Source organism: Pogona vitticeps, chromosome 1 (assembly GCF_051106095.1).
Source record: "Pogona vitticeps strain Pit_001003342236 chromosome 1, PviZW2.1, whole genome shotgun sequence".
Taxonomy (NCBI): Eukaryota; Metazoa; Chordata; class Lepidosauria; order Squamata; family Agamidae; genus Pogona; species Pogona vitticeps.
The window spans coordinates 257,247,707-257,319,795 of record NC_135783.1 but is presented as its reverse complement, the minus strand read 5'-3'; the positions used below and the strand labels follow the sequence as shown (position 1 = coordinate 257,319,795).

Sequence of the window (72,089 nt, the reverse complement as noted above, 5' to 3'; positions counted from 1 at the left end):
GGCATAATATTGGTATTGATCGATGGTTGAAAATAGGGCAAAATAATATAAAGCTTACAAGATCAGCTAATTTTAAGGAGAATATATACAAGATGTTTTATAGGTGGCATATGACTCCAGAAAAACTGTCAAAGATGTATACAGATGTATCAAATGTGTGATGGAAATGTGAAGCACGTGTGGGAAGCTATTATCATATGTGGTGGTCATGTAGAGTAGCGAAACAGTATTGGAAAAGAGTGCATGCTGTGTTGCAACAAATATTGCTTTGTAAGGTGCCATTAAACCCAGAACTGTTTTTATTGAGTATGATACCTGATAACATAGATAAGACAAAGGAATATATAGTTATATACATAGTCACTGCAGCCAGAATTCTCTATGCCAAAAATTGGAAAAGTCTGATGGTACCGAAACAAGAAGATCTTATAGAGAAGATATGGGAAACAGTGGAAATGGACATTTTATCAGAAGTGATGAAGGACTGTCCTTTACAAAAGGCAACAGAAAGATGGGACTTATTCTACAAATGGACTGAGTCAACAGGCAGCGTATGAAGAGCATATATTGAAATGAGAACTTAAATATGGAAGGCACAAAATAGTAAAAAGAGTAATTTGGAATATTGATATGGCAATATGTATGGAATGGACGTTAGTATGTTATTGTTTCTCCTCTTCCCATTTAACCTCAATTCCCCTTTTCCTTTTTGTCACCCCTAGTTAATTTTTTTTAAAAAAAGGTCTTCAAACCCAGAATTTGGAAAAGTTACATTTTTGTACTGCAGCTCCCAAATTATCTGGCCATATTGGCTGAGTGCTTCTGGGAACTGTAGACTAGAAGTGTGAATACCCTCTAGTTTTGCTCAGGCCTCTAGTACAGAGCTCTGACTGTATTTATTTATTTATTTATTTATTTATTTATTTATTTATTTATTTATTTATTTATTTGTTTGTTTGTTTGTTTGTTTGTTTGTTTGTTTATCACATTTCTCCTAAAAAAGGACCCAAGGCAGCTTACATCATTAAAACATAAAGCTAGAAACTGTGAATTATTCAAATATTAAATGAATTACTAACATTATATTGAAAATGTTAGGCAAAGTATTACTAAAACAGATTTAGAAGCAACAACATGCAAATCATCTCATTTTAAAACCTCTCCTAGAAAGACAGAAGACACTAAGGAAAAGCCTGTTTGAAGCCTGCAGGAGGATAGTAATGATGGGTCTCTTGTGGGAGGGACTTTTCAGAGTCTGGGAGCAGCACCAGAGAAAGCCCTGTCTTGTATTCCCATCAGGTGCACCTGCAAAGGTGGTGGAACAGAGAGAGCAACTTCCTTGGTCCTATAAAGCAGTGGTTCTTAACCTTTGTTACTCAGATGCTTTTGAACTGCAACTCCCAGAAACCCCAGTCAGGACAGCTGGTGGTGAAGGCTTCTGGGAGTTGCACTGGTTCTGGGAGTAGCACTGGTTCTTAACCTTGGGTTACTCAGGAGTTTTGGACTGCAACTCCCAGAAGCCTTCACCACCAACTGTGCTGGCTGGGGTTTCTGGGAGTTGCAGTTCAAAAACATCCGAGTAACAAAGGTTAAGAACCACTGCAAAGAAAGAAGAACATAAAAAAGCAGAGAGAAGAGATGGCCCCCTCCACTTTTGAGACTACCCGGCCCTGCTTTAATTGACTATTCATACCCTGGTAACATAGATGTCATGATAGGAAGCCATAGGGATCTGCCACATCTGCCATTTCTTCACTTGATTGTTTTCCGGCCACCTGTCAGTGTAAACATCTTGTACCAATGATCATCAGGCATTTCGTGTCATGGAAATAACAGATGTGGGAGAGGGGTAGCAATTACAGATTTCAACTCAGCAATTGTGGAAAGCCATAATTGACATGATGATGTTGAACTATTAACAGGCCTAGTGACTAATACCAATTTAAAAAGAAGGGGGGGGGGAGTAGTAGAAGAAGACATAAGGGGAGTGCAACGTCATCCACAAAAGCAACAACATGTTCTCTGAACAAATAATGACTAAAAATATCTGTGTAAATCTATTGGCAGGCTGCAAATTATGGTCACATTTCCCTCTGTTGACATTTCCAGGATAATCATTCAAAAATTATTTGCATCAGTATTATTGTAATGTTTAACCTTAGAAACCCAAATCTCAGTTTGCAGTCAGTATACATCAGAAAAGGAGGTTGACAGCATTACAGAAAGTATGTGCTTTACATGTGCTGTGGTTTTCATTCTAGAGCTAAATACAATCCATATCTATCTATCCAGAGTAAGAGATAGCAATATACCGTATTTTTTGCACCATAAGACGCACTTTTTTCCCACAAAACAGGGGGGTGGAAAGTCTGTGCGTCTTATGGAGCGAAGAAAACAGATTATATTTTCCTGTTTTCTTCTCCTAAAAATTGGTGCGTCTTATGGAAAGGTGCGTCTTATGGAGCGAAAAATAGTAGATAGCAATATATGGATGACCATATATGTTTAAGGTGAGGGATGGGAAATGTGTGGCTCTCCCAATGTTGTTGAACTGCAGCTTCTGTCACCCTCCACTATTTGTCATGGTGGATAAGCCTTATGGGAATTGCAGTCCAAAAACATCTAGACATCCCACCCTACCTGTGTTTTAGACAGTCTAAACCAGCCATTATTAATGAGGGCCATATGGCCCCCTTGGGGACCCTGACACATTTGAAAGGGGCCACAGATTGGAAACAATTCTTCAAACATCATCTTATAAGATTTCTTGTCATTATTATATCTCCTTTTTTGTTTTTTGTTTCCCACATGACATTATTTCACTTAATGTAATGGGTAGTATAGCTATCACTGGCAAAGAAAGCCCTCAGTTGTTTGCCTCTGTAATTTGCGAAATTGCCTTCAGATGATGATAGATTAGGATGAACATTGTGTCTTAATGGGAAAACTATTGAAGATTGCAGATGCTGTATTGTATGTTCTGGAGGGTCTAGCTCAGAGATTTGACAAATCTGGAAGAAACTGAACAAAGTGCTTCCTTCCAGGATTGTTTTCTATAAGAGGTGAGGGCTAAAGCGCATTCATTGATCTCAGAGGTAGGCAGCTTCCCAGAGTTAGCTGGCATCCTGCCAAACCTAATTGGCTATTTGACAGCCTCACTAGTTCCAGGAGAAAGAGAAAAGCCATTCAAACAAAAACAAAATCCTGGATTGATTGATTGATTGATGATTGATTGATTGATTGATTGAGTATCCCACTCCCATTAGTATCACAGCACAACACTGGGGCGATTACAACAGGTAAAGTAGAAAACAATAATAAAAATAAAGAAATTAAAACCAACAGCAATAAGGTTATGGCACCAACTAATGCCAGAGGAGATGGAGGAAAAGAGAGAAAGGAAGAAGAGGGGAAATAAAAAAGGGGGGCAAGGTGGTCAGTTGGTGTAGGTTAAAAACAACAAGAAGACATTATTTTCCCTGAAAAACAATGTATTTAATTGCTTCTTAAAAGTCCACAGGGAGTGGACTAGGCGAAGCCCCTCCAGAAGCTGGTTCCATAAATTTGGAGCCACTGCAAAGAAGGCCCTACTTCTTGTAGAGGATTTATGGGCAAAAGCCTACCTCACAGCCATAGACAAAAGCCTATCTCACAGCCATAAATACTGCACTCCCTAGCCAACTACACCAGAGCACAGAGTGCTGTCCTCTGAAGATGCTGGCCACAGAAACTGGTGCAACGTTAGGAAGAACAACCTTCAGAACACGGCCAAAGAGCCCGAAAAACCCACAACAACCATTAGATCCCGGCCATGAAAGCCTTCGCAAATACATTTATGGGCTTCCCTTGGGGTGGCCACCTGGAGCAGCCTCTCCTGAGATGATCTTGTGGGTCAGACCGATGACATTAAGGAAATGCATTCTGACAAGTAACATGGTCCCAAACCATGGACAGCTTTGTATGTGACTGTCAAAACCTTGAACTTTGACTAAGTGAAATCCTGGATGAGGTCCAACAAATTGAAGTTCAATCCTGATAAGATAAGAGATAGTATGGGTTATATGATTCATCTGTGCAGGTAATGGGGTTCATGGGGTTATCGACAATTTTATACATGTTCAGTAGGAGCACATCTATATGCTGGGAGTGTTCACATTTATTCCTGGGATCCAAATGGTTTCTGTGATTTGGAATGCCTTTCATCAGCTGAGAGTGGTGCACCAGTTGTGATTGGCTTTGACAGAAGGAATCTGGTCAAATTAATCCATGTTCTTGCAACCTCCAGGTCTAAGTACTGTAAAGCACCACTGTTGGAATATGCTGTATGTGGCCATATTTCTTTTGGAGGGGAGGGCAGATGCATTTTCATTACGCATGTACATTATTGTAAATGTTGCTAGGAGGGCTGACCGTACTTGCAGTGTGGTTCAGTTTCACCTGATGCTATTGCTACTTTTGTGTTCTTGTGAACTACCAAAATATTTGTTGAAGGGCAGCATTCAGGTGCTTCAGTAAGCAAACCAAAAAGCTTCAAAGAAATTGGCTAATTGCATTGTCAAGAAACCTCACCTCTGCTAGAATTTGGGGAGACTCCCTCCCTCTCCATCTAGAGACATCTCAGGATGTTCTTTGTTCACTTTCATGTTGTGGAGCCCTTCTTTGTGAGCCAGTCTGGGGTCGTTTTGTCCATTTGAATCAAGGCTGGGAATAGCAGCACCTTGTTCAAAAGTGGCAAGACTTTGGGGAAAAAAGTGTTTCTTCTTTTTGCACCAGCACCCTCCTTTTTCAGACTCTAATCTAATCTGGGGCATAAGGAATGGGCAAGAGTAAATTCTTCATGTTCTTCTCATCTTCAAAACCCTGTGCATTCTGATTTCCCTCTCACCTGCCTATCCCCTTGTCCAGCATGTGTGCAACTGCCACAAGTGATAAAGAGTGACAGGTTCACAGAAGGTTGGAGTGGCCCACAATGGTTCCCTGACCAATAAGCCCGTTCCCAAAACAGTGCAAATTAGCACAGTTGCCATTTAAATAGTGGGTTATTAGAGCCCTTTCCCTCCTAGTGCTGTCACTGAAAGCAAGCATTGCGTCAAGGGCAGCCGGAATCAACAGCCAGCTGTCTCTGCATTTACCGGGCACTGCTTATCCACAAGCCAACTCAAGCCTCTTCATTGAGGGCTGTGTTTGCTTAAATTGAATGTGACACTGAGATAGGAGCTACGACAAGAGACACACTGCTTCCTGCCACTCCCTTTTATCTATGCTGTGACATGCACGCTTATGGCTTACACAGGATTCTGTTTGTGGTTATTTACCCATTTAAATACATTGCATTAAGGCCCCGGGCCTCACAGGCTAGTTACTTTGTTAATGAGCTATGCCTATGACTCCTCCTTAGGCCTTCTGTGAGCAGGAAGATTCAAAAGTTAAGGTGTTGGGAAAGTTAAGGTGTTTGATCAAAATTCCCAGAATTCCCCACCGGTCATGCAGGTCAATGGCCAAGGTGGCTGAGGATGTTGTGGGAAATGTAGTCCAAAAAGAGGAATATTTCCCAGCTGTGGAGAAAGTCAGGCAGAGTTCCCCCTACCATAAGGAAAAGTGACCACAGATCCTGGAGGAGGGGCAGCAGCAGGAGCTTCACTGCCGTTCCCCTGAGAGGATACCCTTGATGGCTAGGTGAAGAGAAGGAGAAAGCAAGGCCTACACAAGCCACAGAACATACTGTACCTTATACCAAATACTAATTGTTGGTCTTGCCTCAGCTCTTTGGGTTTTGGGAGCTCATGTTTTCAAAAGCCTGTGGGAAGAGCAGACAGCATAGCAGCATGGATTGTGCTTCTTTAATCTGTAGTTCTGGCATGTTCAGAAGTACTATTCATCTGCTGGTGTTTGTGTGAGTGAAAGATAGAAATTGAGAGAGAATGTTCCCTCTTCCCCTGGTTTTACCTAGTATTGGTTATACCTTCTGCCTCACCATCTGCAGTAGGCACCAGTTGCCACTGAGACTCAGATGGGTGGATTTCAAAGTTCTGGTAATAAAACAAAGTACATCCTGAAAATGATTGTTGTGGGTTTTCCAGGCTGTTTGGCTGTGTTCTTAAGGTTTTTCTTCCTAACGTTTCACCATTCTCTGTGGCTGGCATCTTCAGAGGACAGGAGTCAGAACTATGTCTGTGCTCTGTTGCAGTTTGCTGGATAGTTGAATATAGATAGCTGTGAAATCAGCTTTTGTCCTTTTACTGCCGTTTTTTCCGGTTGTTTTAGTCTACAGTGTTTCTCATGTTCTTTGATTCTGGTGTGAATACTGCATTTTGTGGTTCCAATATATACCTGGCCACAACTGCAAGCTATCCGGTATACTCCTGCAGTGATGAGGGGGTATATACTGGAACCACAAAAAGCTTGTCTTAGTGAATTAGCTGAACATGCCCTAAAAAAGCTAGACATGAAATTCTATTTCAAAATACTGAAGTACTGGACAACATCAGTAATCATTATGTTAGACAAGCCATTGAAATCCACAAACACCAGCAGAGCTTCAACAAAAAAGAAGAAAGTTTAAAACTCAACAAAGCCTGGCTCCCAGCACTGAAAAATACAGCTTGCAAAACGTCAACTCTACCCAGCCACAAGGACCAGTGATCACTGCACACAAAAGACCAGTTAACGACACCCATCAATCACAGTGACAGATCATCTCTCTCCCTTATCACAACAATATACCCCCAACAAAACCACGCTGATCACCATAATCACCCAATCTCCTGAAAAGAACAAAAGCTGATCCCACAGCTATACTCAACTATCCAACAAACTGCAACAGAGCACAGACAGAGTTCTGACTCCTGTCCTCTGAAGATGCAGGCCACAGAGACTGGCAAAAGTTTAGGGGGAAAAAACCTTGAGAACAGGGCCATACAACCTGGAAAACCCACAACAACTATCAGATCCCGGCCATGAAAGCCTTTGAGAATACACATCCTGAAAACCTGGTGTCTGTTTGCCTTTGTTCTAGAACTCATTCATCATGTTGTAACTTTTCATTGGCATGAGTATGAGAAGAAATATGAGAAGAAAGTTCATTCATTCTTGACAAACAAACCACATGATCCCACCCCTTAATTGATGGAAGTTGAATGAAATTAGTTTCCTTATTTCTTTTGGTCAATTAGTAGTAAAAATACACTTCTACTAGTAAGTGGGAACATAATATGAAATTACAATAAGGCTGAAACCATGTGTGCTGACTTCAACATTAAAATATTCATTCATTCATTCATTCATTCATTCATTCATTCATTCATTCATTCATTCATTCATTCATTCATTCATTCATTCATTCATTCATATACTTCTTGACTTAGTGCCATGCACTACTCAAGGTAATTAACAACAAACATAAACAATACATCCTCCTCCAATTCCCAACAACCTGATAAATACATAAACAGGCATACTAAAAATTTAATAATAATAGACCTAAAAATAACAGACAACTAATTATGATGGTAGAGTGAATTAAAACTAAATCCTGCTGTTTCCTCTAATAGATTTGAGTCCATAAGTCTTATTTCTTAAGACATCTGTTATGGAAGGAAATGTTAATGCAAAATATATTTCTCTTTTAGAAATCTAATCTAGGGAAAGAAGCTTACCTTTCTGAAACTTCTTTTGCCCCTTGCATCCCCTGCTCAGCCCAACTTACCCTAGTCCACCACAATATTTTTCTGGGTACCAACCTGGTCTTGCTGTTCACTTATGCACATAGCAAGCCTTGTTGTTCATTGTTGTCACAGACATTAGAGGTTCCCTCCATGCATCTTGATCTTTTCATTTCCTTTGGAAATCTAAAATGGTGATGAAGACAGTGTATCGAGTGCTGGACATACACAGAGATATTTAGGTTATGCAGCCAATTACATAGAGCACTTACCAGGAAATGTGCTCCTCAGCAGATGCCGCAAGACTTGCTCTCAGCCAATTTAAAAAATAAATTGTTCCTCAGTTGCTTTCAAATGAAGGGCTACTTCTAGTGATGATTTCCCTATACCACAGGGGAAGTGATATGGACTGCATTGCAATCACATAGACCCAAATTGTCACTTTTACATTATGAAACACTGTATTGAAAATTTCTGTGTGGTGTGTTAACCCAGACAGCCTGATTTCATAGACTTTAACTTTGCTAACCACTAGGCTCACATAGTATTGTCTTCCTATGGAGTCTTGCCCTCTGCCTTGCTCAGAGCTGTTGTTATGCGCCATCAAGTTGCCCCCAACTAATGGTGACCCTGTGAATGAGCAATCACTCAAATGCCCTGTCCTCCTCAGCTTCGCTTTTGAAAACTCAAACCTGTGGTTCCTTTAGAGAGTCAATCCATTTCGTATTTGGTCTTCCTCTTTTCCTGCTGCCTTCAACCTTTTCAAGCATTATTGTCTTTTCCAGTGAATCCTATCTTATGATGTGGCCAAAGTAGGACAACCTCATTTTCAGCATTTGTGCCTCCAGAGATAGTTCAGGCTTGTTTTGATCCAGGACCCACTTTTTTTGTCTTTCTGGCAGTTGGGGGTATCCACAAAGCTCTTCTCCAGCACCACATTTCAGATGAATCAACTTTTTTTTTCCCCTGTCAGCTTTTTCTTACTGTCTAGCTTTCACACCCAAAAATGGTGATCAGAAATACAATAGTGTGGATGACAGTGGTCTTGGTCTCCAGTGACACATCATTACTGAAAGAGGGGAGGCTTTTCCAGTCATGAGTCATCACAGAGATAGAAGCACAAAACAGGAGGAACGAACAAATAATGGATAATAAATGAATCAGGCTTAGGAAAGATGGAGTCAGCATTGCAATAGATCAGTGGTTCCCAATCTTGGATCCCCAAATATTCTTGGACTGCAACTCCCAGAAGCCTTCAGTACTAGCTGTGCAAGTAAGGGCTTCTGGGAGTTGCAGTCCATGAATGTCTGGGGATCCAAGGTTGGGAACCACTGCAACAGATAGTCTGTAACACAGTGTGGGCAGTTTATGAGGCCCCTGTAGTTGCTGAACTACAGTTTTCATCTCATTCATTCAGTGGCTATGCTGGATAGGACTGATGAGAGCAGTAGTCCAACAGCTTGCCTAGCCCCCGGTGTAAGAAAAATTGTAGTCTAAAAAGTGAATTTTCCAAGCATTGGTACAATCCGCCAGCTTTGGGGGGGGGGTCATTGGAACATGATGGAAACTTTATTACACTGTCACATCTCAAGATAGGTTCCAGGAGAACTGCCAACATCCTATCATGGCTATGCCAGAAAAACTCCACACTAGAATATCTGCACTGCTGGTGCAACTCTACCAGGAGACAAGCTGAAATAAATCAAAAGTAAAATGCCTCCAGAAACAGGCCCTTATGAACAAAAGAGAAACCCTATTTCTTCCATATTCCCCTTGATGTTTCCCAAGCAAGAGGCATCAAGTTGCTGTTGCGGGAAATGCAAAATCAAATAGGCCTTAGGTCCACCAAGGGGCTTCTTATGTTCTTGAAATAAGTTTTCACTAGGTGCTAAACGTGACCTCCTATGGTGCCTGACCATTTTTCTTGGGAGCATCTCTGAAGGCCACCGGGTTGAGGCTTCCACCCGAAGCACTCTCTTAGTTCTTTTTTGGGTTGAGCCAAGCACTCTTGCAATATCCCTCTTTCGTATGAGTTTTAAAAATCTCTCTCATTTATCTTCTTAGTAATGCCACTTTTCTCTATTTCTTTGGGTTATAATACAGTATGTGTGTTTCTTTTTGGGGGGGGGAATTCTTTCTTTTCATTGTTCTTTTTCTTCTTTTGGCTGGTATTTAGGATCAGAATGAAAGTGACATTTGCTATGTTTTTAGAGCAACTTTGGAGCAATAATATTCTACTAAACCCTTTCCTAGCCTAATCCTCATGCTCTGCTAGCTCTCCTAAGGATTTAAAAAAGGAGAGCGATTCATTTTGTTTTTAAGGTAATACCATTGTGGTTTTTAAAAGTGCAACGGCGGCCAAAAGTTTCCCAGTCCCTACAGACCTCACCTGGAGCAGAATGAGAAGATGAGTTACACATCTTCTCCTGCCAGGCCAAAGGTGAGCTACCATGATGGAGCTGGACATATGTTGCCCACTAGGCATCCACACTTTTCAGTGTCACTGAAAACGGCCACTTGATTAAATGGTTAGAGCTCATTTTTCATGGATTTGAGCTTTTAAATTATTGTATTATTTTGTTTGCAAATGGGGATGGAAACACTATGAAAACTAGAGTTCAAAGCCAACAGGGTTTTTTTTAAGTACACAAACTGAAAGAACAATTTCAAAGGAAGTCAGTACTTGCATGGATTGTGTAGTGACATAGCTCAGTCACTAGGAGGCACTGTAGTTGAGTAACTTGGTGACACTAGACTTAGCTGTGTCAGAGCAAATGTTAAGTCAGACATTTTCTATTGCAGTTTCATTCTTTCTACTTATGGTGTTCAGGCCTGGTATTCTTCTCATTGTGTTCTGGCAAGTGGTGGAGGATCGAAGTTGTAAGGCAGCCTCAACATTACAGCACCTGGGAAAGCTTAGAGTGAACCATTTATTCTGATAAGGTCTTTGAAAGACCTTTGTTCCTCTTGTTCAGACAATACCTCACCAGCTCTACCCTGTCCCACAAAGTGGTCTTTGATTGGAAACCTAGCCCCAACTGTCCCTCTAAGAACTTGTGCTGGGGACACTGCTAGGATAAATGCATCAGGTACTCTTGGTGAATTATGTGCTGGGCCAGTTATGGGGTTTGGTTAGGCTTGCCAACGGTTTGGAGCAGCAGATATAACCCTCTTTCTGCAATCCCTCTTGGGTTTCCTTGACACCAGAGGTGTGGCTACACTCCCTAACATCACTGCCTCCCTGGCCTGCACAGGGAAATACAAATATTGCTGTGGGGACCTCACCAATATCTTGTTTCTTAACCGAGACAGGGTATCTCAGCAGGATTTTCAGGCCCACCAAAGAGTCCTCAGCTCTAGAATGAGAGTGAATTACTGAGTATTTTGCTTGTTTTGCTTTCCACAAATTGTGCAAAAAAAAATCTTTGGTGTGTGTCCACCCTGCAAAGGTAAACATGCATGGGACTCATGCATGTGTGTGCACACAGAGAAAGCATAGGACAGCTAATTGCTCACAGAGATGAAAGCAACTCATCACATGGTTCCACCATTACTAGTCCAAGTAACAAAGCAACAGTTCCATTTTCTGCAGTTATAGAAATTGGCAAACCCCAGTTTTCCAGGTGCTGACCAAATGCTACTTGAGGAATGGGGAAAATCTTTGCGCATTCTCATCTGGTATATGAGAACAACACAACAGAAGTGCCGTGTGGCCTTTGAAGATTCCCTGCCTCTGCCCTGCAGTTTCAGGATTCAAAGCATCAGGATTGTGTTATTATCCAGGACAATGACCTGATCTCTTCCCACTACAGTTCTCAGAATAGTTGGCTTTCCCCGGCCAGAATATAATCTTGATATATTTGTGTATGTGTGCCTACATATTTGAGGGAGGGAGAGGGGGAAATGGATCCACAAAAATAATTGCATTTTTTTTTTTGGAATTTCCTTGTAAGTGTGGCTATGAGGATTGTCAGGATGACAGAGTCTCCACGTCCACAGTAACTCCTATGCCACTCCTGGTGCCTTGATTGTGATGGCAAGAATCAGTCGTTGGAATGGGCTTCTTTTTCCCAGCTAGTAGCGAAGAGAGTAGAGGTTTGGCAGGAGTCCAGTCAGACATGTCTCCTACACAAAAGGAAGATCACAGGAAAGTGTTAAAATAAGTCTCCCTTATTGTTTTTTATAGGCAAAAGGAAAAAAAAAGGAACCACAAAGGAGATAATCCTTGTTTAAATATCACCAGTGGCAGCTGAGTCAGTGGGAGCCTTAGCCTGGAAATGTCAGGGAGGAATTTAGATTCGCAGAGCAGTTGAGAGGCTACAATTATCATAAGTCACCTATGAGGTCCCTCTTGACCTTTGTTGCCCCAAAATGGTGCATCGTGAAGAGGAAAAGGAAAAAGATGGGGGCACAAATCCCAAAAGGGTCCAACGGTGACAAACAAAATGAAACAAATGTGACTCAGCCCAACCAGTAACTGCAGCTGGGCAGGACTCAGAAACATGTGGAAGGCATAAGGCCAGAATATATAATCTTTTTGGAGTTGAACAGCCACACCTGGGCAGCTGAAGGCTACCTTGGCACTATGCATGCATACTCACATATATGACATATACACTTCCCCATACAAACACACATCTCAGAAGAGGAGGTGGAAGTGAAAGCCTCGTCCATCTGCAATCTCCACCAAGACTACTGTTTTTCCACTACTGCTAGCAAGAGCAAAAAGCAACCGCCAGTTGCCTGGGCTTTGAAGAAAAGTTCCGTTCATGTGTTTAGCTTTGGGTGGCACACGGGAAGTGGTCTCTGTACTGTATTGTAGAAGTTATCAGAGGGGATATGGGAGGGTGAGAATAAGAAGGGTTCTGATTAGATTCACATATGAATGAGGGTGACTGCAGGACTTTTTCCAAGGAGTGTGTTTGTATGTTTGTATCCATTTGTCTGTTTACATTAGAATAATAAACAAATTTGGATTCCAGGACAGGGGTGAATGGGAAGCAACACCATTGGCCCCATCTGGTCATCTATAAGCAGGGGAATAAGCTCCAATAAATAAAGGATCAGGCTTGCTGGATAGCTCAGTGGTTCAAGTATCTGGCTGTGGAGCCAGAGGTTGGGAGTTCAATTCCCCGTTGTCTTTCCTAGGAAAAGAGCCAGCCTGTGTGGTCTTGGACAAGCTGTCCAGTCTCAGGATGCTTTCAAAAGAAGGGAATTGTAAACCACTTCTAAGTACTCTCTACTTAAAAAAAACCGAAAGGGGTCACTATAAGTCAGAATTGACTTGATGGAGCACAATTCTTATATTTATAAATAAAGGATCTTATCTTGGTCTAGACCTACTACTCCAGTGACAGTTAGTTTAGTATCTGTTGCTTGTTAATAGAAAGTCATCCACCTTCAGGCTTATCTTTTTCTATTCCTCATGTCTAGGCTGAATTCCTGAGCAGATTTAGATCCAACATTCCCCAATCTGGGTCCCCATAATAGTTTTGGACTATATATCCCATCATTCTGAGCCACTGGCCGTGCTAGCTGGGGCAGATGAGTGCTGCAGTTTGAAACATGTCAAGGGACCTGCCTGGGGAAAGGCTTTATTATTTGTTCAAAGCTGTGTCCCTTTTTTCAGCTGTTACATGAGCATCTTAGCTTTGCCTTTCTTTGTAGGTCTGTCTGTCTGTGTGGCCATCAACCCACTTCCTTTTCTTTTCCTTCTTGCTCACACCAAGAGAATGAGATGCATTGTAATTCAGTTTAAATTGCAAAAATAATTTCCAGTTTTCCTTATGACACATATCAATTTGCATATGTCTTTTGCTTGACCGGTAAGTGGCCACACTATTCAGTGACTATCAGTCATTCATTGTTACAGCTGGTTGCAGAGAATTAGGCAAGGACCAGTTTCTGAGACTGGATTAATAATGTGTGAGGATATTTTAACAGCGATGTTACAGAACAATACCTTTAAAAAAGCAAGAAAGTGGCTTTGTTTTAAAAGTAATTAATCAATCAATCAATCAATCAATCAATCATTATTTATTTATTTATTTATTTATTTATTTATTTATTTATTTATTTATTTATTTATTTATTTATTTATTTATTTATTTATTTATTTAGTGTTACCTGCTGTCAGAAGTTTTCCAGGCAGTTTGTTATGTAATCTGCAAAGTATCAACTATTCCAGTGCGCTACAGTCCACATAGGGACGTGGTAGCGCTGCGGGCTAAACCACAGAAGCCTTTGTGTGCTGCAGGGTCAGAAGACCAGCAGTCGTAAGATCGAATCCACGCGACGGAGTGAGCTCCCGTCGCTTTGTCCCAGCTCCTCGCCAACCTAGCAGTTCGAAAGCATGTAAATGTGAGTAGATAAATAGGTACCACCTCTGTGGGAAGGTAAACAGTGTTCCGTGTATAACCGCGCTGGCCATGTGACCACGGAAGATTGTCTTCAGACAAACACTGGCTCTACGGCTTGGAAACGGGGATGAGCACCGCCCCCTAGAGTCGAACATGACTAAAATGTCAAGGGGAACCTTTACCTTTTTTACCTTTAGAATCCACATATGCTTATGTTGTTGTTGTTTGTTGTTTATTGTTTGTTGTTGTTATGTGCTGTCAAGTCAGAACTGACTTATAGCAACTAGACATGGGCACTTCATATTCAAATTTAGGCATACAAAATGTGAATCCAGTACTTATCGGCTGAGCAGGGAGACTTGCCATCTCACCCTCCGCACCAAAGCGGTTGGCTGCACAGGGAGGTGGGGAAGGGCTGAACAGGCCCCTGCCAGGATTGGTGCGCCACCACCAAAGAAGGACCCCGGAGCTGCGCAGAGCCCAGTGAGTGGGCTGGCCAATTCTGGGGTTGGGAATTGGGCCATTGGGCATTTCATGTCCCTAGATACAAATTTGTATTACATAAAGAGTAGAACTTTGGTCTAGATGGGTGGGGTAGAAGTCCAATAAAATAAATGAATACATATCCATAGATACGAATATGAAGTGCCCATGTCTAATAGCAACCCTAACAGGGTTTTCAAGGTAAGTTAGATATTCAAGGACTGGTTTTACCAGTTCTGCTTCCTCAGTGTGTTTTCATGGCTGAGCAGCAATTCAAACCCTGTACTCCAGAGTCCTTGTCCAGCACTCTACCCATTACACCACATTGGGAACCCCACATATGCTTATAGAGGGGGTAAAGACTTTATTGACTGGAAATGTGTTTCCCTATAAGGGGGCAAATTAAATATGCTTATAAGAGGGTGTATGTTTCCAATCAGTAAAGGCTTTGTTCTGTCCATGTGAATTTCTGCCAAGACATTCTAATTTGTATCTAGTTGGACTGACATATTCTATATTTAACTATGACTAAACTCATGGTTGTCTTTCTGCAAAATGATGACATTTCTGTGAGTTCAGACACTTGAATCTTGATTTAGATGGTTCTTGCATCAAGAAAGGTAGACCATTTTTTTTTTTTTTTTGCTGGAAGCCCACCTGAAGCATCTTGATAAAGTAGGTATAGATGTCAGTCAGAATGCTGTTAGTTTTGCCAGCTTTAAGCGCAGTGGCATAAACTGCAGCAGCATGAGTTGGTGCACGAGGAGGAATACCAGCAGCAGCTCATTGACTACCTTAGCAAAGATTCAATACTACAATTTATAGCCAGGACACTTCCGCTGATCTAACTACTCAGTAGGATTCTTGCCATGGTTTTGTTGGCTGATTTGATGCTACTTGCCCAAAGAAAAAGGGAACAAGGGTTTGGCTGTGGCTGGTGGACAAGAGAAGTAAGAGGCATGCTTTTCAATAACATAAAAATATGTTTCTCAGGAAAGAAATCATACAGCAGACATGGACAGAATCATTAGATCATGGGGAAATGGCAACCCTTTCCGAACCTCCATTTGTCATTTCCACCAGCTATGGGCTGCGTGTGGGAAGTTATTAATGTAGACAGTAAACATCTATTTATCATATATCCACAGCTTTGCTTTGCACTTTTTCTACATTGCTGGGTAATTTTACCATTTAAAAAACACTGTTACAGAAATAGCGAGCAAGGTCAGAGCATGGAAGGAAGAAGATTACAGATACTTCGAACCTTTGCTAAAAACACATGGGGAGCCAGTGAAAATGTGCGGACAATCTTACACCCTACCCATCCCATTTCACGAACCTCTCAGGAGTGAAGGCGCTGCTGCCTGTCTTCCCTGGCATGATCCATAGAGGGAACTTCGGTTTTGAGAACTTGGGTCTTTACTTTTGCAATCTGCTCAGCAACTAAGAGGCAAGGGATTGGGCTTCAAAGAGGCAGACTAGATCTGCTCCCTCAGAGCCTAGTTCTTCTTGCCTTCAGATGACTTCTGGGGGAAGTTATCTGAGCGTTCTTGGCTTGTAGCCACTTTCCAGAGTCACTCCACCCAATAGTTCCATGTAGTGGCTAAGGGCAGAAGGGTTACATTTCCTTTCCTGCTGCAACAGCTATTTGAACCAATCTCTGAATCTTTTAGCTGGTATCTGTGGCAAGATGGAAGCATGCTGAGTTTGGTGTGGCTTATTACCAAGTAACATCCATGGGATTTATAGGCTTAAACATGGAACAGCCTTTCTTTTGTGGGTTTTCAGAGGGCTTTGGAGTGTGCTGAGGGGCCTAACAAAATGTCACAGGACACAGGGATCTAGACATGGCATAAACTGAAAAATGAACCAGAAAAACTGACAAATCAGACTGGTTTGTGGTTCAATTTGTGACCCAATCTGGGGATCGTGTTTTGCTGAAACAAAATGAAGCACTGAACTTTTTCCCCTTGTGAATTTGTTTTGTTTTGGCAAAACAGATGCCTGGATGCCCCCTTCTCACAACATCTGTCACATCCTTACCTGGTCCTGTTGCCGCTGCTATTGCTGCCACCTCCACTGCTGTTGCCATCGTCAGAGATAGCAGGCCAGCTTCTCTTCCAGAAACCAGGGCTGCTGCCCCTGCACATGTGCCCGCAGTCCAACTAATCAGCTGGGGGGTCAGATGCGTATGCACAGGCAACACACAGGCCCCTGGAAGGGAAGCCGTTCTCTGCCTTCTACACATGTGCCTGCTACTCAACTTATCAGAGTGCCAGTGCAGAGGCAGCACCTAGGTTCCTTATCATTGCACAACTGCAGCAGCGGCAGCATGACAGTGGAACAGTGGCACAGCAGTGGCAGCAGCATGGCAGAAGTGTGATAGGAGCAGGTAGGCCCCCACCACTGGGCACAAATGGAAAACTGAATTGCAAACTGGTTTAGTTTATCACTTGGTTCATGTTCCATTGATAACCACAAACCATCATGAAACATTGTTTTTCAGGTTTACGCTCATCTCTAGATATGACTGCCACTGCTTCATATCTCTGTTGTTTACTTTTTGGGTCACATCTAGGAAAAGTAAAATATGAGATTACTTGCACATCCCAATATTCGTAATATTCATAATGTAAGGCATTACATTAAAGGGTACTGTATATTTAAAATGTATTTCCATCTGCTTATTAGTACCAAATGATTGTGTACAATTAGGGAGCAAAAGGATATGGCTACTTGGTGAGGGTCGATGCAGGTGGAAAGGAGAGAGAGAAGAGTAGTCTAGATGGTTAACATAATACAATGAGTGGTAAAATGAGATCCCATGGCTGAGGATAGACAGTCTTTCCCAACTTGATAGTTTCTAGGTATGTTGTACCCTACTACAGTATCAACAACCACATTATGGGAATTGTAGTCCATCTGTGAATGGGGCTAGATCTGAGAAGATAACTTTAAAACAACAATCACTTTGGAAAGAGCTAATAGCAAATGTGCTACTAGGCCATCAACCCACGTGCCATTACTTGCAAATCCTGCTGTTTATTCCAAAATTTTTTAAAAAATGACACCAATTGACTAAATTAAACATGTTCACTGTGATACCTGCTCCCCGGGTCGTGAGGTGATGTTGGGAGTGCCGTCTCGCCCTAGAGCCTCCGTGGGCACCCAGACAGCACCCAAGCCATTTCCACCCCGGATGTTACACCAGGCAGTGGATACTATTGATTTAGAACGGGGCATGAAGGGGTTAAGTATAGCGACCCAGACTCCTCAGGTTTGGGCGGGAAGAGGTTGGAAGGAGCCAGAGGAGGGAGCTGCGGGGGAAGTCACTAGCCAGAGTGACGTGGACAAGGGTGGATGGGAATGGGTGTCCATCCAAGACCCTTGGACCAGCCAGTGGGAACAGGTGCGTCTCACTAGGAGGGAGGCTGAGGAGAAGAGAAGGAGAGAAATGGTAGTATGCCCCTCTTACTGGGGAGAAAGAGAGACCAGAGAGTGGCGGCGCAAGTTGGTTGAGGAGAAGAAGAGAGTGGAGAAAGAGAGAGAAGAAAAGAGACGATGGCATCTGGAGGAATTGAGGAAACTGGGTTGCTATCAGGACCCTGGGGAGACGCAGGGGCGGAGAACCATGTATCCTGGGGATATGCAGGGTATGAAGAGGCCACCCCACTATTGATGCCAGATCCAGACGACTTCGAACCCGAAGAACCCTCACGGGTTCAGGCCGGTCCATGGGCTTCAAAGTCAAGTAATCCGTTTGACGAAGATTGGGTGCCCCTGATTGAGCCGTTGCTCCCTCAGGAGAAGTTTATCCCCAGTTTAATAGATACTTCTATACCCTTTCCCAAGTTAATAAATGAAGACAAGTTGTTTGGTACAAAAGCGTCTCCTGTTTTATTGGGTTCTGGGGAGGCGAAGACAAACGGACCCTCACATTCACCAAGCAATATTGCTCTTGTTTTTTAAAGTTTTGTTGTTGTTGTTGTTTAGTCATTTAGTTGTGTCCAACCCTTTGTAACCCCATGGACAAGAGCACACCAGGCCCTCCTGTCTTCCATTTCCTCCCGAGAGCTGGGTCAAATTCATGTTGGTTGCTTCGGTGACACTGTCCAGCCATCTCATCCTCTGTCGTCCCCTTCTCCTCTTGCCCTCCCACTTTCCCAACATCAGGGTCTTTTCCAGGGAGTCTTCTCTTCTCCTGAGATGGCCAAAGTATTGGAGCCTCAGCATCATGATCTGTCCCTCCAGTGAGCACTACATGATGTCAGTGCTAATCACAAATAGATCTGCTCTTCTGGCATGTGTATGCTGTGAATTTTGTTTGGCTGGTGGTGCTTTGCTTTTTTGTATCAGGTCCATTCACATAATTTTGTCTTCCTTTTGTCTTGTATGATCGCCCATTTTAGTCCATTAGGGCTGTTGTTGGATACAAGGATTTGCCTGTGGCTGGTGAGCAAGGGGAGCAAGAGACTTGTTTTTCAGTAACATAATGATATGTTTTTGGGAAAGGAAATCATACAGTATACATGGACAGAGTCAACAGATAATGGGGAAACGGTAGCCCTTTCTGAACCTCCATTTGTCATGGAGGGCCACTTATGGAAGGTTAATGTGGACTGTAGATACCTGTTTATGGTATATCCACAGCTTTGCTTTGCAATTTTCCTACATTGCAGGATCATTTTACCATTTTAAAAACATTTTTATGGAAATAGTTGTGAGGGTGTGAACTCAACTCCTTTTGCCTGCCTTCTGCTTGTGCTCATATGGACTACCACACTACTGCAATGCAATTTGTAAGTTGTATTTTTAATTTTCTTTCTCCATCTTATTTCTTTTTTTATTAAAAAAAACCCCTCACTTAAAATTGAAATTTAGGACATGGCCAGACAGAGGTTTGTCCTGAGTTGATGTGAAATGGGAAGGATTGTATATGTCTCTATATAGCACGATATACTGTGGGTATAACATTAAACTGTACCTATATAGTAGCAGATCTATTTAGCACTGGATACCATAGTGCTAACTATAACTAAATAGTACTAGATTATTGTATTTAGTGATATATAGCAGTATATCGAACATTAAATACAATGGGTACAGAGCTCAGCTGATAGAGGACTAATTCAAATGCTTACTATATCTTGTTAGCTTAGTACTATTTCACTTGCTAAACATTAAAAGAGAGAGAGAAAGAGAGAGAGAGAGAATGGTGGTAAAGGGGGTGGCCAAGAGGATGGAGATAATGGCAGAGAAGGAGAAAGGAGAAGGGGGGTGCTGTATGACACATGGATACTTAAAGTCCACCTTCAATTTAATTACCAGAGAAGTTCACGTCAACCTGGGACAACCTCTGTGTGGTCACACCCTAATTTTCAAATCTAACATTATAAGGTGTGATCTCAGGTCTCCTTGATTGTAAAAGATGCTCTGCTCTAAATTACTAATGTTATTGTCCCTTTAATTTGTATTTGACTACTGTTATAGTGATATACACACTTTCTCCCATTTTACAGTATTGACAGCATTTCAAATGGCCTAGAACAGCACAACTCCCCATGCTATTTTCTACTCCAGAATCCAATGTAATTGTTGAAAAGAGTCCTAATGGCTATGAAATGTTTAAACAGAATCTAGTACTATTCACTTTGGTTTACCCAACCAGAAATGAACAGGGCAGCAAACATAGTTTAAAAAGGAAACAGGATGGAGAAGCTGAAATGAGTTGGTGAGGTGGATGAAGAAAGCATGCCAATTATAATCATCACAGTTTCCTTGTCACAAAACAGCTGCTGATATGCCTTTTGTAGGAATATGTCCAACCTGTTTGGAGCATGGCTTAGTGTGCGGCACACCGGGAACTTGCCCAAGGATCTGAAGAATTGAGCTATATGATTGAGTGGGTATGTGGGAAATAAGAAAGCAAAATATGTTTAGAAGAATTCTATGTATGGTGCGAATATGACTTTGTGGTGCACTTTTTTTTAAAAGGCCTGCTGGGTCTTTGTGCTACACCCACATTTTTCTAGTGGTTTCTTGCAGGGTTCATACATTGAATTGTTGTGCCATGTGACTCCTTGAATTAATCTCTGTTTGGCTATCTGGATCATTTTGAGACGGCCTCTGTCTCTTAGCCCCATCTCCCACATAGGATTCTGTTAAAGATAAAGTAGGCTCTTTGGAGGTAAACTGAAATACCAGTGTAAAACAACTAAGAGTGACAGCAGCAACAGCAACAAAAGGAACAACAATGTATGGTAGAGGTTCTCCTACCATTGAGATTGCCACAGAATGAAATTTTCAGTGGTTTCTAAAAATGTACTAAAAATTCTCTCATAACAATCATTCTCAAAATCCTCATGTTTGATGTTTTTTGGTACATGGCTATGTGTTTTCTGAATTTACGTAGATGAGGGTGAGTGGGGTTTTTTGTTTTTTGTTTTAACTTCGCAACACAAAGACGTATAGGAATTTTCACTGGAAATAGTTTTGTCTATCTTAATATTGCAGGCATGCTATATGTTAGCGTTACCTGTAGATATACAAGTCTTTCTGTGTTGGTGCCAAATTCTGATGTTACACACACTAGAAAAGCTAGTTGCAAGGCAGGGCAAGTGAGGAAGTACAGCTTTCCTTAAGAAAATGTCACTGAAATCAAAGATCATGTCAAGAATTTCCCACAGTTCAGTTATATGAAAGTTGCACCAAATGCCTGTGATGGTTTTGGTCCACAAATAGGTTTCATAGTACAGTACCACCCTGGTGGAGAAAGGCTTCTCTGACTGAATATGGCTTGGCTAACCATGGGCATTTGTCAATACTCTCTTTGATTGCACTGTTTTCACTGTCATATCATGACAATGCTTCACAGTTTTACTGGTCAGAAAAATACCAGTTTGCAATAGAACATGCATTTTGTTCTAACAGGGTGGCATATTTTCATTCGGGACAGAGCCCAAAACATGGAGTTTGTTTTTAAAACAAAACGAAATGAAAGCCCTTCTTGAGTTATTTTCAGGCTCAGTTGCCTCTAAGATTTATGGGTAACATCATGGGTATGTTTGGGTTCCCCAAACTTTGAAACTTTGCTCAGTTGTTACCCATGTTCTCCCTGACTTACACTCACTTGGTGCTAGGGTTGTACAGAGAGGGCCTCTATGTTTCTCAGATGGCATAGGGAATGCCAACTCCCATGGCTTCCCTTCTCTTCTCTTCTGTCTTTTCTTCTCTTTTCAGTTTCCACAGAGGCCAGTGGGCGGGTGGGAGGGGGGTTAGAGAGGTGATTCGGTTGTGGTGTATACATGAACAGGGCCCGACACTGGAATGAGTTCTTCTTTTAAAATGATTGCTTTCCAATTTGTTCTGAAAATGAATGGTACACATTTCAAGTCAAACCCAGTCCCCCCTTCTCCCCTCTCTTTTGCCACCCTCCCCCTTGTCTTTTTTGCTGCTGGTGTTTTGAAAGGCCAAATTATACTTAAGTGCTTCCACATTGATTGAAGAAGAGATCATTGTTTTGAATTTGGCACTGCTGTTTGAACCATCAGTTTGACTTTTTGACATTTCTGTTTACTTGCTGCCCTTTCTTTGCTCCGTGTCGATTTTAATTGCCAGAACAGCATTTCTTCCTCCGAGATCAAACCCCTCCTCCCTTCTTCATAAACAGAAGACAAAGTCGTCTTCCTTATAATACAATAGTGCCAATAAGATGATTAAAAGAGAAGATTTATAAACAGAAAACTTCTCTTACCTCTGTCTTTTTCTGCCCAAGTGAAGAAGAAGCATTTGGGGTGATGGAGAGATTTTAGTGGAAAGGATGTGGCAGTGAAATCCCTTAGCACCTTCCAGCCCTTTCATTCATCCAATTAAACGGACAGGTTTCCGGGCACTGCTTTTTGTTTCTAAAAGTTTTTAACAAATGCAGTCTGTGTTTATTTGGAGGGGAAAACATAGGTGCTAAGTGTGGTCCCATTGATTTTAATGAGATGACACTGGAATATGGAACATCCGAGTTGCCATATAATCAGAGGCTGCAAAGTTCATGAGTGTGGAATTTAATTCTATCTTTTCCCTGTTGTTGTTCCAGTCCAAGAAAGGTTGCTGGTGGTGCTAAGGCGTGAGGTATAATTATGGGTTATTAAACTCTATTGCTTTGGTTTTGTTGATTGGAGCTGCAAAGGGGAATAGCGCTGCTTTACAGTGAAAGCTAAACTGGGCTGTAATTGCTTCAAGTGGCAGACTGTAATTGTTCAAAATTATAGGAAAGAGAGCATTGGAAAGAGAGAGGCACACACTCAGAGAGAAACTCCTGGAGAATAGGATTCTCCTGTGACCATCACTGAAATATTGTGTCGGTTTTACACCTTTATGTAATCATCGTCAGCAGTTGCGATGTTCACAACACTTTAATAATAATACACACGGTTCTACTGGGTTTTTCTGATCCCATTTCATCCCTTCTCCGTCAAAATGTAGAGTCCAATTCAGACCCTTTGCCAGATGTCACATGCCAGGGCAGGAAAACTTTGTGAATCTTGCTCACAAAGGCAAGACAGTAACATTCCCATTTTTTCTTCCCATTGGGCAAGATTATGAGTAGTTTTGAGCATTTTATTTTGCCACTTTGTGTGAAACATTCATGGAAATTCAGTTTTTGGGGGGACAAAGCTCTGTATGTCGCACAAAATGCCTTGTATTTCTATCCAGGAAACCTTGATTTGTGAAAAATACAAGTTTTAAACACAAAATAAACAGTTTGCATGCACAAAATATAGGGCTTTTTCTTTTATTTTTATTTTTGCAAATAGTGTTGCAGATTAAAAGAGTGCCAGTCTTTTCGTTCTCGTGTAGGGATGAAAAGTCTCACACCAGTTGCTAAAGATGAAAAAAAAATATGCAAATGTTCACTGTGGTATTTTGTGCCAGGAGTTTAATATAAGGAGAAAATCTTTTTACATCCACACAAAGATGTGCATGGAGGAGGTTGGGCTGAGCTGTATCCTTTTTGAGAAGCAAGGATGTCCCCAACCCCTTCTTTTTCTCCTTACGACATCTCAAACCAAAAATGTCAGGAACTACAACAAAAGCAACCCTCCTTTGGAACTGGTAGTTCAAATACATGAGTTTGACTCCCCAGCTTCAATCTTAGTCTACAAAGGTTGAACCCTACAAATGCTGGGAAATTGCACTAATGCAATGGCAGTCCAACCAAATGTTTCTAACTTCTTAGCAACCCAAGTGATTGCAAGAGGATGAGAAAGAAAATGAGGAGAAATGCATCCTACAGATTTTGGTGACCGACGTACGTATATAGGTGATTAGACAGATGAAACCTTGCCTAAAATATTAAAGGAAGGGAAGGTTGTCCTGCTAGGAAGATCCTCAAGTCTGGGGTCATTGCATACAACCCATCCATTTCTCAGCCAGTCATGGTGGACACTGAAGTTCTGGAAGGTTTTGTTGCCATCATGGAAGCTGCGCACTTTGCACTAGGTGCCAAATGGGGTTCTTGTCATGAACAGGAGCAACCACCAAATGGGAACAAGAAGTAACTGCTACAGAAACTGGAATGCAAAGGAATTGTTAATGCCCAGTTCTAGAGACAGCTGTTCATTCCCGGAATTGAATAATTCATAACTGTTAAGTGAAAAAAAAAATCCAAATCAAAGAACTGAAATAAAAGTATAAAAGAAACATTTTGAGAAGATAAACATCTAAATGACTATGTCTAGAAAAGGGCTTGAGAATCCACTACCCTGCCCTACCCAGTCCCTTTGATTTTTAAAACAAATGATCTGAAAGCAAAGAAAGCATCCAAAGGACTAGCATTGTCTCCCTCCCTAATGCCATTTCTTTCATCTACTTTGGCCTATTGTTGGAACACAGCCGGACTTGTTCCCTCCTTTTTGATCAGTTCAGCTAAACAAACCCTCAGGGCAATGTCTTGTTTTCCAGTTGCCTCAGAAACACATCATGTAAATTCCTTAATACATGTACTCCAACACTCTTACCGATTGAATCTTTTTGTTCAAATGTTACAAGAACAAAGTCCCCATCAAGACTCAGTGGTTTTCATTCATGTACAAAACCCTTCAAACTCTTGCTACCAGCTCATCTCATTTTGTTAAGCAGATTGAACCACAGAGACCAAAGTGCTAAGATAGGCACATGTTTCGAAATCATGTTTGAGATGAACACTAAATGTGAAAAAATGGAAGAGCAGATCATAGAGATATTATGGAAACTAAGCAATGCAAATACCACAGATTCAAACTGTCTTCTCATCATTGTTAGGGTGATGTTTTTCCCTCCTTATTAGCTGAAAGGCTAATGACTGTGAGGGAAAAAGTAGGCCCATCTTCTACAGGACAGATAAGTATGGGGACTTCACATCAATGTTTTGTATTCACAAGTAAGGTAAACTGTGAGCTGGCTGTCTATCTGTTTTAGCCAATACAAATTTGCATATAATTTGTAAATCTGAGGAGTTTTCATAATTTAATTTATTCTGGAATCGGGGAAAGACTGATTTCTTTCTAGGAATACCTGTGTTCCTGTCATGGTGAACACAGTACTTATATGTTTGGTGGCCTTAGGTTCTGAATTGGAAGAGAAGGCTTGAGGTAGAAAAGTTATTACCAAGTGATTCTCAGGTAAATTAATAGTCCTCTAAACATCTGGAATATTCATGATATCACACTATTGTGGCAAGTATCTGAAACTTACTCAGCCATGTCATTGTTTCTTCAGGTCAATTTACTGATGTGATTCCAGTCATTTGAGAGGTAGAGACCATTGACTCCAGCCCTGCCACTGTGTCATTTCCTGGATCACCAGTTTAATGGTTATCTTCCATATTTGCCTGGTTAGATTTTGAGATCCTCAACAGAGGATCTGTTATGTCTCCCACACCTTGAGAAGCTAGGTGTAACAACACTTTGACTCTGGAAGTCCCTTCCAGGAGAAATCAGGTCAGGTCTGCCCTTATGGGGTGTTAGTAGGCAGCAAAAATCTGTATTGTTTTGAAAGGTCTCCAAAACTGGTTTTTAAATTGTTACTACAGAATGTTTTCAATCATCTTTAAAGGTTTTTAAAACCTTTTTTAAATTTTTTTTTGCAATATTGGGATGGAATGTCTGAACTTAAGAGCTTGTTCTACAAGTATAGGCTCCCTACATGACTTAGAATTGGCATGATAAGTGTTTGAAATCGCACAAGAAGCCAGTGCAATGTAGAGCAGACTCCTAGCATCAGACCCTCTGCTTCAGTAGGGTGGGAACAAATATAATGGCATGTGTGGGCTCAATGAGTGCCATGAAAACAGATGTAATAAATAATCACAGACGTTCTTGCCCTTGATGAAGGAGAGAGTCTTGATACACTGGGATTCTCTGTTGAATGAACTGACTGCTACATTTTTTTCATTCCCGCAAAGAATTAGTCAGCAGCATATGTTGTTGATAAAAAAAGTCCTCGTATTTTGTGCAATACCAGGGGTTTTGCACAAAAGCTACCTTTGTGACATTTTTTTCCAGAAGAGGTCCCATAATGAAGAGTACAAAAACTCTTGTAATTTGCCTAGTGGGCAGAAAGATTTTGATTTTTTAAAATATTCATCTGTAAAAATGAAATAAATGAAGATTTACATCCTTATACTAGGCTAGCAATTGTGTATCTCTGTGTTAGACATCAGTACTGAAGGAGAAGACATGGGTGCTGGAGTCTTGGTGCCTGATTCTGTGAATTGTTTCTTGCTTTCCATGATAAGAGTCAAGCAACGTGCATTAGAAGCCTCTTCATATATGCCCATTTCCTGCTCAGAGATAATCCCAGCGACTTTGAATCTTGCACGTACAGTATCTTGCAAATATGTAGAGAGTTCTACATTCTAACATGAACAAGAACAGATCATATTGGTGTTTTGACATGTTATTTATAGGTCATGGTGCCAACTATGACATATAAAAAGCCCTCAAGTGCTGGGGACTAATGTATTTGTCTGTCTGAAATATTTAAATACCAACTGCAAAAACATACCACACTGAGTCTCCTTCCAGTTTATCCTGTTACGATCTGAATAAAATTTCAAATGACTCCTCCTGTCCCACAATTGAATACTCTTCCCCATCTAAGGAAAATGACCCACCACTGTAGGTTGGTTTTCAAGGATCATGGTGAGCAGAGCAGAAAGTTGCCAACACCCAAGGAACCTCAGCCTGTCCTCTTTTTTAACAATTTTGTGATAGGAATCCTGAAAACAGGACTTTTCTCTCCTCTCCCCATTCCTCCATTTTCAGGATGCATGCCTGCCATGACTGAATAGATGCTCTTATGGGCCCACTCCCAGACTCAGCAGAAAAGCTACACAATTGATTGACACTTGGCCCACCGAAAACTCCTGCCACTGGATCGACTGTACTTCTACTACCGTCCTGTGCTAGCTTCTGCCACAGGTCAAGAAGATATTCCACCACAGGCATGTTTGCAATCAAGAGTAACCTATCATAACTCAGAGGGTGGGTAAAAAATATTTCATTTCATGGCTCTTTATTCTGGTCTGATGGTTTTTTGGGTGGGTAATGAATATCATGGCAACTAGACCTGCTGTCATATTTTGGCGCCAAAAGTCATAGAGATCCTGGCAGGTCCTCTTGAGCAGTGGTCCCCAACCTTGGGCCTCCAGATGTTCTTGGGCTTCAGCTCCCAGAAATCCTGGCCAGCAGAGGTGGTGGTGAAGGCTTCTGGGAGTTGTAGTCCAAGAACATCTGGAGGCCCAAGGTTGGGGACCACTGCTCTTGAGGATAACAGGGTAAAAGATTTTCTCCTTTGTGGAGAATTGCTTTGAAATGGGTCAAACTTTAAAATGCGCACTTCAGAAGAATCCAGTTACAGCTTTCTGACTCCAACCCTGGACAATAGCCCTTCATTTCCCTGTTCTTGTGTAGGTGATCAGAAACAGACAGCCCCCAATGCTGGGGGGGGGACTATATACCAGCCCATATACAAGGTCAGTAGTTTAGCTGAGTGTGCCATTTGCCATAGGAGTGATCTTCTGTCCCAATTAATTAGCTGATGATGCTTGAACCAACACTAATCGTGTCACAAATCGCCAGCACAAGTCTTAGATCCTATTTGAACCCCCCCTCCCTTTTCGTATGCATATGACTAGAGGAATACTGATGAGATCCATATGATTAGAGGAACACTGCTAACTAGCTCAGTGATTTAGAGATTTGTAGAGCCACAGCCTGGGAGTTTGATTTGCCACTATGCCTCCTTGGCAGGGGCTGGACCTGATGATCAATAGGGTCCCTTTCAGCTCTGCAGTTCTAAGATTATATCACTCTCTCCTTCTTTTGTGGTTGATCTTTAACAATGTGAATAGGGACCTTCATTTATTCCCAGTGCAGTTTAGTCGGCGGCAACAGACAGTCTGCACAGTGAGCTCAATAAAGCACAGGGGGGGTCTTTCACCTCTCATATACTTTGGGGTGCAGGAGAAATGCCAACAGAAGGTTTGCAGAAGGTGGATGCTTGTAATCTTTGCAGCAATTAGATTTAATGGGACTCGAGCACTTCTTTCCCCTGTATCTCCTCCCTCCTCCCTTTTCCTCTCCCTCAGGCTGATGGGAGGGAGGTGGGCAGAGGGGGATAGGAAAGGGTCTTTGACGTCAGACATGCCCTATAAAAGCCCTGCAAGAGAAGGGAAAGCAGTGCTGAAAGCTGATCCAGGACACCAGCAAGCATGCCAACCCCAAACTCTTCCAGTTCTTCAGCCAAAGGCTTCCGTCGGGCGGTATCTGAGATGGACTCCAAGCAAGCAGAGGCCATCATGGTAAGGAAAAAACCCTCGCCGTTTGACACTTGTCAAGCTAGCCATCTCCAGTCACAGCTCAGGCTGGTTCGGAGTGGCAGATAGATGGGATAATGGGAGGAAAGGCTAACTTTATTTTAAGATATTCTGTGGAGGAAGAACTCAGTGGTTTGAAAACATCAGCCACTGGAAAGGTTTGGAAACTGGTGCTACTAATTTATATGAAAGGATGACAGCTACCTAAGAGACATATGTAAAATAAGAGATGGGGGGGGGGATACAACAGAATGAGAATGATGGTTTACAAACTGAGATCTTGAATCCTGTGAAGAGCTAGGTACAAACTAACATAACAGGGGCGGTGTGTGTGCGTGCATGTGTGTGTGTGCGTGTGTGTGTTTTATTGCCATCACTGTCAACAGGTGAACTGCTTTCTAGATTCCTAGCCTTAACGTGAGCAGTTCATTTCTACCACCCTTTTTTCCCTCTTGCACTGAACTGATGTGACAGTATGGACTCAAAATTAACACAAAGACTGTTACTACTTGACAACTGTGGTCCGTTCATTTTTCCCTTTGTGACCTGAGACTCTCACATTGGAGCTGAGTCTTGATTTCACACACAGTAGCTATGCAAGGAGAAAATGGCATCAGATCCCACACAGACATGATGTACCTTGACCAATCTGATGTTACACTTTGCTTTTCTAGCCTGTTTAGAAGTGTGTGACAATTTCTTTTCATTGCCTTAAAACCATTTTGTTCAGTGGAGATGATTCTGCAGAGTTCTTAGATTCTGCCCTTGCCAGAAGTGTCACTAGGATTCATAGACTGAGGTCTGTCACACGATGGCTGCTGCCAGCATGAGTAGGCATCTAGTCTGAGTGCAAAGACAGAATTTAACCATCTGCAGTGGATTTCAATTGACTCTGTTTACATACTTGTCTGCCAGGGATCACTATCTCAAGTGATGTCCACGACAATGTGAATCAGTCTACTGAGGCTTCAGACCCAGGTTGCTGACTCACAGGTATTCACATAGATTTCTAGAAGATGTTGAATGAAAAGTTCAACATGAAAGCACTCTGAGATTTGGAAGGTGAAGGTCAAACTATGTGATTACTAGGCTGCTTTTCTTTGGTTTGTTGTTGTTAAATGGTAGGAAGAAGAAATTAAACCGGGACCACAGTGCATAAAGAGAGAGATGGAGTCACAATGAAAACTATCCCCTTTATTACGGAAGTTTGTATTAACCGCAGGAAGGGAACAATTGTTGATGCCACTAACAGCTACCCGTTTGCAGGAAAAGTAGCTTCAGGGTTAATATTTCTGCCTGGACTGTGATAAAGGAAGGGGGGAAAAAAATAAAGCCCCTCTTTGCATGGTAGTGATCCTGATCTTGTACATCCTGCAGAGCTCTGACTTATCAATGGCAAGAATAACAAGTACCACCATTACTACTGCAAAGTATTTTGTAGTTCAACAATGAAAGACTGTTGGTGGGGATCTTCTCTTCATGTGTGAATAAACATTTCCAGAAAATTTTCTTGTTTATGTAAAATCCACACCAATTTCTTAATGATTATTTTGCATGTCATACAACAGATGACTTCTTCTGGAACTTTTCTTTCATAACCTTTAATGAAATGGATGGAAATGGTGGAGGATCCTAATTTTTCATTTCCTTGGACCTTGGGTAAAACTACACTCTAATAGGTATGTTTCTTTTTTGTACTTCACCTCCCAGAATCCCCCATAGAGCATGGCTAGGCTAGCTGAATGGAGGATTCTGGAAGTTGTAGTCCAAAGAAGAAAAATTTCTCAATCCTGGCTCTTCTATTGGACCCACAACTCCATAGTGACTCTGAAACCACAACACTGGTGATTTCCTGCATAGACATCACTTCCATGAAAAAAACATACAATCTGCACTGACCATGGTAATATACAATGATTCTACTGCATATTCACAGAAAGCCACAGCCCCTTGGAACTGCCCACTGCATAGCTACATAGCAATTCACATGCCTATGGTATCATTGCATGTTACATTTGTCAGTGAAAAACACTCATTTTTAAAAAATTAAAATTGACATTTTTGTAAGAAATTAGTCAGGGCCAGGATCCAAATGTTTCTAGAACTGTTTCCAGGAACACAAAGCAAAGGAGTAGTTTTTTTTTTAAAGAAAAACACCAAGTGTTACACAGCATCTGTTTTTGTATTTTAAAGAAGCAAAGGGTGAAAGAATGAGGGAAAACCTCAGTAGTTCTACTGAGCTAGCTCAAATTTTTTTTGGGGAGCCTTATTGATCATAGCCAATTAGCACAGGTCCATTTTTTGCCTTCCACAGATTTTCACCAGAAATTTCAACCAATATTTTAAATTTACATGCATTTCTTGATTCTTCAGATTAGCATTAATAAAGAGTATACCGAGCAAGCCTCCAAACTCATTCAAATCAATGAGTGGCTTATTCACATATCCCCAAACTTCTTCCATTTCATTCAAGTGGCATATGGGGTTATCCATATCACAGTGGTTCCCAACCTTGAATCCCCAGATGTTCTTGGGCTAAAACTCTCAAAGTCCTTCACCACTAGCTGTGCTGGCTAGGATTTCTGGGAATTGTTGTCCTAGAACATCTGGGGACCCAAGGCTGGGAACCACTGCCCTATCAGTTTTATAGCAATCTTTCATTACAGCAAGAATGTTAACAGCAATGCCAGTACAAGGAATGAAGCCACCTTCCAGTAAAGCAAGGGAAATGATCTCTCTTAGAATGACACTGAGACGCCTTATCCCTGGCTACTGGTACCAGCATGTCAGACAGCATAAGACCAAGACCTTACTCAACATAGAAAGTTTGCAAGATTAGTAAAGCCACTTAAATGCAAGCCTCTCAGTTCTACTTCTTTGTGAATAGCATCTTTTAGAGTGGATAGAAGATATTGTAGCCATTAGTGGCACATTGCCAGACAAAGTCAAGGTCTGCATATTTACCAGGCAAACATAAATTTCTCTTGCAGTGAGAATCTGGCTTAGGAATGTTACAGTGTGCAATAACCTGTAAAGGTCTGTGGTCCCCTAACGGCTACTGAATGACCTATAAATGAAACATCAGCTTGCAATAATGGTCTTACCAGGATACTGTTGAAAAAGTTTCCAGCTTCTGTTCCTTTCTGCAGTTTGAAGCACCTGTCTAAAATGGGTTGTATTCTGAACAAGTGACAGGTGAATATCTCATACGTAATTGCTATGGCATAAGAGTAGCATTTTTATTTTTATTTTTTGTGAGATAATTTGCATGAGTGATAATGGGCACCTAGCTATCTCAGGCAGAGGTGGGTGGGGGACACATCTTGCCTTCCAGACATTAATGAAAATTTTTAAAAATGGGGATGATTTCTTGTTCACAACTTGGAAAAATTACTTTTGGATTAAAAGTTCCAGAATTTCTCAGACAGTGGCTCAGATAGGTTGTACACCGAGTGAGGAGTGGGAGAGGCTGTAGCCTCTTCAGTTATGAGATTGAGAAAAAGCTTGAGACAGAAACATCTGTCTCTAATTTTGCAGGAACATCTGTAAAATGATAAGCATTAGGATCCTAAAAGCATTACTAGGGGAAGTAGGAGAGATTTGATAGTTGTCCCTATATTGGCAGCCAGAGGCACTATTCTCTGCTCCCCAGTGCAATCAGCCACCTTCTTTCATTCAGCAAAAACTGCACCTATCATAATGCACGCCATTGTTATCCTTTTCGTTCACCTTCATTTGTTTAGTCTTTCACTAATATTCCTTCAAGCCTCTTTAAGCCAAAGTGGGTTATTAGCCAGTGAAGGAAGTAATTGGATCAGTAGCCAGTTAGATCCCTTTTGAAAATGCAACTATTAAATCAACAGAATGTAAGCTGCAACGTTAAACACACTTGGTTTGGGCAAGCTTCCTTCTGAGAGACTGGACTGCTGTGTCAGATAGTGAAATATATGCTCCTAGTGTGAAAGGAAGTGGCCAATACTACTGAAAGCTACCTGTGTTTGATAAATGACTTGGATGACGATGAGCAGGCTGGGGTTAAACCTTGGCAAGATGGAGGTGCTGCTGGTCAGTAGAAAGTCTTACTTGGTGATGAGGATTCATTGTGCTCTAGAAAGGGTTGCATCCTCATTAGAAGTTCAGGTTCCTAGTCTGAGAGTACACTTTCACTCTTTACTCTCCTGGCTGTGATGGTGAGGAGTGCTTTTGAATACTTTTTTTTGCCAGCTACAATCTTTGATTAGTTGATCTGACTTAGCAATGGTAATTCATGCCTTAGTTACATCATGTATGACTACTGCAACACATTCATCATGAGTACCCTCGAAAAGTATCCAGAAGCTTCAGTTACTACATAAGGTGGCTGCTAAACTGCTAATAGGGTGATAGAGATCATATTAATCTGCTACTGACAGACTTGCACATGTTGCCAGCTCCCTCTTAGCCCAACTCAGAGGGTTGGTTCAAACTATTAAAGAACCAAATACCTTTGCCTTTAGCTATATAAGGGACCAGCAGTCTCATGTATTTCTCTAGACCTTAAGATCCTCAAAAGGAGTCCTCCTAAGAATACCAATGTATATAAAAACCCACTTGAAGGGGTGATGAAAGAGGTCTCCCAAAGAGCTCTCTACTCAGAATCACTTCGCACTCTTGTTGCTTTAGGAAGGAAGAGAAGATATGCTGATTCCAGCTGGTCCCCTCCTCTGTTCAGCTTTTTACAGTTCATTGTAAACTTAAATAATATTATTGTTTAGTCTGTTTTTAGTATCATTTTATAGCCATCTTATGTGCTAAATTTTAATAGAGGGGATAAAAATGCAATATAAAGTAAAATAAATATTTAAATAAATATTGAAATAAAGTAAGCAAAATAAATATCAGCAACCTTATTGCGGCTTTCCTATTTTCAGGCTGTATCATGTAACATTCATCAGGTCTTAAGATTTGCAATTCAGATGTATGGATGTTTTCTCCCATCAAGAAGAACAGAACTATATCTCATCTGGCAGACAGTATGATTAAACTTAGACCATTTACCTAGATGTCTTTTATTTTTTAAGACAATTATATTACAAAGAGAATATGGGCTGTAAAAAGAAAGCTGTCTGTCTGGCAAGCTGAACCTCTAGTACCACTGCATAAAAGATGAAAAACTGTGCCTCTATAGATGCTCTTGGATGGCAACTTCCTGCATCTCTGGCCCTTGGCCCATCATTGGGCAGGCTGGCTAGGGCAAATAGAAGCAGCAGTACAACACATGGGAGGGACATCGGCACCCATTCCTGTGCTACCCATTCCTAATAGGTGTTAGATCAGTGTAGTTAGAAGGAGATTCATGTGACTTCCCTAGCACTTTAATGAATATATGGGGCAAGGGACTACAATTTTGTCCTCCATCTGCAGCTTTTCAAGCTGATGCATGTCCTGTCTACACTGACACAACAGCTGCTCAATCGGCATGAGAGTAAAAGTACTGTGGATGTTGCCCTATGTGACTGTATAAGACCGTTTTAAACCAAGATAGATCCTAATTTCCCCAGGAGTTCTCCTTGCATGGAGAAGCCCAATGTGAATAACCTGCATTCATGTATGGACTTTCCATGCTGTTGTCCATCCTGTGACTAGCAGGGCTGGTGCATTTGACAGCATCTTGGTGGGCTAGAATTGTGCTTCCTTGGGAGGAGCTAGACTCAGTGATCCATAGGGTCTAAAATGATGATTGTGCTGATGATTGCTGGCCTTTAACATGCCGATATTTTAATACCTGGACCAGTATATCTCACTTGCTTTGACTGCAAACCCCATGAAGTTATTAATAGCTTCTGTTTTTACATTTGTCAACCACTGTGAAAGCATTACCAGTTGGACAGTATATAAACATTGGAAATGCATGCATACATTCATACACAAATATATAAACTGCTCAGAGTGGCCTCCGCCAGATGGGCGGTATAAGTAAGTAAGTAAGTAAGTAAGTAAGTAAGTAAGTAAGTAAGTAAGTAAGTAAGTAAGTAAGTAAGTAAGTAAGCAAGTAAGTACACACACACACACACACACACACACACACACACAGTTGGACTGAAACCTACACCCAGTTAAAGTCACCAAGTATTGATTTCTTAACTTACGAAACAATCTGGTTAGTTTTTCTACCCAGAAATGTAACAATTAATAGTGACAACAGCAGAGACATCAATTACCGTAAACAATGTATGATCAGTACACAAAATAGACAATTTGGAGACAGACAATATTTTTTTCTCTTTAACATCATTGCTGTTCTCCAATTTACAGGTGTCTCTGCAACAAACAAAGGTAACAGCAGGAGAAAAGATTAGCAGGAACCCCTAAATACTTATTTCAAAAGCCATCATTTTTCTCCAGTAATTTATTAACCCCCCCCCAAAAAAAATCACAAAAGCAAAATAAAAAATAAAGTGTCTACTTACTGAGCAAGCTGGAGTGCTTATCCAATATTCCTTCACAGATGAGAGAAAAAAAAGGAAAAAGTGCATTCTGTTTGAAATCACAGCTTTCTAAATCACAACAGTCCTTCCTTGAAATCCTCGGAGCAGCACTCTTTTACATTAGCTGTCTTATGCCGCTGGTGACTGTGTCTGATACTCAGATTTCCATTTCTTGCATCTCACTGGACCAATAGAATATAGCCTGGATAGATGGATGGATGTTTAGAAAAAAAAGACCTGCGTTATAAAAAGATGGTATTTCTGCATTATTTTGAGGTTTATTTCTACTCTACTTTTAGAGAATAAATATTTAGAGAATAAAGGTCTTCTAAAGCAGCTTACAATTTTAAAAACATTTTTAAAAACCTGCTGAATTTATGTCATAGAAACAAAGGGAGAAAACCTAAATAGCTGGTGGTTCAATTAATAAAAGCTTGTTAGAGTAAAAATAATATTTTTCTTTGATATACTGATTCCAAATATGTTAACTAGAAAGTAAACTTAGTTGAATGGTAATATACTGTAATGCAAAGGCAGGATGTATTATTATATTTTGGGTTTTCACAATTTTTGAGGTCAAACATTGAAAAGTTTCTTATTATGGAAATATCTTTTATGCTCTGGGTAGATATTTCCATAGCATTCTCATAAGTCAGAGGACACATAAGAACAACAGTTTCCGTTTATATTACATTTTATGCTGTCAAATCAGAACTGACTTAACAGTGACACTGATCAGGCTTTAAAGGTAGGTGAGCTATAAGGAGTGGTTTTACCTGTGTCACACCCCCTTAAGTTTCCATGGTGGAGTGGAGATTTGAATCTATGTCTCCTGGGTTTTAATCCATCACTCTATCCACTACTCCACACTGGCTATCCACAAAGTTCCATTCAAATACATGTGTGTTCCCTCAGTCTTAGTAGCACCATAAAAGATGCAACTAATGCTAAAGATGTGCTGGATGCCATCTTAGGGCGGACTGTGGCTGACTTGCTCCCCCAAAATGGTAGTTCTACCATTTTGCTCCCCCAAAATGGTCAAATTACTCCTGATTCAATTTGTCATGCAACTTTTCTCCAAGGACCATGCAAATCTCTAGATTGTACTTTTAAAGTACAAACTTTTAAAGTTTGGGCTTTTAAAGGTGGGAAGAGAGCAAAGAGTTTTTATTTGAGTGTTGGGAAATGATGCTATTCTTTTTTTTCCCCCTTGTGCATTTCTCAACAGTCACCACAGTTCATTGGGAGACGGCAGAGCCTCATTGAAGATGCCAGGAAGGAAAGGGAAGCAGCAGCGGCAGCAGCTGCTTCTGGGAGCGCTGACTCTATGGAAACGATTGTCTTTGAAGAGAAGGACGGCATGGCCGTGTTGAACCTCCTATTCACACTCAAAGGAGGAAAGATGTCATTGCCATCCCGTGCACTCAAAGTGTTTGAGGTGAGCAGGTGATGTTGCCTTTTCGGCTGAATCCAGTATGAGCCTAATGGCAGAAAAGCCCAATCTAGTTCATGTGTTCTTAACGTATCAATTTAGCTAAGTGCAGGGATAGGTCGTTGACATACGCATTACATCTAGAGTCTAGCTCTCTAGTATCCACATGATCCTTTTAATGTTGAAGGAAGTGGGTATGCCTCCAATTGTTACCATGAAAAACACCCAACTTGCTGTCTTGGGTGGTAACTGCATGCCATCTTTGATGGTAACTGCATGCACCACTTTAATGAGACCACATTGGTGAAAGGGTTCCAAAAGTTCTTATGGGAAGAATTAACCTGATATCTTGTAAGCATGTAACTGACCATTGTGCAAAACAGGATGAACAGATGTAGTATGATTCTTAGATTCTTAGGTTGACTGGACAGCTTAGTAAGTTAGGTAACTGACAATGGAGCAAGAGGTTGGGAGTTCAGTTCCCCACCGGCAGCCTATGTGGCCTTGGACAAGCTACATAGGCCCACAGAAGAAGGGAATGGTAAACCACTTCTGAATACTATCTACCTAGAAAATCCTGAAAAGGGTTGCCATAAGTCGCGATTGACTTGACGGCACATCATCATCATCATCATCGTTTTTTTCAAAGATCCTTTCCTCAAAGACATTAAATAGCTGGCTGAATAGTTCAGTGTGATTTCAGAGGCTGGGAGTGTGATTTCTGTATGTGCCTCCTGAAAAAACAGCCAACCTGTGTAGCCTTGGGCAAACTGCAGCATCCCAGAGTGGCCCTAGAAGGAGTAAACTACTTCTGAGTACTTTATACCTAGACAACCAAAAGAAAGGCCACCATAAGTTGGAATTGATCTGTCAGTGGGCAGAGGGCTTTGGAGCATATCTGCCTAGACATCTAATTGTAGATTTGCAGACAAAGGAGGAGGTCCCAGCTGCTCCATCAGAGCTAAGTCTGACAGGTATGTGGAAGCAAGACTTGGGACTTGGAAAGTGTAAAGGCTTTCAAATACTGTAGTATAATAGAAATACTTGCCCACTGACAGATCAATTCTGACTTATAGTGACCCCCTTTCAGGGTTTTCCAGGTAGAGAATACAGAGAAATGGTTTTTACCCTTCCCTTCTCCTGGAGGCACGGTGGGACTGTGCAGCTTGCCCAAATCCACCGAGGCTGGCTCTACACACGAGGGGCATGGTGGGGAACCGAACTCCCAACCTCTGGCTCAATAGCCAGAGACCTAAACCATTGAGCTATCCAGCAAGCATCCTAACCTATAACAGAGGTAGATAAAATTATTTGCTGCTTTTTACCATGAAAGGCATGGAAAAGTAATCTATTTAAGAAAAAGAAATCACAAATGTTTCCCAACCCTCTCCTTGTATTGTTGGTGTGTGTAACTGAGCGGGGGGGGGGGGGGCAAAGCTTATTTTGCAGTTCCCTTAATAATATTAATGATAACACTTTCCCAAGAAGTCAGTTGGTAGAGTAGTGTGGGGAACAAGAGAGACATTCACATCCTTCAAGGGAGATTTATGTGAGTGAGAAAGCGGTCTTGTTTTACCCTGCAGAGGGCTGAAGGAAAGCAAGCACCCATGGATGCCAGGCGTCCACTGCGAAAGATTCATTTCCCCAATCCCTCCGGCACTGCAGGTACAAGATATGAAAACAGACGAGTGTAATGACATTTGCCTCGTAATGGCACAGGCTATGGGGAGGCTGGTTTTACTCTACTGTTTTACATTACATACAAGCCAAGCAAAGGTAATGCAATCAGATCTGTCAGATTAATGTTAAGGTATTGATTGTTGTGGAGGGCCAATGTTCTAAGGATGCATTAGAAAACATGGTGCTAAATTGGATTTGTTCATGACAGTGCTTTGTCCCCTGTTTGCCTATCTATCTCTCATTAGGTTTTAAAAAGTGTCCTTTCCCCATACAGAATCTCCAAGAAGAAGCTAGGTTAACTCTTTAAGAAATAGAAACCAAAACAAAGAAAGATTCAGGATGGCAAAGAAAGATTCAGGGTGGCAAAGAAAGATTCAGGATGGAATTCAGTTTTGTTTTTTTTTGGCACTAATGCCAACCAAAGCCTGCTTTAGAGATAATTAAGCAGCAATGTATTTGATATAGCAAGGGTAAACAAATTGTTCAGGTTTGTATCATCTAGTTTGCTTTTTGACTAGAGCCTAAGGTCTATGAATAAGAGGCTGGTGCAAAAGACATACATCCAGAATTCAGGTTTCTAATAGTGAGCAAATTCATAAGAAGTTAGGAATGGTGATGCCATTTCTCTGCTTGGCATTTTGAGATCAATACCAGAATAAAAGAAGAAATAAGGATTACTGGAGTAAAACAGAAATACAGTTGAACACGAAGACAAAAATGAGAAATACAGAGGAACTGCAGAACTGTAATTTTGATCATACAAAACCTTTTTTTTAAAATCTATGTATTGATTCATTCTTCATTCAAAATGGAGAGTGCAGCCAAGAAATCAGAAGATGACTGAGATCTGGAAGGAACTAGAGAAGATCCTCAAGTGTGTGGCTGTGCTGTTGGAGAAAAAGGGAAAGATCATCTGTATTACATTATTCCCAATTACTTTCTATGGATGTGAAAGCTAGACATTGAAGAAAGCTAAGAAGAAAAAAATAAATTCATTCATAATAAAGTATTGAAGGTAACCTCTATGAATACCATAGGCTGCCATAAAGAAATAGTATTCTATTTGAAACTAAGCCTGAACTCTCACTAGAAGCTGAAAAGATCAAACTGAGGCTCTTGTACTTTGGACATATCACGAGAAGACAAGACTCACTGGAAAAGACAACAACACTATGAAAAGAAGGAAGGCAATAGGAAAAGAGGAAGATCAGACATGACATACATTCCCTCAATAAAGGAAACCATAGTTTGCATGACCTGAGCAGGGCTCTTAAGTGATAGGGCCTTTCAGAGTCATTAATTCAGTAATTCACTTAGGTTTGAAGTGATTCAATGGCAACAACCAGAATCAAGTTCACAAGTCATTTCATGCAAAAAAAAATATATATATATCTTTTTTTCACCCCCTTCCTTCACCCAGCACTTGTTCTGAGCAACTGAATTTATGAGTGTTTGTGTGTGAAAGGATTATTGTTATTTTTGAGGCAAATGGGGAATGGAAACCCTTGCCAATTTATTGAAGATCATCCAAAGATCTCCCATCCGGATCTATAGATCTGGAGTAAAAAGTCACTAAAGTGGAGAGAGGGCATTTCGTGCTTTTCTAATTCCCAGCTTTCTTCTCACAACTCCCCCCCCTCCATTACTATTTAACTCTCAGGGGACACTTGATCTAAGGGAAATGAGTTTGATGGGGAAGTTCCAGAGCAAAAATGGTGGTAGTTGGGGTGAGTTGCACCTTCTCCGGTCTAATGTGTCTACCTTATAAGCTGCCCCTTACAATTGCTGTTCTCTGGAAGTGTAGCTCTTGGAACCTAAAGAATGAAAATGGAAAGAGAACGAGTTGTTCCAGCCTAAATTTAGCATCACATCTTATATTCAGAACTTTATTCAAAGCATAGCACTGAAGCTCTTCAAAAATTGTACAGTAAATTTAGAAGCTTTTCTGGGTATATCCATGCTTTAATATTTCTTGAAAACATCCCTGTTTACTGGTCATAATGCTTTATCACACTTTTTAAAAATAATTTTTAGTTAACAAAATAATAATAATTCACCTTTGTGTGGTGGTTTATCCTCAAAATGTGTGACCATACATCATAGCAGTAAACCGATCATAATCTGGCAGAAAGATGTGGATTCAGTTAGACTATGGAATTCCCAGTCCCAACGAAATCAGTCTAGCCCCTTCCCTGATACCACTTGCCATCAGTGGTTAAAACCTTAGCATAGTGATTTCATTAGATCACACCCATTGAGTCAGTGGGGATTCGTTGAGTCCACTCCTCCATAAGTGTAATAAATTCAAATGGGCTTGCTCTAGCTGGGACAAACTCTAGCACAGTAAGTCACAATTAGAGTAGGCCCACTTGAATCAATGGAACTTATAGAGGCAATGGCTCACTAAATCCTCATTGATTCATAGGTCTAATTCTAGTGCAATTTATTCTTTACATTTTACAAAGAGCTGGTTTTAAGCTATAAAGCCCTACATGGCTTGGGTTCAAGCCAAAGACCATGTCTCCCATTATGAGCCTGATTGGGTGTTAGTAGATAAAGTGGTGGAAAATGATATAATTAAAGCCTTTGTACCTTGACTCAAGCATCAATCCAAATGATTGATGCAGCCAAGAAATCAGAAGAAATCTGAGACTCAGAAGGACAGCAATGCAGGAATTAGAAAAGATCATCAAGTATAAGAATGTGTCACTATAAGGCCAATATACTAATGACTATAGTCACATGTGAAAGCTGGACAGTGAAGAATGCTGACGGGGAAAAATTTATTTATTTCAAATATGATGTTGAATATAGTTTTACAGACACCACAGAATGCTAGAACAACAAAAAAGCGAGTTCTAGGACAAATGAAATCTATTATCTAGAAGCAGAAATAACAGAACTGAGGCTATAGTCCTTTGAGCCCACTATGAGAAGAAAGGGGGGCGGGGAAGCAATGAAACTGGGAAAAGTTGAAGACAGGAATAAAAGAGAAAGAGAAAATACAAGATACATTGATTGACTTCAATCTATCTTGTATTAATAAAGCAAAACATGACCTTGAATTTGCAAGAGCTAAGAAAGGTTGTTTATTTATTCATTTATTTTGCAATGTCACCTTGATTGGAAGTGATGTGATGGCACCTCGTAACAACAAAATCCAAGTAGTTAAAACGAGTAGTAAGGAGAATTCAATGTACTGTATTTATGTATTTTCAATTTGTACACATGAAAAATTGATTGTTTTGTTTGTTAAAATAATGAAAGGAGCTACTCTGCTCAAGGTTAAAGAAATAGCAACTGGGAATGTGTGTGTGTGTGTGTGTAACAGGCATGTTTCTGCTCATAATATATTTGATGAACAGTGGCTGTAGAGGAGAAAAACTTTCTAGGCGTCTGTCGCTCAGGTGTTTATCAAATGTCTTATTTTTAAAAAAACTTTGTAGATTTTGCTTAAACTCCTTGTTCTTATATATTAATGATTCCTAATACCTCTCTATCCCTTTCTTTAAAGACATTTGAAGCCAGAATTCATCATTTAGAAACAAGGGCCAGCAAGAAATTGCAAGAGGGGTCTGCTGACCTGGAATACTTTGTGCGGTGCGAACTCCACAGCTCTGATGTGAGCACCCTCATCAGTTCTCTGAAAAGGGTTTCTGAAGATGTCAGAAGCACCGAAGAAGCCAAGTGTAAGGAACTTGTAGCTTAGTTAATGGGGACATACGACTGAGGGGAGTTTCACACAGGACTTTCTCACTGAATAAATGGCAATAAAATCTGCCCAGTAGCCCCTTCCCAGTACTTTCCAATTTTATGATTCTAGGATCATGTCCACTTGTTAGAGGCAAACACAGAACTGCAGTATCTTTGTACCCACCCAAACACAAGTAATTATGAACTACCTAAAATGTGGTGTAACTACTTGAGTTATATGTTAATGTTTAGCTCACTCATGGAGGAGAGAAATCCCATGCTTTTGTTTAGGCAAGCTTTTCCTTATTTTTTCCTACAATAATTTTCACTTGCAATGTGAAATCGATCTTACATGTGACAGGCAGGAGGCAAAGGCTTGTCCCTGGACTTTCCAGTATTGGTGTTTTACCACCCTGCCCCCATTTCACCCACTTCTCCCTCTTTCTTCTCCTTCTCCTTCTCTCCCCACACTGTCTTCTCCTCTTCATCCTCAGAAAATGCCACTAAATGAGCCCTTGACCATTGGTGTTGTGTAGGAAGTGAAGAAATACAAGGGAGAAATTGTATGATGAACTTTACACTGTTTTGCACAAAAATATGAAAGTGGAAGTATGAAACATGTACCACTTACTACTAGCTACATTCAACAGATATCTGCTGTATCACAGCACCAGCACAACCATGATAGAAATTTGAAGTGTTTTTTTTTAAAAAAAAATACTTTGTAATATCAGCACACTCTTAAGGGGCAGAACGAATTGGAAATTAATGCACATTTATTGGAAAATTAACTTGTCATGTGCAAAACCCTGAAATGACATTGGCATATATTTTATCTAGTTTTGAAAACTGTTTTTCAGTTTGCATTTTCACTATACAGCAGCATACATGGTTTACTCAAAAGTAAGTTCCCCTGACTTCCATAGGATTTATTATTGTGGCTGAAAGCCAAGGTCTACCAATTTCAATGGTATCTTTTTATGAAGACCAAGTTCACTCATTTTTCTATTTTAAATGTATCTGATGTTTTTCTTTAAACTCTAAACATCTATTTAAGTCAAAAGAAGATTGCTGTGCTTCTGTTCTTGCACATTGCTCTTACTGACTAATTTAATTGGCAGCTTTGTAAAAGTTGGTTTCCTTGGATGTCTTAACATTTATCTGTAGAAAGCAAGTAACAGATATTCCTAGACTCATACATTTCCCAAGCTCACAGAGAATGTCACTTGCTCAGGAATTAATTCCTTCCTGTCTCCACCCTCTTTGAGTAGTAGGAAGGTAGGAGATGGGGAAGTACTGGCATCTCAGCATGTTGAGCATCCAATCGGGGAACAAGAGGCATGTCTTCCTAAGGTAGTCCTTCCCTCCCTTTGCGGTAGGGCTGCCAAGCCAACCACACGGGCAGTAGCGTAGGAGTAGCTCATTTCTTGTTCCAGGAACTGAAGAGGAATTTGGGAGTATATTGCAATGGATGTGTTCTTTTTGATGCAGAGTAGCTTGTTTTAATTTGATCACACTGCAGGCATCCAATGAAATATAGAAACTACCATGGAGAGCAATCTGAGGCACCTGCAAAATGACAAGAGTTCCTAACTGTCATTGTTTGGCAGCCCAGAGAATGGCAGGAAGGGAGAAACCCTTGGATTAATCAGTGGCCAGCAATGCTGAATTACAAGGGCTAAGAGACCCATTAGCCAACTTTCATTGCAATCAAAGATTCAGCTCCTGAATGGTCAAGGGGCCCATTAAATTATTGTAGGTTAATTCCTACAGTTCTACTGAAGCAAATGTTGATAAATTGTGACCTGTTCGCCTTAAGATTTTCCATTTGCTTTTATTCCACTGGAGGAAAATGGAATTGTATATGGCAAGGTCTGTACTGTGGTAGTAAAGGCACCTCTTCTAAAAAGTTCTGAGCTCAGGTGAATCTGCAGATGATGTATCTTTCCACAGGGAAGTTTGTAGGAATTACAATTAGAGGTGAACAAATGAGCTTCCTGATTAGTATTTCCCAACTTGGAGATCACAAAGTGTTTTCAGGGGTGGGTGGGTTGGTGAGTCACCTTATATGTGTTGTAGCCCTTGTTTAATAATTTCTTCCTTGACCTTTCGAAGTGGGATATTAAAGTGAGTGTGCATGTGTATATATGAGAAACAGGCCCTTTAGGGGGAGAAATAAGCCTCTACATGCTGAGAAGGGATGACTTCACCCCATTATAATGCTTTTTTATGCAAATGTGGTGGTGGTGCGGCACAGATTCCTTGGTTATTATAAAAGGGGGTCACAACAAGTGGGAAGCACTGCTCTAGATGGTTGTTTCTAGGTAACATGCAAACTTCCGTAATCTGAGTTAGGATCATGGTGTGATTTCTGAACTGACAAGGTGTTTTTAAAATCCCATTCCCACTTCCATTTTCTTTGCTTGGTTTTCAGTTCATTGGTTTCCAAGAAAAATCTCTGAGCTAGATAAGTGTCACCATTTGGTCACCAAATTTGACCCTGATTTGGATCTGGATCACCCGGTGAGTGAATAATTCAGTTTTTACAAGCACTCTTCTCCTTTGCATGCTTTTCTCCTTCATCAGAATCCCACTCTGGTATTCCTTTTGTGTAAAATTATTCTTCTGGATCAACCAAGTATTTACTGGTACCAGGGCTTGCAGAGTGAAAACACTGAAATGAGCAGTTACAGCGACATCATTTGATGAGCAGTTACAGTGACATCATTTGATGAGCAGTTACAGTGACATCATTTGATGAGCAGTTACAGTGACATCATTTGCCATTACACTTAGGCTTCTTTGCTGCCTCTGAGCTCGGTTGATGTCCTTACAGTAGGTGAAGAGAAGTGAGAGTCTCCTACAAGCAATACATTGTTGTAAACTCTCCCTGTTGTGCACCAAGTATCTTGAAAGGATTTGATCTTGAATGGGCAATTCAGAGTCATTGGCAAAATCCGTTAGTGGGCTTCCATTGGCAAAATCACAAAATCTAGTAGAATTCAGGCAGGATTATACCCTTTCCTCACTGCAGCCTTGCTTCTGATGTAGCTCCAAAATCTGCTCTGGACAATTGGGAAATCTGTACAATTCAGGGAACATTGCAGAAGGATGTAAGGAGAAGAAAAGGAAGCAAGTCCCCAGCATTTCATCAATGGAATGTTGGATTGAGTTGACAGATTTAACAAAAGGCATGCTGTAGCATCATACAAAACTCTTGGTGAGGGGGATGAAAATTGCTGGGAGTGGACACAGAGGTGACAGTTCTTTATATCAAAGGATGTTAGAAATTTATAGAAAATGTCTCACCATCTGCTAGAAACAGTTCCAAATCAACCACACTTGCACTCCAAAGTGCTATAATGATCCTCATCATTGCATCCCACACCTCAATACAAAGGACTGTGGGTCTGCTCAGAAGAAAAGACCAAAAATCTGCAGAAATATTCTATGCTCACTTGTTAAAGCTTCACAGTTGTTTTACATACATGTGAGCTCCTCAAGGGGAAGAAGAAAGGCATATATCACGAAGCTGAAAACCCTGTTTAGGCACTGAGTGTAAACTATGGAAAGTATATTGTGCAAAGAAGTTTGTTAGTCTTCTCTCACCATGTTTAACAATCCATAATAAGAACAGTCCATTCCCATTATTAAAACTGTTCCGGACTGAAATGTGAGGTAATATTTTTTTGCCCTGTTCTTTTCCTCAAGGGATTTTCTGACCAAGCATATCGGCAGCGAAGAAAAACGATAGCAGAAATTGCTTTCCACTATAAATAGTAAGTGCACATTTCCCCTCTGTACAGGATAGATCTGCTAAATGGATAGTGCTGCTATGGGAAGCAATGTGTCCAATTTTGCATTTAAATATCTGGCTGCTTAATCTCCACTTCCTGGTTCAATACGCAAACAAAAACTGACTGATTTTTCTGTCCCTAGTTGCTCTTCCTGCAGAAATTTTCACACTTGAAATCTTACAGATTCACACTTGAATTAAATGGATGCAGTTAAATCCTGCAAACCTATGTTTCAGTGTTGGGTTCTCTTCTCAGCACTTCAGTAGTAACCAAATTTAAAATAGGGAAATGTAAATTTATCTTCTCCCCCCCCCCCACATCCTCCTCATCTTGAAAAAAAGAGCTACCCATCATTTCCAGTTAAAGCACGTATCTTACATTCAGTTTAGTTTTTTTATATTACAGAACAGCCACATGAAAGTCTTCAAGCGTTTTTTTTCTCTCTTAAAATTCATATATACCACAATAACAAAGGTCACAGTGAGACCAAAGCTTGGAAATACAGCATTAAAATTACCATTATTAACATTATTAAAATATTAACATTATGAAAAAAAATTCTACAATTTATCCTGTGTTTTTATAATTTAAAAACAATGTCAATACATTTTCGAGGTGTTGACACCTAGACCTTATGCTGGGTCTGTGTGTCCACAGATTTTCTTGATGTTATGATGTGGCTTATAGTTGGTTGTTAGGGATGTGTACTGCTTTTTGGACAAATGCATGAACACAAATTGAATCGGAGGCATTTGTGCATTTCTTGGGTGACCACAGCATAGACCAAAGAGCCTGGGAAGGAATAACGAGGTCAGTGGCATCCCCACATGTATCTCTCAGGTTAAATATGGCATTCATGCATCATAATTGGAAGTGGGGAAATTGAAAGAAAAAGTCACAAAGGCTCTAGATGGCAATAGAGAAGAGAATTGCACCATTTGTGTTAGAAATGAACCTTGTTACTTTTCCTGCTGCAAAGTCATTGATTAAATCAACTGTCTGCACTGTGGCCATAGCACTACTAATTTCAGATTCAGGGAAGAGGAAACGTGAGTGGAGGGGGAAAGGACAGGAAGTGTAGAGAACAGCAGGCTCCTTCAATGGTGTGTTTAAGAAGGAATAAAAAAGGAGTATGACCAGTGCCTTTTCAAAGACTCCCATTCACTTCCTTTCCTGTGGCTGCCTTTGAAAACCACTCAGGCTCATTTGAGTAGCTGGAAAGATTGTCATACAGAGGAGTGGGTAGGATCTGCTCTCAATTATCTGAGACTGCAGGACATATAGTAATGGGCTCAAGTTACAGGAAGCCAGATTTTGTTTGAATGCGAGGAAAAATTTCTTATCTGTTAGAGGAGTCCAACAATGGAACCAATTACCTCGGACCAACACCAGAAGCATACAAAAGAAAATTGGACAAACCTCTGTCAGATATACTCTGATTTGGAGTATTGCATTGCGTAGGGGGTTTGGACTTGATGGCTTTAAAGGCCTCTTCCAATCCCTATATTCTGTGATTCTATGAATTAATTTCACTGGACTTGTATCATTTCCTCTTTACTAAACTCATTTTCCTCTGCAAGTGGTGAGCCAATTCCTCGGGTGGAATACACAGCAGAAGAGGTTGCAACTTGGTGAGTAGGGATGCACCTTTTTTAAAGCTTCCTGCACACAAAATGCAAAAAGGATATCCTGGTGGGGTCTCAGCAGGCTTTATAATCTCACCGTCTTCAATGGGTCTCTCTAGGTATGAATTTCACAAGTTTCAGTGGGTTTCTCAGTTCATTCACTCTGGGTCTTAATGATTGTCATTAGTGAGATGAGGTGGGAGCTTCCCACATCCTACTGTTAAGGACATCCTGACCACGAGAGTAAAGCGAGTAAGTGCCAAGGGTGCCAGAAATCAAGAGGCAGGGGTCAAAGGGGTTGTTCTCACAACACAATGGCCTCACTAGTGGAACCGCAAAAATGGCAATTTTGTCTCCTCCTTGCCTCTTCCCTGCATCTCACGGCCCCTTCTGCTAACTCAAAACCCAGAGAAACCCCTGGTATAGGTTTTCAGGCAGTGTGAAAGGCTGAAGTCTTTTTACATTCGTGGCTGATCATAGTCATGACATTGGACTTAGGGCAGGACTATCTTCCTCAGCTGTGCAAAACATCTTGGAGAGATATGACTTCCTTCTGTTATTCTGAAGGAGGGAGGTGTACAGTACACTGAAGAGCCTCTATCCCACACATGCCTGCAAAGAACACCTGGATGCCTTCCATTTGCTGGAGAGATACTGTGGCTACAGTGAAAACAATATCCCTCAGCTGGAGGATGTCTCCTGTTTCTTAAAAGGTGAGGACCTGGGCACTTTCAGTTGCTAAGGTATGGGGCTTCATTATTTACCATACCTCCTAATAGATGGCCATTTCCTTTGATTGGGAGCAAGCATGCTAAGGCGATCAGACATGGTAAAATTGCTTCATGTGCCCTGTTGAGAGCACAAAGGGACTTCCTGGGCGTGGGGAGAGGAAATAATATATTAATTAAAAATTATTTGTGGGAGAAGAGGCTAGGAGGTTCTAGAGTCAGTGTGGGGGACACATTTGGGTGCCTGAAGGTTGACATGTGCATCACTGGCCACACTTTGCTCACCCCTGCTGTGTATAGACTTTAAAAGAAAACACAGACTGATGATATAATAGCACTTATAACCCCCCCAAAGAACACAGCTGCAAGCATCCTAGAAAGGCTTGCTTTAGTCACACAATAAGCGTTGTGCTGAATGACAGAATCAGGTTCCGTTGTGGATACACAGATGCCTTGTATTGCCAAATAGTATAGCCCACACAAGGAACCTCACAATGGATTCATAGGAGTTCCAGAGAAAAATATCACGTATTTCAAAAGCTACAAACAAATCTTTAGCATAATGTAACATGGGTGAGAAAATGTTTATACATATGTTAGTATAAGGAAACAGGTAATATCAACTGGCTGAAAACAAAGAGAAACAGAAACGTGATCTCTACAGCTAATAGAATAAGTGTAACAAGATTGTACACATGGAAAACAACAACAGTAGTAACAATAATGTGTTATCAGTTTGGTTCCAACTTTTCTCAAGGTTTTCTGCAGTAAGTAATATACTAGGAAAGGGATTTGTAAACTGTTAAACCTTCCCCACTCTTGATAGTGTAAGAAAGGATATCGACTTCCTCAGTTTGGGCCAATTGTACAATTTAATGAAATATGACTGAACTAATGCAACCAATTATTGGTCCGTTTCAGAGAAAACAGGGTTCCAGCTCCGGCCTGTAGCTGGTCTTCTCTCTGCTCGTGACTTCCTGGCCAGCTTGGCCTTCCGGGTGTTTCAGTGCACCCAGTACATCCGCCATGCCTCTTCTCCCATGCATTCTCCAGAACCGTAAGTATGATCTCATAGATATGCTCTGCTCACATCTTTACTATCATAGCCTGTGGAAGTTTGTGATTTTGAGGTAGGGGAGGAACCTCGCCCTGACATTGTTGTCTGATTTAACGTCCGACCATCACTACCCTGCCTATGATCGTTTGCACACCAGATGCTTAGTATCTGACCTGCTGCTTGGAACTGAACAGCTAACAGACTTTCTTTCTGCTACAAAGGGACTGCTGCCATGAACTCCTGGGACATGTGCCAATGTTGGCAGACAAGACATTTGCACAATTCTCCCAGGTGAGCAAGATGCGAATTGCCCTGTGCTGAAAGTCCAGCTTGTGCTTGCCCAGAAAACCTGACAAATCATTGTGTTAGAATATACCTGCACTGCATAATTACAGCAATTTGGTTCTACCTTAATGGTGGTGGCTCCAAACCATGGAATCTTGGGGTTTGTAGTTTAGTGAAGTACTGAGAATTCTCTGTTGTAGTAGTGGGCAGGCAGTGCAAACATGTCACTGAATTAGCTGTTGTGAAAAGAATACAAGAAGTAATTATGGCTTGCCAGAATTTCACCTCCTCCGTAAGAGATCAGCAGCACTGCCAAAGCAAAAACAAATTGAAATTGCTATCTATAGTAGAGTAGAGTAGAGTATGTTGTTTATTAATGTTGTTTAGCATAGTGTATATAGAATCATAGAATCATAGAGTAATGAAGTTGTAAGGGGCCTATAAGGACATTGAGTCCAACTCCCTGCTCAATGCAGGAAGCCAAATCAAAGGATATCTGCCAGGTGATTGTCTAAATTTCTCTTGAATGCCTCCAGTGTTGGAGCCCTTACCACCTCTCAATGTAATCGGTTACATTGCCATACTGCTCTAACAGTTAGGAAGTTTTTCCTGGTATTCAGCTGAAATCTGATTTCCATAAGTTGCCTTCTGCACTGTCTAACCTAAAGACTTTATCTACCAGAATCTGAATAGATATGCCTTCCAACAGTGGAGGTTTGGTATGACTACAATCTGATTAAATCAGCCTACAATCTGGATGATAATGCCTCACCAATGTCCCGGCCAAAGTTCAAGTTTACTGAATCTTGGGTAGATCTGTGCCTTGATGCCTCACTGAGGCCCAAAATACTGACTTTATCTGCTCTTCTCTGGAGCCCTGTCTACTGCTGTACTTTCTTATGGCAGTAGAGCAGGCTGCTGGGTCAATGTATTTTGTGAAATCTGAGGTGAAGAGGTTCATCCTTTAAATTTTGCACCCTGGGGCAAAGTCCCAGTTACCCACACCTAGTTACAGCCCTGGAGCTCAAGATTTTTCCATCTTCTGCATGCCAACCATTCAGTTATTTGAAAAGTGCTATCATATCTTTCACCATACTCATAAATATTCACAGCTCTTCCCACCATTACACCCTTTGCCCTCCTCACTGTCTTCCACCAGATTCTCTCCATCTTGTCTATGTCTTAAGATGTGACACCTATTTGGAGCCATACATACTTGTCTTTGACAGTTACAGTTACATCCTCTTTGCCAATTAAGAGGTTTCATTTCATAGAATCCAGAGAAGGGACTGGAACTTGAATCTCTAGGTCAATTAACAAAGCATTCCCATCATCTCTTGAAATGGCAGAGCAAGAATAAAGTTTTTACATGGACAAGCATTTGAAAGAAAAACTGTATACAGTACTATAAATACCTCCAAACATCCAGTTTCAGAAACATGAATGAATGATTCAAGATATGATGCTGTCTGTAGGAATAAACATAGGCTAGTTTTTAGACTGATAAAGTAGAACTAAACTTACCTTATATTTTCTGTATCACACACACACACACACACACACACACAAACACACACACACACACAAACCCTACAACCTGTTCAAGGTGGTTGTGGGAATTTCATACAAAAGACTGTGCTTTTCTGTCTATATAGATGAACTCATTTGTATCTACAGTTGGCATCAGACAGCAGTTCAAGGTAGTAAATCCATGATGGAAGACCACCAGATTTTTAGATAATAAGTCTCGAATCTCCAGCCATCATGACCAAAAGTAAAGGATTTATGAGTGTTGTGTTTTAAAACATCTGGAAGGCAAAGCTCCCAACAACTGTAGAAAATAAATAAATCCTGGTCCTCCAAAAGTAGAGATTGCATGTGGATTCATTGAATAGGCTATAGAAGAATGAGAATTTTTTAGAGCATCAACTGACATTGACTCTCAGCTTCATCTTTAGCCCATTTATCATGAGGAATTATACAGCACGAAGTAGTACAATATGAAGACGGCGACAATCAGCAGATGAGCTGACTGTCTTCTCACTTAGTGATGCTACCTCCTTTTTCAGGAGATCTTAGAAGCAGGGAGAGGAAACTAGGAACTTTCTTACTGGGGTGGGGTTGATCTCATGGAGCTCAAAAATCACACTGAGCTAAATGTGAGTCTAACTCCCTTGCAGACTTTTCCTGGCAGAAGAGAGGAAAGATGCAGCACCAGAGCATGAATCTCTACCCTCTTTTCAAGTTATAATTAGCAATACTCCAACAGGACTTAGCCTATCAGGCCCGAAACAAAAGAAAAATAAAAAAAAGTAAAGAAGACAAAAACACTGTGGCACCGGAAAAACTAACTGCTAGGTTTTAATGTGATTTCTTTTCATGGGCAAGTCCACTTCCTCAGACAGAACTTAGCTGTGCCAGAACTATTGACTCTCGTAAGATGTGAAGTGTGCCTGCAAAAACACATTATCATTAGAAAAATTCCCACAGCATTCTGTGTTGTTGTTTTTCAAATTCCTTCTAGGCCATTGGACTTGCATCTTTGGGAGCAACTGATGAGGAGATCGAAAAACTTTCAACAGTAAGGTCCTTCTGCTGGATCGATGGACTGGTTTAAAGGATTCCCCCCCTCCCCCAAACCTAGATCTATTTGTCCCAAACGTAACAGTAAAATGCCTGGTGAAAGAAAAAAAAAAGTCCTCCTGGGAAAGTGATGCATGCACTCCTTGACCCCCCCCCCAAGAGCAAGTTTGGTGTTTGCACAAACACAGGTCAGAACAGCTGGGACTTGCCTCGTATCCCAGTAATAAGAATTATTAGACATCTTTCCCCCTAAGGGAAAAAAAAGAAGTGAGTCAAGACATCTAAGGATGATGAAAATGTACAAAACAAAAAATCAATAAAAATAATATATCAACGACGCAAAGTCATAGACACACAAAACAAATTGTAATAATAATAACTAATAATCATGTCCCATCAAGTTAATTCTGACTTATGGCAAGCCTTTCCAGCTGGAGAATACTCAGATGTTGTTTCCCGTTCTCTTCTTCTAGGGTTGCCCTGGGACTGTGTAGCTTGCCCAAGGCTGCCCAGGTGGGCTCCACCCTTGGGAAGCACAGTGGGATATCAGACTCCTAACCTCTGGCTTTGCAGCCAGGTGTCTAAACCACTGAGCCCTACAACCAACTTAAACAAATTGTAGGGATAATCAATTAGTATAAGAGTAAATTTATAGGTTACCCTATTATAGAGAGGCTCTCATGGCAGCTCACAGATGTCACTGGCACAGCCAGCTCAAAGGTCCTCCTGAATCAAGCACTAATGCTGAGAATTAGGGAGCAGGAAAGGGAAAGTGGTAAAAGCAGTAATATCTCATCTTATTCCTGCTGGGCTACTGCTCCCTTTGCTTCACATTATTCCCTCGGGAGGAGAAGGCCATGCCCGTTACATTCTCTCTCCTCTATCTGCCTCTTGACCTTTCCAGAGATACATGGATCCGTCTGCAAAGGTGCAGTATATTTATTATCTAAAGGGGAAGCAAGAATATTTAAGGCTATGGATTTTCAGTGTTAGCGTGGGGACCTACCAGAGGAACCAAGTTCATAGAAAATGAGCTTTAAAAAATCATATAACAGATAATTTAAACATATGGACTAAATCCATTTGCTAGTCCCAACAAGAGCAGATCCACTGAATTAATTACTGAATGATGGATCAACATTAGAGATGGGGGCATTCGTATACGAATATTTCGGCACAGGTGGTGTCAACGACGGTCCAGCCTCATGAGGCTGGATGGTCCACTCACCGATCTGCCACAGACGTGAATGGTGTGATTCCTCCAATGGCTCTGCAGCACACAATCCACATCGACACTCTTCGACCTTGCAGGGAGTTTTGTCCTCCCACCTCCTGCCAGAAGTGGCGAACAGATCACGCACTGCGGAGCCAATGGTAGAATTGTGCCATCTGCGTTATGGTGGATTGGTGAGTGGACCAATGGGGGTGGACCTTCATTAATGCCACCTGTGCGGGGATATTCGTATTCATATATGAATACGAATACCCACATCTCTAATCAAGAGGGCCTTCTTAAATGAACAATGCAAAGAAATAGAGGAAAATAACAGAAAAGGAAAAACCAGAGATCTGTTCAGGAAAATTGGAGATATTAGAGGAACATTTTGTGCAAAGATGAACATGATAAAGGACAAAAATGGGAGGGACCTAACAGAAGCAGAAGATGTCAAGAAGAGGTGGCAAGAATACACAGAGGAATTATATCAGAAAGATTTGGATATCCCATACAACCCAGACAATGTAGTTGCTGACCTTGAGCCAGACATCCTGGAGAGTGAAGTCAAGTGGGCCTTAGAAAGCCTGGCTAACAACAAGGCCAGTGGAGGTGATGGCATTCCAGTTGAACTATTTAAAATCTTGAAAGATGATGCTATTAAGGTGCTACATTCAATATGCCAGCAAGTTTGGAAAACCCAACAGTGGCCAGAGGATTGGAAAAGATCAGTCTACATCCCAATCCCAAAGAAAGGCAGTGCCAAAGAATGCTCCAACTACCACACAATTGCACTCATTTCACACGCTAGCAAGGTTATGCTCAAAATCCTGCAAGGTAGGCTTCAGCAGTATGTGGACCGAGAACTTCCAAAAGTACAAGCTGGATTCCGAAGAGGCAGAGGAACTAGAGACCAAATTGCTAACTTGCGCTGGATTATGGAGAAAGCCAGAGAGTTCCAGAAAGATATCTACTTCTGCTTCATTGACTATGCAAAAGCCTTTGACTGTGTGGACCACAGCAAACTTTGGCAAGTTCTAAAAGAAATGGGAGTGCCTGACCACCTTATCTACCTCCCGAGAAACCTATATGTGGGACAGGAAGCAACAGTTAGAACTGGACATGGAACAACTGATTGGTTCAAAATTGGGAAAGGAGTACGACAAGGCTGTATATTGTCCCCCAGCTTATTTAACTTATATGCAGAATACATCATGCAGAAGGCTGGACTGGATGAATCCCAAGCCGGAATTAAGACTGCTGGAAGAAATATCAACAACCTCCGATATGCAGATGATACCACTCTGATGGCAGAAAGTGAGGAGGAATTAAAGAACCTTGTAATGAGAGTGAAAGAGGAGAGTGCAAAAAATGGTCTGACACTCAACATCAAAAAAACTAAGATCATGGCCACTGGTCCCATCACCTCCTGGGAAATAGAAGGGGAAGACATGGAGGCAGTGACAGATTTTATTTTCCTGGGCTCCATGATCACTGCAGATGGAGACAGCAGCCACGAAATTAAAAGACGCCTGCTTCTTGGGAGGAAAGCGATGACAAATCTTGACAGCATCTTAAAAAGCAGAGACATCACATTGCCAACAAAAGTACGAATAGTCAAAGCTATGGTTTTTCCTGTAGTGATGTTTGGAAGTGAGAACTAGACCATAAAGAAGGCAGACCGCCGAAGAATTGATGCCTTTGAATTGTGGTGCTGGAGGAGGCTCTTGAGAATCCCCTGGACTGCAAGGAGAACAAACCTATCAATTCTAAAGGAAATCAACCCTGAGTGCTCACTTGAAGGACAGATCCTGAAGCTGAGGCTCCAGTACTTTGGCCATCTCATGAGAAGAGAAGACTCCTTGGAAAAGACGCTGATGTTAGGAAAGTGTGACGGCAAGAGGAGAAGGGGACGACCGAGGATGAGATGGCTGGACAGTGTCTGCAAAGCAACCAACATGAATTTGACACAACTCCGGGAGGCAGTGGAAGATAGGAGGGCCTAGCGTGCTCTGGTCCATGGGGTCACGAAGAGTCGGATACGACTAAACGACTAAACGACGATGACATCTCTAATCGACATATATTTAAATCTAATTTAATTTAGTGGATCTGTATTAATTGGGACTATCTCTAGGATTCAGGCCATGATTTATTTATTTATTTGGTTTCTATCTCATCTTTCTCCCAAATTTCAGGCAGCACACAGGAAAACATAATTTTGAAATATTAAAATAAAATTAAAATGTCCCACAGAATTACATTGAAAATGTCTTAGAACACCTCAATAAAGAAAAGATAGTATTTGCCCAGTTAAATGCTCCCTTCCTCAGTAGTCAAACAGTTGCCAAAGGCCTGCATGAACAACAAGGTCTTTGCTTATAGGCATAAAGGTCAACTGAGTCTAACCTGAGAGGACCCAAAGATAAAGCCCTTGACAGTGTAAAATGACGGAAGAAAAATTCTTGGAAAATAATGGGGGGAAAAAAGACAACTTTTTCTAAATTACTTGGAAAAGAAAGCAATGGTTGGGTTCAGGATATGGCTTCTGTGGAGATAAGAGTCCCACTCCTGCTGACCCATTCATCAAGGATTCCCTGGAGCCTGATAGCATTTCCAGAGGTCCGGAGGAAAGGAAGTTTAGAAAACAAAATCCAAACTGTTCTGAATTGCTGACGTTCTCTGGGATCCCCCTGTTTTTCCCAGCTTTATTGGTTTACGGTGGAATTTGGGCTCTGCAAACAAAATGGAATCATCAAAGCCTATGGAGCTGGACTCCTTTCTTCCTATGGAGAGCTAATAGTAAGTCTTCACCTATTCCATTCAGTTCTTCTCCCAGTTAAATGAAAGGACACGACTGCCTCCGTGCAGCTATCTCATTCCCATTCATTTGGGTCTTTTTTTCATAGTGGTTATGTGAGGGACACCCTAGACCTTGGGAATAACTAGCTACAACAATTCATGATCTTTAATTAATTAATTGATTGATTGATTACAATGGCGACTCTGCTCCTTTTGCAATTTCACAGTGAATTTTAGATTATTTTTGTAGTGAGGGAAGGGGCTCACCAAAAGAGAGAGGAGGAATATTGCACAGTTCACATGTTGGCTTGCATTGTATCTTACACACACACACACACACACACACACACACACACACACACACACACACACACACACACACACACACACACACACACACACACACACACACACACACACACACACACACACACACACACAGAGAGCCAGCATTTTATAGCATTTAGATTTTTGGAGCTGTTACAAAATCAACAGTGTTTGTTAGTTAATTTTTGAAAAACGAACAGTTACTTTCAAATAGGAACTATTAAGGTAACTAACTTCTTTTGAGGGGGCTTTGCACGATACCAATCAGCAATTGCACGTCAGAAGCAACATCCAGTGCTCTACAACTCTTTCCACAAGTGATGGTGCTTTGCTTTTCTCCCTTCATTCAAGCACTCTTTGTCGGATGAACCGGAGCTCCGGGATTTTGACCCTGTTTCGACAGCTGTGCAGCCTTACCAAGATCAGACGTATCAACCTGTTTATTTTCTATCTGAGAGTATAAGCGATGCCAAAGCTAAACTCAGGTAAGGTTCAAAATGAAGAAGAAAGAAACACAGCCATGGGATGCAGGGCAAGGCCGGTAAGAAAGGATGGGATGTCTCGCTGCTACAAGCAAGTGGGAAACTCTATGCTGTGAATCAGGAGTGGGGGAGAATTTGCTTTGCTTTTGTTCTAAGAACTCCCCCAAATCTCCAGGTTTCTTGGTTTATTTTTTGCAGCGGAGTGTTTTTAACAAAGACATTAGAGGGCGCCAGAGTATAAGCAATGAGGAAAGCTTGCCTATTGCATGTTTTTTTATTTTTTTATTTATTAGTGATCTCTAAAGGTATCACCTACTGCTTACTCTTGCAATGAGGAAGTGCTAAGCTACTAGCACAAGTCCTCTTTTTTGTTTCAGCTGGGACATTGGTGTGTTACTAATACTAAATGGATAGGCAATGTGACATTAAGATGAACTGTGTTTTTTCCACATGCATGATGTATATGTCCTTCATATGAGGTTTTTTGCTCCTCATGTCTCAGCTGGTCTGTCAGCTTTCAATCATATTTATCTGTATGTCATGAGATGTTAGACTTCTATCTTCTGGTTTCATTCATCACATAACCCAAGACATCTCACTTGGTGGTACTCCTGGAGTCGCTCATCCAAGTACTGATTGGCCATACCCCTGCTTACCTTCACACAGTTGTTGCATCAGTGGATTTTGAAAAAAAAAACACCAAAACAAAACAAACAAACAAAAAAACAAGTCAGGGGCTATGAAGGGAGTGTTCCCCACTTCTGTTCTAGATCAATGTTCTGGCATCTCACTTCCTGTCATTGTTCATACTGGACTGTGGCTGTGAGGTGCCATCCTGTCACTCCCAACTTATGGCAACTCCATGAATCAGCAACCCTCCAAAAGGTCCTGACATTAACGGCCTTGCTTAGGATCATTCACCCTGGGGCACTGGGGACTAGAAATGGGCATGAATCAAACTACAAACCAGAAAAAAAACTGACAAATCAGGCTGGTTTGTTGTTTGGTTCATGGTTCAGTTCAGGGATCCCATTTTGGCAAAGCAAAATGAAGCACTGATTCCCCCCCCCCCCCCAGTGCTTCTTCCTTCAACAAATCAAGATGCCTGCCTGTCCCCTTCCCACTGGCCCATCACCTCCCACCTCAGTCTTGCTGCCGCCACCTCCTCCTCTCCTGCCATCATCAGAGACAGAAGGCTGGCTTCCCTTCCAGGAAACAGGCCTACTGTCCCTATGTAGGTACCTGCCACCTAGCTGATGGGTGGGTGCATGCACAGAGACAGCAGGCCTGGCTCCTGGACAGGAAGCGAGCCCAATGTCTCTGACGATGGTGGTGGCAGAGGAGGGAGGCAGTGGCAACAGGACCATGTAGGGAGGCGATGGGGGATGAGGTGGTATCCCCAGTACTTACCCAGAAACAAACCTTGAACCAGTTTGCTTTTGCGGGGGGGGGGGGAGTTTGATGGTTTCTGGTTCATGGGTAGCTGATTCATGTCCGTCTCTACCCAAGACTAATACAAAAGAAACCATGACTTGTCTTAAAATAGCAGTCCTTCAAGCTAGCAGTTTGTTCATCCAGGGGTCAGATTACACACTGTGGTACATGCTTATTTTCCCCCCTTACCATGTTATCCTTCCAGGTTAGGGTTGGCAGATACATGGGTACCAAAAGGAGGACATAGAAAGACAAAAAAAAGAGGACAGAGGAGGACGTATTTAATATTTCGTTTGAATCATTCTGGATTAAACCCGCAATCAATACAATTTTATTACAATAGCTGCCAATCAATGTCACTTAGTGAACTGACCAAGAAACAGTCATATTAAAAATATTCATTAAAAAGTTTTTTTAAAAAATTCAATGGAGGCTTTTTTCCCAAAATACCAAAAAAATCCCCACATTATTTAAATGTTTAAATGGCCAATTGTACAATTATTACCTTATAATCTTTATTAATTACACAACATATCTCGGTGTCTGCTGTTGTTGCTCCACTTGTGCCAAGGCAAACTCTGCGAGAAGGTTCCCCTTTCTTTCCTGATTCCTTTCGTTGCAGCGACAAACCTTCCAGTGCATTGTACCTGAGAAATCAAACACTCATACAAAGCCAGTTCTGTAACCTGACTCTTTACAACACAAAAGCAAGCCAATCTGCATAAAGTGAATTGAGGGTAGAATAAACAATCCATTCCTCTTAAGGGTGCATTGCTGCTACATATGGATTCAGCATCTCACCTGGCGAGGCCTAGCCTTCTATCCTGTTTGCAGCTGACAGGCAGTTGCTGCTTATTCCCAGTTTCTAGCCCCTAGACAGTGAGCTGCTTCTTGACCTCCCATTTTTGCCAAATCTAATTGTATTTGTACTGTTCTAGACCCTTGTTACACAGTGTCTTCCTTCCTTCCATCACCTCATTGCCTCAAACTTATTTTTGCAATATAAAACACCATTAGCATGGATAGGACTGGGTTCTTTTTCTTTCTTTCTTTCTTTCTTTCTTTCTTTCTTTCTTTCTTTCTTTCTTTCCTTCTTTCTTTCCTTCTTTCTTTCTTTCCTTTTCTTTTCTTTTCTTTTCTTTTCTTTTCTTTTCTTTTCTTTTTTGCCCATGATATGCCCAAAGAGAAGTAGACGGAGTCCAAGGACAATTTTTCTTGGCCATAAACCAGTACCAAGCACAGACTTGTATGCCATTCATGCCAAGTTACAATGAACAGGGTAATATTTGTGAATTATTGTCATTTGGTATAGTTTAGATAAAGGGACATTGTGATGTAGCTAAAGGCACTAGAAGAAATAAGCACTTCTTATAAGAAAATACCTTGTAAATTGCTAAGAAAAACAAATGGAATCTCCATTTTCATATTTAAATGCAGGAAGGAGACATTAATATTTTTCAGCATTTTAAACATAAAGTGTAGTCATGCAGTTGGTTGCCATTTTCAGACGTTTAAATGGTTATGTGTCCAGTCTATATATTGCCAAAAAGGTTTGTACCACTTTCCCCAACATGGTGCTGTCCAGATGTTTCTCATAATTCTCTTTACCCTTAGCGTACATGGTCAGTGTTCAGAGTTCACTGGACTTGTTGTAGATGACAAGATCTGGAGGACACCAAATTGGGGAAAACATTTCTCTCTCAGAAGTACTTCCAGTTCAGCATCAACTTTTTTGCCTTTGACATTTGTCCTCTGTCTTGTAGGGCCTATGCAGCACATATCAAGCGCCCATTCTCAGTGAAGTATGATCCGTACACATACAGCATTGAGCTCTTAGACAGCCCACAGAAGATCCACCACTCCCTGGAGAATGTGCGTGATGAGCTTCACTCATTAATTGATGCACTGAATATCATCAGCTAATGCAAGCATTTGGAAGACACTTTTCTTCTCTGCACCAAAGCCTCATCCTGCAATTGCAAATCGGGCCTTCTGCATAGGCTACTTATCACTGCACCATTTGGGCCAATAACCACTGTACCGTTTCTTTTAGGGTTTCTGTTGCTTCCTGTTGCTGCTGTAATAGCAATAGTTTGTGTTGTTGCCCACATGCCAGTGTAGGAGAAGCAGATCTGATACAGTCAGCACATACATGCTTTTCCTCATCTCTGTATCTTGTATGCCACCGAGTTTTGTTTTGTGGTTGGTTATTGGAAGGTAAATACAGACTTAATTTGAAAGTATGATTGCCAAGACTCACTCTGAGGAGGTCACACTGTGGGAAGAATAACAGCTGTCAGTTTCTAAATGCAAGCTGAGTGTCTCTTCTAGCTGGATCTATGCATATGTCATAGTTAAAGAGAACGGATAGGGGAAGACAGAGAATAAATCAAGTGTTCCTTAGCCATATATTTTTGTACTGAGACACGTTTATTAGAGAAACACACAGAATAATTCTAACATATCCCCACAGACTAAGTCACACTGAGTTCAGGAGGGCTTGGTGCCTAATGAATGTACTTAGTACTACAGCTAGGGCCCTTTACTTTTGCAAGAAGACCAGATATAAAAGACCTTGTATCAAAAGCAAAAGAAGAGCAACGTTGCCATGCTAGAGTAATTCAACAAGCAGAATACTTGGTCCTGAGGAAGATGTGCACCAAAAATTGCTGGGCAATTTCCTCTTTTAAAATTACCTACTGTCAGTACTAGTTGGTGGGTTTTTTTTTTTTAAATTGTTTTAATAGTTCAAGAAAATATTCCAAGTGACTTCACCAAAAGACCAAACATTCCTTTTAGATTCCCTGCTATGGCAAGAATCCTTCCAATCATGTCTCTAAGTGAATACAGATAAGTGCAAACCTCACTATGCTGACCCATGGTTAAGATCTGAAGAGTAAGATGAGCTCTCAAAATTTCAGTATGATGACTCAGAAACAAGGTTCAGAGAACTTCCACTACCTCATTGAAGTGACCTTCTCATCAACTGTAATCCCACAGTCTGGGAAGAATTCCTGTAGGGGCGAAGCAACCTTTTGACAAATAAGACATGGATTGAAATTCTCTTTATACTTGTTTACTAGGATTTCATGGCACTCTGGGTCACCTTGAACTGGCAAAAATATTTTTTAAAAAAATAGTTACAGTCCAGGACAAGTCACAGATCAAACCAAGGTGGACCTCACTGCAAAATCTTTGGAGAGAGGTTCCCTAATTACTCTGGTAACTAACTACTTATAGTTATGGTATAAAGGTTTCCAACTAAAATAATTAATTATTTGGCATTATAGTTGCTATTTTTACAGTAACTACTTGGTTTCTTGTACCTTGATGGGTGGATTTGTGTTTTTGGCCTACAGTCCCCAGAATACTCCAGGCAGCATTCCAATCACAGGCCAAAACACAAATTTTCAGGTTTCCGGTTACTATTCAGAAGTGACTAAATAATTAAGTTTAGTTTCTTTTTTCAAAATCTTTAGAATGCTGCCTGGTACTACAAAACAAACCTAAGCAGTAAAGTTAAAATACTCTGTAATCCTAATGTTACTTGGAAAGAAAGGTGTCAAGAACACACAATTTCCTCATTCATGGAGAAGAACAGGAAGTGTTTAACTTCCCAACATCATGATGTGGGTGTATTCTTAAGCTACTTCATGATAAGGGAAATTCAAAGAGAAAGGCAAAGGGATAGCAGAAAGCTGCCTTTGGTTTGTTTCTGACTATCATGTGCACTGGAAACAAACAAAAACGGAGCAAGCCTACCCTCACCAAAAAAAAAAAGTAGAAGTCCTTGACAAGGACCGAGAAAGGTGCAGGTGAAAGTGCTCTGGCAATCGACCAGTTAGTTTTAGCAATAGTCTGTTCTCTAGCTTTACAAGTGAACTAGCCCATCCTCACAGGGGACCAGCAGTGGGCTAAATGCCCATGTAGTCACCCTCTTAGTTTGTATTAATAAAATATTGTTCATTACATAAACAACCACAAGGCTTTTGTCATCTGTGCTATTTCTGGCCACAGGGAAATGGACACAGATATCAAACGAATGCCTTTTCTGAGTTACTTTGAATTAGCTGTCTTATAAATGAGGTATTCCTTGGGGGCTTCCAGGTGAAAGATTCCTGACACTAGTCATCCAAAAGCATTACACACTTATGTCATTTGCATCTTCTTAACAGATATTTTTGATATGAAGACAAAAGAAGGCAAGGGAGAGCACAGGGAAGATACAAGATTTAAAATTATTTAGTTAATAAGAAAAAAAATGTGTGATGCATTTCCTTTTAAAATACTCCATAAGAGTTCAAAAAGGGGAAATAATATAAAATGCAATTACATTATTAAAGGAACATGATAATAAAATATCTAATTCCCCAGAAGCAAGCCAGCAGTACTGACAGTAAGGGAAAGGCCTAGACAAACAATTATATCTGAATCACAGCTTGGAAAAATTGGTTTTTGGGACTACAATGTTCCCAGTGGTTCTGCTGATGAGAGAATTCATAAGAACTTAGGAAGCGTGCCTTGCACTGAATTCAGCCATTAGCCCATGCAGTCCAGTGTTGTCAGCTCTGACTCTCAGTGGCTCTACAAGGTTTCATGCAAGATCCGTTCCTCACTGTACTAGGAAATCCTGGCTATTCCTTCCTGGTCTCCCATCCAGGTACTAATGAGGTCTGGATATACTTAGCTTCTGAAATCAAAGGAGATCAGGATATGCTGGGTGGTATGGTCATGATACTTTCAAGCTTTAGTCTTAAGGAGGTGGTGGAAGCACTGCCAGGGGCCCACCTGATCTTTGTGGCAAGATGACTCCACACAGTGGGCATCCCCATGAAGAAAAATGTACCCCTGTAAAACTCACCAGTTAGGGAGGGCAGCCACCCAAGAATGAGCCTCATCTGGAAGTGCCGTTGGGTGGATGAAAGAATACCATTACTAGAGTGAAATAACATCTGATCAGTGAGTGTGGAAACACAGCTGGGTGATAGTGCCAGGTCATCACAACATATTTCTATTTCTTATGCAGCCAGAAAAGCCTGTCTCAAAGTTGCCAAGCATTGTGGCTATATTTGTGTGGGTGGGGGGAATGACTGGAGGAATAATACCCAAGAAATATGTATAAAAAATGCTCTGGGGAGAGGGAAAATGAAAAGAACCAGGTCACTAGTTCAGATTCTTGAGGCTGAGAATGAGATTCAAGAGGACAGTAAAGAGAAGAGACACAAAGCTTCCTTTTCTGTCTGGCTTTGGTTTGTTCATGATGTTTGTGTACGCACTTAAAGCCTCCAGAAATGGATCTCAGTAGTACTGTTGCTCCTGCTGCTACTGCCGCCGCCACCACTGCTATTTTGTGGGTGGATCTGTCTGTCTTGCTGCATCATGAAGATATTTATTTCTCAGTTTTGAGTCATGCTGTTGCTGAGATACTCAGATTATTCATAATAAAGTTATATTTCTGCTGTAACATTTGGGGTTTTGCCCTCATGATTTTTCTTATGTCCTCTGATTTAAATATATATCTAACTCCAGGAATGGCTTCTGCTGTCCATTTATTAATACAGTACATGCATCTCCCCATGTCCAAACACTTTAGAGCTGGATGGCTCAGTGACTTAGGTAAGTGGCTGGGAAGCCAGAAGCGGGGAGTTCAGTTCCCCACTGTGCCTCCCGAAAGAAGAACCAACCTGTGTAGCCTTGGGCAAGCTGCACAGTCCCAGGATGCCCACAGAAGGAGAGAAAACCACTTCGGAGTACTCTGTACCTAAAAAGGCATGGAAAGGTTTTTTTTAAAGTCAGAACTGGTGTAACAGCCCACAATTATTACTACTATATACCTTAGAGCAGCTCCCATGTGGTTCTCAGGGCTGCCCCATCCATGCAGTTTAGAAGGCCACTCCTGGTTATTTTAAGTGGGAAAACTGTGTTGAGGGCCTCTGGAGATCCACTAAATGGGAACAAGAGAAGAATGAAGAGGAGCCAAGCAAAATTGAACTGAACTACTGTACAGGTCAATGTAAGCCGCTTCATTGTCCAAAACAGTGTTTGCACAGAAATGCAGCTGTAGGACATATATTCAAATGTTGCTAAAACAATAAAACACTTAGGCTACACTGAACAATAGACATTGAGCATTTGTCTTCCTAGTTTTAGGGCCGAAAGACGTGTTACAGATGAACCATCAATAGATTTAAATGCATTTTAGCTTTGAAGAGATGTGATCCAGGCAGACTTTCGTATTTGAGAAACAAACTACAAAGAAACCCCATGCTTGACTCATGGAGACCTATTACACAATTAAGCAAGCAAAATTACACATTACATTAAGTCTTTAAAATGCATTCTCATGCTTTCCACATCAGGATTTCCTTTTCTAATGAGTATCAGTAACATCTCTTTCTCTCCTAGTCTCTCAGCAACTACTGTATCAAGTTTTGGGGGAAAAAACACGATTTATGTTCTCCATCTATTAAACTGCATGCCATCAGAATGTAATTTACAGTGAAAGAATGCCAGCAAAAATCAAGGATAAAAACATGAATATAACTTTAGACCAAAAGGAAGTTACCACAGGATGAAACCACATCTTATGCTTGAGGGAAACATTATGGGTATGACACAGCCAGCATTTAGCTGAACTAAATTAGGCAGTATCTTCCTAAAAAGGCATTCTATCATCCAATATCATTAAAAGAAGCAGGTTTGCTGAATTAACTTTAGTTCTAAAGAAACAATATATATGTAGGTGCCTGGAAATTCCCCATTGAATATATTGTGTAGTAGTAGATTCCAGTTCTTTATCCAGATATATACAGTATATGTATCTGGATAAAAAATTGGAATCTACTACTGGCTCTCTCTCTCTCTCTCTCTCTCTCTCTCTCTCTCTCTCTCTCTCTCTCTATCTATCTATCTATCTATCTATCTATCTATCTATCTATAGAGAGAGCCAGCGCCAGTGTTTGTCCAAAGACAGTTTCCGTTGCCACGTGGCCAGCACGGCTATACACGGAACGCTGTTTACCTTCCTACTGAGGTGGTACCTATTTATCTACTCGCATTTTTACATGCTTTCGAAATGCTAGGTTGGCGAGGAGCTGGGACAAAGCGATGGGAGCTCACTCCGTCGCGTGGATTCGATCTTACGACTGCTGGTCTTCTGACCCTGCAGCACACAAAGGCTTCTGCGGTTTAGCCTGCAGCGCCACCACGTCACTTTAGGCAGGTAGTTATTGATAAAAAGTCTGCCTGCAGAGAAAGGTCCTTGCCTGCTTACAGAAGGATAGCAAAGTAAACTCATGAACATCTAGTTTACAACACTTTAGTACACATTTATAAGCAATCTCTGTAAGTTCAGATTTCTGCTAAGTTTCAATTATTTTTTTCTAACAATATAGGAGTTGCCAAATCATTCTAACCTGACAGCTCTTAAGTGGAAAGCAAAAGCAGAACTTGAAATCATTAAAATTTTTTGGAGTTTAATCCAAAATATAATAACAGTATTTCAAAACTCTGAGCTAAAGTTGCTATAATTGCAAATATTGACATTGATCTTATCCGTAAAAAGAATTGAAATTGCAATATTGAAAATGATTTTTTTAAATAAATTCTTTTGGTCCTTTTAGCAGGTCTATAAATCACCTATTGAAGCTATATCTTCCACAAACAAACAAACAAACAAACAAACAAACAAACAAACAAACAAACAAAAAACTCACTGCCCCTCTATTCTCTGGATTGCTCTCTAGATCAATTTAGCCTCAGTGCATGGGTCAAACTGTAGTGATGAGAGACTCCCTAACCACTGAAATTCTGTGCTATCCAATGGGGTGAAAACACCAGGCAGATTGACTCCAAAATTTTCCATGACATGATATTTGAGTAACAAATTGCTTCTCGGCCTTTTGTCTAAGATCAAGTGTGTGAATAACAAAAAAGCTTGACATTTGTATGTGTAAAATAAAATATCCCTACAATACTAACAAACACCTGACAAATGAAATCTGTCTTCTAGGATTTACAGATGTATCCATCTGAGCAAAAAGCTAGGCAGGGAAATCCTCTGAACAAATTTCCAAAATTCAACAGACTTTTTTGAAAATGTTTTTGGAGGGCTCATGAGGGAAAACCATGAATAATGTATCTGTGACAGACTCTGGGGTATATTAACCTTATCCCAGGGGCTTAATTTAAGAGAATCCATCTCTCCAAACCAAGTACAGTGATGCCTCGCTTAACGGGCCCCTCGTTTAACGACGAATCCGCATAGCGATGAATTTTTTGCAATCGTTTTTGCAATCGCATTGCAATGGTTTAGATAGGAAAATATCGCTTTGCAATGATCGGCACCCTGTTTCGCATACCGATAATCGCATAGCGATGATTTTCCAACAGCTGATTGGCAATTCCAAAATGGCCACCGGGTAAATAAAATGGCCACCCGCTGTGTTTTTGCCTGGATTCCTCGCTTACCGGGCAGCGAAAATGGCTGCTGTATGGAGGATTTTCACTTAAAGGTGAGTTTTTTGCCCATAGGAACACATTAAATGGGTTTTAATGCATTCCTATGGGCTTTTTATTTCCGCATAGTGACGAAATCGCTTTGCAGCGATTTTTTGCTGTACGGATTATCGTTGCTATGCGGGGCACCACTGTATATTATAAAAAGAAAGTGTCCCCAAAGTATTTTAGTCAGTTGTATCTCACTATCTAATTATCTGTTGTAGTCACCCACCCCACCTCATTTGGTGAGGTAGATCATGTAATGTGTTTATATACAAATAGTCAATGAGTATCTTGTTATCATGAATGAGTTCTAATCTCCAGGGCTGGAGGAACTGCATTCAAGAGTATTGAAGGAACTGGCTGAAGAACTCTCAGAGCCACAGTCCAATATTTTCTTGATATCATGGGAAATGAGCGAGATGCCAGATGATTGGAGGAGGGTTGATGTTGTCCCTGTCTTCAAAAAGGAAAAAAAAAGAAAAAAGGAAGAACCTGGGAATTACAGGCCAGTCAGCCTGACATCAAAATTCTGGAACATATTAAAAAGCGGTCACCGTGCAAACATCACAAAGCAGTAATAACAAGAAATCAACACAGATTTGTTAAGAGCAAATCCTGCCAGACTAATCTGATCTCATATTTTGATTGATAACCGACAGTACCCGATAGACAGAGAGACTGCTGTAGAAGTTCTACATCTTGACTTCAGCAAAGCTTTTGACAAAGTGCCCCATGATATTCTGATTAGCAAGTTAACTAGGTGTGGGCTGGATACAAAAAATGTCAGATGGATACACAGTTGGCTACAGAATCGTACTCAGAAGGTGATAATTAATGGCTACTTTTCAAACTGGGAGGAGGTAACAAGTGGGGTACCCCAGGGCTCAGTCTTGGGCCCAGTGCTATTCAATAATTTTTATTTATTTATGGATAAGGGGATACAGGGAATGCTAATCAAATTTGCAGACGACACCAAATTATGTGGAATAGTCAACACTCTGGAAGACAGAAACAAAATTCAAAATGATCTGGACAGGCTTGAGCACCGGGCTGAAAACAAGAGAATTAAATTTGACAGGATTAAGTGCAAATTATTGCACCTAGGAAAAAGAAACCAAGCACGCATTTACAAGATGGGGGATACATGACTCAGCAATACTACGAATGAGAAGGATCTTGGAGTCATTGTAGATAAAAAGCTGAATATGAGCCAACAGTGTGCTGTGGCTCCAAAAAAAGGCACATGCTATTTTAGGCTGCATTAAGAGACGTATAGTCTTGAAAACTCATGAGGAACTAGTTCTCTTTTATTTGGCTCTGGTTAGGCCTCATCTTGAGTACTGTGTCCAGTTCTAGACACTGCACTTCAAGAAGGATGTCAACAAATTGGAACAAGTTCAGAAGAGGGCAACAAGGATGATCAGGGGACTGGAAAACAAACTTTATGAGGAAAAACTGAAAGAACTGGGCATATTTAGCCTTGAGAAAAGAAGACTCTGGGGAGAGATGACATCACTTTTCGAATACATGAAAGGCTGTTATACAGAGAAGGGACACGATCTGTTCTCAAATGCAGGACATGCAACAAGGGACTCAAGTTACAGGAAGCCAGATTTCAGTGAATATTAGGAAAAACTTCCTAATATTGATAGAGCAGTATGGCAGTGGAACCAATTAACTAGAGAAGCAGTGAGTACTCTAACATTGGAGGCATTCAAGAGAAATTTAGACAACCACCTGACAGATATCCTTTGAATTGTATTTGTGCACTGAGAAGGGGGTTGGACCCCAAGGCCTTTATAGGCCCCTTCAAACTTCATAATTCTATGATGCTATATATTTATTACATTTATAATGTATTTGATAAGTTTTATAATGTATTTGTTATATCTATATCTTGCATATAAATAGTGGTCAAGAAAGGTATCAATAATAAAATACAAAGAAATTAAAAATTCTAAATTAAAAAGTATAAGAAGAAAAAATGATTCAGAGTTACAGCTCCAATATTTTTAGATATAAAATATTCAGAAGTGGTTTGCCAATCCCTCTTTCTGGTGGCATGCTGAAACCATGTAATTTGTTCAAGTCCTCACAGGTGGCAGGGCACACAATCTTATCTGCTGCACATACTCCAGGGATTTCCTCAGGTCCATCACCTGGCAAGTACAGCAGAGATTCGAACCCCCAGCTCCTGACTGCAACCAGATATTTATATCCACAGAGCAACACCAATGACATACAAACAAACTGAAAGCAAAGCAAGGAAAAGAAACACAATCTACCTATTCAGTTTTTAAACCCTTCAACCTACAAACTAAGGTAAATGTCAACAATGTTTTTGACTGCTGGCAAAAGGATACCAAAGAGGAAATCAAGCTAGCCTTTCTTGACAGGCATTTCCAATTCTGGGAGCAGCAGTTGATTAGGGACCCTCTCATGTCATCATGAAACCCATCTCTGAAAATTGCTGGAAAAATTAGAATAGCCTTTCTCCTCCCAAGGATGCAGTACATGTGAAGTGCATGTGGATATAAACCTGGTGTGCATAAATAAAACTGACCTAGCCCTTCAGCTAGAACTCATTCTAAACTAAGTTTATCCTTGGAAAATAAATAAGAGAGCTTCACATGAATTTTAGGGGATTTGTTTTTGTACTTTACAACATCTTTTTAGAAAGGCCAGCTGTTGAATAACTATATTTGGGTGCAAGAAGGAGAAGTGTCAAGATTGTTAGGAAATTACTATTTTTATAAGAGATCAAGAAAACAGGAAAGATTAAGACATACACACACACTCAGACATCTATGCAAAGACCTTTTTTTTTCTTCAGCCACCTATTTTTTTCCATTTGAGGAGGTTACAGGACTCAGATGTGAAGGCTTGAGTTTAATGAACTGCAAAGTCAAAGCTGCTAATATCCATCTGCACATGTTACACCAATGTCAGCAGAATGACTTTGACTGATTTTTTGAAACCTGCATATAATTAAGTGTGTATCAGAGCCAATAGGACAAACTGACATCACGACTGGTCCTCCTGTTAGGTAAAATGAAGCAGCCCCTTTTGGGTGTAATGAAAGGAGAACACATTATTAGTTATTTAATTTATTACAATTTTATTTTTATTGTCAGGGGAATAAAGATTTCTATGATTCCCCCCCCCCCAGATGCACAGACAAGACCACCCTGATGTGTCATGCACGGTGGCCTCCTGGACTGGGGCAGATGGGTATGCATTTGTGTACTTCACTGCTCTGTCTCACAGTGCTTCATGGCCTCCCCCAATTTGAAGAGACTCTTGTCCAGCAGGCAAAGCGAACAGGCAGTCCTGAAACCAGCAAAACCAGGGAGCTGGACAGGGGATACATCGTATTTGTCTTCAGTGTGGGAGGGATTGTCACTCTCGAATTGGCCTTCTCAGCCACACTAGATGCTGTTCCAAGACCTCTTATTCACAGCACGTTACCATAGTCTCTCGAGACTGAAGGATGCCTACACACTCTGTCTCAAGTGACACAGTGTGTGGGTCTAGCACTGCTATGCATGGATTACTTTTAGTTTTTGCAGAATAAGACCCCAATTCTAAATGTCCCTTTACAATTTCTGAAGGGTTGAATGTGTATCATTAACAAAAACTATTGCGGCATCTCAAGGACTAATGCATCTGGAGAAGCTGGCTACAGTCCAAGGAAGGTTATGTCAAAATAAAGCTTTAGGGTGCCATAAAGGCCATTGTTGCTCTTGTTTCCATAGTCTAACAAGGCTACCTTCCTGGAAATAAGATGGCTATAAACTAGTATATAGAGGGGAAGGATAGCCCTGTTCCCACATTAGGAAGAGAGAATACTCAGGTCTACAGGAAAGCATCTCAGCCCCACTGCCTCTATTCCTGTCTTGTCACTCTCCCACATATACAACGCAACCAGTCTGAAAAAGGAAAGCTCTGTATCCTTGGGGGGTCTCCTTGAGAGCCAGATCCTGATTCTTCAAGGTTTGCATTAACATGGAAAGTCCTCACAGGTAGCAGACCCTGTCTCTCTTCTGACTCTTCACACGCCACGTATAGGAGGGCAACAAAAGCAATGGCAAGGGTTTATGTGGAGTTAGAATACTTGAGTATTCTAGAGACGTTCTTGTGTGTACTTCCTTCCCCCCTCCCCGTCTGAAAGCCAATTAAGTCAAGGCTTTTATTACATCATCATCCTTCCACAGTCACTAAATTTTATGGGCACTTCACATAAATTCATCCTCAACTCATAATACTCTCCTGTTTGTTTTTACCATGACTTCTGCACCCACCTTTTTTTTTCCTTGTTAGGGAAAATCTATTAAGAAGAAAAACATGGAACACCTAAATACTGGCCAAAATCAGGCTGCTTTGTGTAGCAAACTACATTAGACCCACTGGATCCATGAGGACATAGTGAGTCATCTCCTCCATAAATTCCATTGATTCAGCTGGGTCTACTTGTAACTGTGACTTACTTTAGCATAGTAAGTTGCAACTACAGGAGGCACTTTTGAAGTAATGGAACATAGGTAAGGTAAAGATAAAGGTTACCCTTGACAATTTTTGTCCAGTCGTGTTCGACTCTAGGGGGCGGTGCTCATCCCCGTTTCCAAGCCATAGAGCCAGCGTTTTGTCCGAAGACAATCTTCCGTGGTCACATGGCCAGTGCGACTTAGACACGGAACGCTGTTACCTTCCCACCGAGGTGGTCCCTATTTACCTACTTGCATTTGCATGCTTTCGAACCGCTAGGTTGGCGGGAGCTGGGACAAAGTGACGGGAGCTCATTCCGTCGCGTGGATTCAATCTTGCAACTGCTGGTCTTCTGACCCTGCAGCACACAAAGGCTTCTGCGGTTTAGCCCGCAGCGCCACCACGTCCCTTCGGAACATAGGTAGGAATTGACTTATTAAATCTGCACTGATTCAAGGTGCATACCTTAGTGTGATCTACTATACTAAGCAACCAGATTTTGGCCAGTAGATCACATTGAGATGTCCAACACACTGTCTTGTCCAGTTTTACTGGATCAATTTCAATCTATAATGCTTGATGATGTAGTCAAAGTGCTTGCTTGCACATTGCAAAGACACTTCCTCTCCATTGGACTCATGCCATCTCTGGCTTTTGAAATCTGCCAGGGAAGTAACGGTCAATTGGGCCACACAGATGATTAATATATCACCACAAGAGGGTTTTATGCCCTCCTATCTGAAAGAAACTACGGTGTGGTCCACTTTGAAAAAACCTTTGCTGACTCCAGAGGATGTAACTAATTACAGACCTGCTGCCAACATTTTGTTTCTGGGAAAACTGATGGGAGAGGGTTGTGGCAGATCAGCTGCAGACAAATGCAGACATTTTGGAGGAAAGTGCCGGTCTGGATCCATTTTAGTTGGGGTTCAGATCATGCCACGGGACTGAGACAGTTCTAGTCACTCTGTTCAGTGACCTGTTAAGTGAGGCCAACTAGGAGAGTGTTTTGTTGGTCCTCCTGGATCTTTCAGCAACCTTCGTTATCGACAACCATGGTATCCTCCTGGACAGACTTTCAGATTTTGGTCTCGGAGGCTCTGTGTTATTCTGGCTCCGGTCCTTTCTTGAGGGTCGTGTCC

At 41.1% G+C, this 72,089-nt stretch overlaps 1 protein-coding gene across 1 annotated transcript; it reads left to right on the top strand.

The window, feature by feature from the left end:
• The first annotated feature begins 28,217 nt into the window (after window positions 1–28,217).
• Window positions 28,218–63,488, top strand: TH (tyrosine hydroxylase). Its single transcript, XM_020788797.3, has 13 exons — window positions 28,218–28,340; window positions 36,051–36,260; window positions 41,449–41,623; window positions 44,062–44,150; window positions 45,339–45,406; window positions 47,005–47,055; window positions 47,617–47,762; window positions 48,699–48,834; window positions 49,056–49,125; window positions 51,644–51,700; window positions 55,622–55,717; window positions 56,396–56,529; window positions 59,724–63,488. Exons 1-13 carry the CDS (start codon window positions 28,251–28,253, stop codon window positions 59,881–59,883), a joined length of 1,482 nt encoding a protein of 493 aa, XP_020644456.3. The 5' UTR covers window positions 28,218–28,250; the 3' UTR covers window positions 59,884–63,488.
• The last annotated feature ends 8,601 nt before the right edge of the window (window positions 63,489–72,089 follow it).

What these genes read in the sequence shown, in the direction of transcription:
- TH (XM_020788797.3), top strand. Translation starts at nt 28,251, where the DNA reads ATGCCAACCCCAAACTCTTCCAGTTCTTCAGCCAAAGGCTTCCGTCGG. An exon ending in AAGCACCGAAGAAGCCAAGT is followed by an intron (nt 41,624 to 44,061) that starts GTAAGGAACTTG and finishes CTTGGTTTTCAG; the next exon opens with TTCATTGGTTTCCAAGAAAA. An exon ending in GATGCCAAAGCTAAACTCAG is followed by an intron (nt 56,530 to 59,723) that starts GTAAGGTTCAAA and finishes TCTGTCTTGTAG; the next exon opens with GGCCTATGCAGCACATATCA.